Source organism: Hypomesus transpacificus, chromosome 26, assembly GCF_021917145.1.
Source record: "Hypomesus transpacificus isolate Combined female chromosome 26, fHypTra1, whole genome shotgun sequence".
Taxonomy (NCBI): Eukaryota; Metazoa; Chordata; class Actinopteri; order Osmeriformes; family Osmeridae; genus Hypomesus; species Hypomesus transpacificus.
In genome coordinates, this window is record NC_061085.1 from 7,384,144 (window position 1) to 7,445,091 (window position 60,948).

General features: G+C 42.9%; 6 protein-coding genes across 7 annotated transcripts; 2 read left to right on the forward strand and 4 right to left on the reverse strand.

The window, feature by feature from the left end:
• Nucleotides 1-7,178: 7,178 nt before the first annotated feature.
• On the forward strand, nt 7,179-11,810 carry LOC124487245. The gene is made up of 7 exons (XM_047049417.1): nt 7,179-7,306; nt 7,839-7,989; nt 8,148-8,877; nt 9,023-9,094; nt 9,238-9,394; nt 9,490-11,378; nt 11,524-11,810. The coding sequence occupies exons 3-6, from the start codon at nt 8,584-8,586 to the stop codon at nt 9,648-9,650; spliced, it is 684 nt and encodes a 227-aa protein (XP_046905373.1). The 5' UTR covers nt 7,179-7,306; nt 7,839-7,989; nt 8,148-8,583; the 3' UTR covers nt 9,651-11,378; nt 11,524-11,810.
• A 5,511-nt stretch (nt 11,811-17,321) lies between these two features.
• LOC124487244 (cytochrome P450 2B4-like) lies at nt 17,322-22,901 on the reverse strand. Its single transcript, XM_047049416.1, has 9 exons — nt 22,675-22,901; nt 22,359-22,518; nt 22,004-22,156; nt 21,678-21,844; nt 21,408-21,581; nt 21,106-21,247; nt 20,761-20,948; nt 20,531-20,672; nt 17,322-18,198 (listed from the first exon to the last, which is right to left on the reverse strand). Exons 1-9 carry the CDS (start codon nt 22,864-22,866, stop codon nt 18,008-18,010), a joined length of 1,509 nt encoding a protein of 502 aa, XP_046905372.1. The 5' UTR covers nt 22,867-22,901; the 3' UTR covers nt 17,322-18,007.
• A 745-nt stretch (nt 22,902-23,646) lies between these two features.
• Nucleotides 23,647-36,831, reverse strand: tut4 (terminal uridylyl transferase 4). Its single transcript, XM_047049415.1, has 30 exons — nt 36,685-36,831; nt 35,336-35,870; nt 35,026-35,180; nt 34,711-34,827; nt 34,401-34,578; nt 33,837-33,925; nt 33,517-33,568; nt 33,179-33,248; nt 32,849-32,975; nt 32,628-32,747; nt 32,228-32,404; nt 31,728-31,902; nt 31,006-31,598; nt 30,693-30,843; nt 30,097-30,183; nt 29,866-29,969; nt 29,706-29,763; nt 29,470-29,573; nt 28,722-28,811; nt 28,463-28,576; nt 28,255-28,332; nt 27,616-27,793; nt 27,461-27,508; nt 27,079-27,161; nt 26,837-26,952; nt 26,572-26,723; nt 25,820-25,917; nt 25,078-25,624; nt 24,334-24,504; nt 23,647-24,189 (listed from the first exon to the last, which is right to left on the reverse strand). Exons 2-30 carry the CDS (start codon nt 35,775-35,777, stop codon nt 24,101-24,103), a joined length of 4,563 nt encoding a protein of 1,520 aa, XP_046905371.1. The 5' UTR covers nt 35,778-35,870; nt 36,685-36,831; the 3' UTR covers nt 23,647-24,100.
• A 355-nt stretch (nt 36,832-37,186) lies between these two features.
• gpx7 (glutathione peroxidase 7) lies at nt 37,187-40,681 on the forward strand. Its single transcript, XM_047049419.1, has 3 exons — nt 37,187-37,444; nt 38,601-38,862; nt 39,172-40,681. Exons 1-3 carry the CDS (start codon nt 37,313-37,315, stop codon nt 39,333-39,335), a joined length of 558 nt encoding a protein of 185 aa, XP_046905375.1. The 5' UTR covers nt 37,187-37,312; the 3' UTR covers nt 39,336-40,681.
• Nucleotides 40,682-44,205: 3,524 nt separating this feature from the next.
• On the reverse strand, nt 44,206-47,335 carry LOC124487490 (protein shisa-like-2A). Its single transcript, XM_047049866.1, has 3 exons — nt 47,154-47,335; nt 46,442-46,578; nt 44,206-44,728 (listed from the first exon to the last, which is right to left on the reverse strand). Exons 1-3 carry the CDS (start codon nt 47,333-47,335, stop codon nt 44,544-44,546), a joined length of 504 nt encoding a protein of 167 aa, XP_046905822.1. The 3' UTR covers nt 44,206-44,543.
• A 4,889-nt stretch (nt 47,336-52,224) lies between these two features.
• Nucleotides 52,225-55,629, reverse strand: LOC124487464. 2 transcript variants are annotated; one of them, XM_047049818.1, is made up of 7 exons: nt 55,472-55,629; nt 54,367-54,468; nt 53,447-54,247; nt 53,072-53,326; nt 52,814-52,981; nt 52,641-52,692; nt 52,225-52,546 (listed from the first exon to the last, which is right to left on the reverse strand). In XM_047049818.1, exons 2-5 carry the CDS (start codon nt 54,451-54,453, stop codon nt 52,841-52,843), a joined length of 1,284 nt encoding a protein of 427 aa, XP_046905774.1. In that variant the 5' UTR covers nt 54,454-54,468; nt 55,472-55,629; the 3' UTR covers nt 52,225-52,546; nt 52,641-52,692; nt 52,814-52,840. The 2 variants fall into 2 exon arrangements, with proteins under 2 accessions (XP_046905774.1, XP_046905773.1); XM_047049817.1 differs by having other exon boundaries at nt 53,072-53,329.
• Nucleotides 55,630-60,948: the final 5,319 nt, after the last annotated feature.

Here is a 60,948-nt window from a genome sequence, read left to right on the forward strand (position 1 = left end):
TTTCCCCCTCTATCCCGCATAGGTGACAGAGTACACACGCCTGCCACAACTCAGACAGCCCAGATTCCAATCTAAACACTAATGAACAAGAGAAAGTGTGTGTGTGTGTGTGTGTGTGTGTGTGGCTATGAAGAGACTGTACACACAATTGCCAAGCTCCAATGGTTCTTCCCCTAGCAGGAAAAGGTATGCAAACAGTGAAAACACTTTCACTAATATTTTATTAGATTTAGAACACTTTTAACACCTTTAACACTTTATTGTGTTTCAAGTATAACAGCTCTAAATGGATAACAACATTATGTGCTTTGAGACCCACAGTTGAATGCTTAGTGTTGACAAAATCATTTGTGACTTCTCACTGCCAGTGTTAATTGAACACAAAGAGTATTCATTTTATTCGTTGAGTGTTTGTATAGGTCCAGTCTTATGAGATCACTACTTTTGGTGTTCAATTTAACACTTTGAAATGTGCATGTCTTTGTCGCTCCAGTCAATGTTACTGCAAGTGTTTGCCACATGACCAAAATGTTATGTTCCCAGTCACAAACTGGCACCATAGTCCCACCCGAGCTAGTGACATACTGCTTGCGGTCAGTTCCGGTGCATGTTGGCTTAGTGTTTGTAACATGCAAGGCCAACTGACCAAAGCGTGAAGATGAAACCCACCTGGATGTTTTCATGTTCACCGTGGTCCATTCTTTTCTCTTACATCCCAACACGTTCAGAACCCAGTTGTGCGTGAATTGAGAAGGACTCATTTCAGTCCAGGAGACAAATGACTTCCCCTTTGGCAGTGGTATTTAGGAGAAGTCAGAGGGTGGCTTGCCCCTGTGACCCTGACACATCATTAGCTCATCAGGAAAGATCACACACTTCCACCCCACCCCCCACCCCCCATGCCCCCCCCCCCCCACAGAAGGCCCAGTACTGTGATTTGCTGACTGCCAGCGAGACCGTGTGTGTGTGTAAAATATTTCTAGGCTGATGACAGTCTAAAATACACATTATTATAAACAACAATCGCTAGCAGCATTCACAGTGAACAGAAACAGCATTTTCAGGATGTCTGCACATCTGAAAAGTGTGTGTGAGAAAGACTGTTTGTGTGTGTGTGTGTGAGGGCAAGAGAAAAGAGGAAGAGATAGAAAGGTAGACCACAAATTTCTCAGAAGACTGTGGCAAGTAACCAACAGGCATCTCATTAACAGATCCCTCTGGAGTATATTAATTCACACTTAAATTCATCAATCCGATTAATAAATACGAGACACCAGATCACTGAATGGATGAGTGGACTGACGCTGGATGCACTAACTAACTGACAAAAGGTAATATATATGGGATAGATAGGGACAAAGCATCTGGCCCTTTCACGGCTCATTGAGTTGATGGAATACTAATAAAAGCCATATGACAACAGCATACTAAGTGTGCAATTAATATTCAAAAATATTCCTGCGCCGCATGTGGTGACGACCTGTTGGCAAAGTGACGGCGCTGTCTCCTGGTAAAAAGGGAGACGTCCTTATCAACCTCTTTCCCGAGCCCCCCCCCCCTCCAACAGAACGGCGAGGTCTTGTGGCAGATCGGTCAGTTTGCTGTGGGTTATTCCGGAAATACAGGGCACACACGGCAACCATTTGTCTCATGTTTGCAAGTAGGGGGGCCTGCCAAGCGCTCTGTCAGTAAATAATTAACATTGTGTGGAGACAGAACTCTTCCTTTAGGCTAATAGAGGAAGCTCGCAGAGTCATTTAGCAAATGAATCAAGGCCTTGAGTGATGGCAAGGCTCCAATGAATCTTCACCACAATTAAAACCCTCCTCTCAGGGACAAGCACCAGGATGACAGCAGAGTAATGTCATGTATCCAGTACGGTTGGCAGAATGGTTATCTGGTGTATGCGATCCCATTCATCTCACACCAAATCTCAACATTCCAACCTCAATGGATTCGTTTTTTTTGACGTTGATGGAACACTTGTTGCGTCAAATAGAAGGCCATGAAATATTTTGAATTGCAATTGATCCAGTCTTTTTCTTCCTCTTGAATAACTCCTTTATGCCATTCTCACTCACACTAATATGTCTGAGGCAATCTTTGTCGTGGAGTTTCCAGGAGCTCTCCTGAGGCTTACGTCTATTATACTAGCCCGTCTCCTGAGTCCATCCAGCTAGACAGACAGGCCAGACAAGGAGGAAAGAGAGCCTACCACAAGTCTCCTGTGACTTCTGATTGTCAGTTCCAGAGCTGAAGCCGAGCTTTTCGCCTCAACTCTCTCCTTGTGTGATGAGAAAGAGCCGTCCTTTGGATTCAGTGAATTGCCAAGCCCTGCCATGTTATGGCGGCACTTTATTGTGGAATTTGATTTGCATCCATTATATGTGAGAGGACTTCATAAGGCAGGAGCGAGCACAGTAGCACGAGTTGTTAAAGTAAGAGTAATAAAAGATAGATACATAGAGGCATAGCTACATGACCTGTGGTTTATTGAAGAGCACATAGTCTCCTTCCCACTTAACCCACAACTAGCACGGTGGCAAGCTACTCCGTTGCCACTAAGTAAAGCAATCGTCGCTCTTTTCATAATGTGTGAAGGGCACCGCACGTTGAAAGTCTCCAAATCCCACAGTATGAAATGTCCCCCTCATCCCCACTTGTACTTGAATGCCCCGCGGTGCTGCAGACCCCGTGGTGGCCCCATAGCAGGTGACATCGAGCGCACCTCCCTCCCAAACAGCTTGGACGTCTTGAACCAACTGCTTGTGTCCACTGTGTTCTGGCTGTCAGTGGAATGGGGAGATTGTCCAGCATTTCTCCAGGGCTTACTTTACCATCCCAGTCAGAACCGGGTGGCCTGTCACATAAGCTTTTTAGTCCCTCTGAATGAGCCATGCAGGGAAATTGACGATGAGTCTAATAAGAAGCACCATTTTTTTTGGGGGGGGGGGGGGAGGGGTATGAGCTCACTGTAAGCATATCATTCCAGGGAGATCAAAAAGGAGTGTTTATTTTTGGCCGTGGCTCTCTTATCTGGTAGCCTGTCTTTCTTCGTCTCCGCCTCAGGCCTCCAGAGTGTGCCGTCTCTTAGAGCCAAAAGCAAGTCACTTTGAACGCTACAGGCCCTTCCTGTCCACTGTGGAGGGGTCAGGGAAAAGCAATTTACATTTTAACACGGGGCCAGCGTGTGGAGTGGTGGAGAGCCGAGCCCTGTCCTACCTCATGCACCAGGGCTCCCTGAAGGGCAGATTCTCTCACATCGTTTCTGACATCCCCTTAATAGAGAAGCATAGCCACGCAGCACTCAAAGTACTGACAAAGTAGACCTACTGTCCCTCGCACACTACTTTTCGGGGCACTTCCACTTGAAGAGTGCACAGTCAATCCATGGTGCAAATGTTGTGCTCAGAAGTCAAGAGTGAAGAAAATTGGGCTTTGTGTAAGCTTACGTTTGTATACAGCGCAAACATTTTGGGTTAATTATCGTTTTTTGTCGAAAATGGTCTTGGGGAATCGTTCAGGTGACCTTCAACAAAATGGTGGCTGCATGCTTCAGTACGTTTAGCAGTTCCACAGAAAGCTTTGCTATCGGGGGCTGAGATTGTAAATGGATGATAGCTGCCATTTGCCAAGGTTACACAAAATGTTCTGTGAATAATGACACTACCATCAGTCATTTTGGGCTCCCTCAGAGGAAGTCCAACAACCAACACCGTGATTCAAATAGCCTACTTAAGCACCAAGGTGTCCAGTCCACCGCACTGTTTTTGTTAATCTATGATCATCTATCTAAAATGATCCTTCAACGGTATGTGTGTAGTGTGTGTATATACTGTATGTTCCATATATGCATATGTATATACTGTACTTTCAAAAATTCAATATAAATATGGCCAACAGGGGAAATCAATTTTTGTGCAGATAAACATCTCAACAAATACTTTGACGCCGAAATCTGTATCCTCTGTCTCATGCCTTCATACACCCAAGGCTCACTTACGTAAAACACAATACAAGATGATAACATCTTTAAGATTTCCATCTTTCTGTAGTGTAGGTTCGTAGATACACCTCGGAATAAGGGACAACTTTTTAAACGTGCCATATTTCTTGGCCGAGTAAATTGAGCAGAAGGCATTTCTAAAAATGTTAAATGACAACGCCCTCTGAACCATGGGCCGTTGATGGATAGCCCAGAGCTCAGTAAGTAGTGCAGGAGATCCTGGATGTGACTCTTTGATCAATGTGTTGCTCTTCATAACCGGTCAGGAGATGTAGCACCTGCCATGTTCAGACCCATTGTTTAATCCAACGCGTCATTCCCACACCAATGAAGGTTAACGACATAAAGATAACCCATTAAGATATCCATGAATCACTTGTACATTCATCTCTCCTTTTTTTTGCTCATTTCTATTGGATATATATGAGATGCATACACACACACACGCCAAAAGAAAAATCTGGCATTTTTTGTCGTTTCCGTCTCGTGCGACTTGTCTGTTTTATCTTGACTGAGGGATTGAGCTGGCTTTCGAGTGCATGTTTAGATAACCCAGATAGTCATTATCGGTCCAAGGTAAACCTGATTTAAACCCTGGGTAGAAGAATGACTCACTCAGAAGTCGCCGGATCCTGTCACCCTCTCCTCCACACCAGACTGCCATGTTAAATTGGGCTGCTAATCAATTATGAGTCGGGCAAACTCATCCCTTCAGTCAGACGCATAAATTAGGCAAGTAGAATCAAAGCACAGGCTTTGAGTAGGATGGATCGCAGCAATGTAAGACACAAGACAGACAGCTCAGACTGATTGTATGCTTGTGTGCGTGCGTGTCTGTGAGTGTGTGCTGAGATGTTTTGAGAATGGGAGTGGGTTTTCTCAATTTCACATGTGATGTTATATACATTTGTGCATACTACATACAATAATAATTAAGAATACATTTTTATTTTGTATTAGATACCCAGAATTCCGTCTCAACTAAGACCTCCAACTTTATTCAACTTTATGCTTCAATGCTTCACTTTCGAAGTTTGATCTATTGCAGCCTCCTTTCATACTCGTGATCCACACTGAGTGAAATAGCCATGTCATTCAGAGTCAAGCTGGTAGGCTACTGTCAAGTATCTGTTTACTGCCATTTAGTCAACATTAAAATGGTCTTGATTTGAGCCATACACAATATTTAGTTTGGCATTTGCTTTTACATTTTCTCATTCAAAGGAAAAGGAATTCTTGCTGTTGTACATGGTGTACTATGTGGTGCGGTGCATATTGGAATGCAACATCATGGCAGTCAACTCCCGCACAACACACCACACTTCAAACGTGCACAGCAGCCCTTATCCTGGGGTAGGTGGGTCGTTTCAGCACATCTCCAGATGTGCCTTTGAGGATTGTAATCGGGGCCCCAAACAGCCAGTGTAGGGTTAGCCTTGCCTGTCCCCTGCGACGAACACGTCCACCAGCCTGTTTGCCACTGCTCGTTTGATCGTTCCCGATTAAGACGCATACTTTGACTTTCACACTTCAACCGCATTAGGGCGTTTAAAGACGGACTGGGGGCACGTGGAGAATGACAATGCTCTGAAGAATGAGCAGTCATTTTCACAGTCATTAGGACCGTTTAAATACTTTATTCCGGCAAATCCAGCCAAGGGAGACCAAAGTGGGATGGTTGGCTGTAGTGCACCATATAGGCTCAAAGAACTTACTTGTAGTCTAAACAAAGCAGCTACTTCCCAACATTTGTGCAAATGGAAAATTCCTACTTCAAAATGGTCTGGGTGGTGTTCCTTGGTTACAGCGCCTAGAGGATTTTGAGGTATGTCCTTTAGGTATGGAGTAATTAATGTAATGAGACCGTCTAGTTTATCTTTGCTCAGGCCTGTTATCAGGAGGTATTTCCTTATCGCAAATAGACATTTAATTAGGAACCCATTCCAATTAATGATTTAATTAATTTAAAGTTGGTGAACAGAGCTGACTCAAATAGATAGTTCCCTGGTTGAATTACAGGCCCTAAAACCCTCTGACAGCAGTTCAGAATCTGGTCAACTCATTCACTCAGCTTCTGCAAATATCGACATTTTGAAGTATTCATTTTAAACAGCCAAATCCAAATCTGTCCCACTCCCATTCCAGATAGTCACTGACTCAAACGTGGTCTTCGGATTGTTTCCATCAGCAGTCATTTCTGCTATTCCCCACTCGACCACAAATTAGCTGGCATTCGTAATTTGCAATGAATCTTAATACTGGCTCTTTCGCTCTGTTCTGTTCATCTAACTATATGTCCAAATTGTTCCCCTTGCACCCCCTAGCTTTGACCTGCAGGGTTTTTTGCACAGGAACTCAGAGTCTGATGCAAAAGTTTATTCAGACACAAACGTATGTAAACAAGTGAGTGTGTTCCCGGGAGCAGACTGGAATTTTTGGCATTGAAGACCAGCTGCACTGGGTTGCTGAGCATAGGGTCGTAAATCTGTCCCATGATATCTGGGCCTTGTAGTTTTCTATGGAAGAAGCATATACACACAGTCTTCTCTCGCCCTCAGCCCCTAAATATCCAGATTTGCACTTTGTGCTTAATATCTTCTACATATTAGTGGCAATACTAATCAGTCAACAGCTTTGCATCTGGTTTTCAGTAATATAGCATATAAAGGTAAAAAGGTGATTAAGAGGTTCATTTTCAATCATATAATCCACAATCAGATGGGAGTCAGATGGCAGAGCGGTTAGGGAATCGGACTAGTAATCTGAAGGTTGCCAGATTGATTTACGGCCGTGCCAAATGACGTTGTGTCCTTGGGCAAGGCACTTCACCCGACTTGCCTCGGGGGGAATGTCCCTGTACTTACTGTAAATCGCTCTGGATAAGAGCGTCTGCTAAATGACTAAATGTAAATGTAATCATTACCCGTCTTCATAATTACAACAGTGTGATGTTTTTTCTACAACAGTTTTAGCTTTTTGAACGGATGCAGGAAGACTCTATAAATACACACAGCCATAAATCATTACTGTTCTGTATGCTTAAATAACTCCCTGGTCTCTGCCCAGCTTTGGGCCTAGGTTTCAGCTCAGGGGTGCGGTGAGGATGGTAACCATGGCGCAGAAAGCGAACACACAGGAGTATTTTTGACGCCAGACTATGACCCAGACATCGCCTCCACCCTGGCAGCTGTGAGAACAGAGGACTCACCTGGTTACAATCAAGTAACCTGGTTGTCTTTGTCAGTTCATGATATGCACAAGAAGGACCATGTCCCTTCAGGTTGGGGACCAAGCCTACGTGTGAGTAATCTTCTCAAGATTTATGGCAATCATTTGCTATTATGATGATTAGGTTTGTGGTAAACGGTTGAATCTGTGAAGAGAAATGCACATTGTTATGTTAAGGAGGTTATTCGTTAACCTGTAATATAGAACTGTTATAGTATGATGGTGACTCAATGATTTTCTGAGAATCATTTTTTCATTCTCTTGGAACCAATCTTTTGAAAGATGAAAAAGCTTTAACAGCTCTCTATACCCTTTCTCCAGGGATTCTCTGTAACATCACCTGTAGCATGGCTCTTAGAAATAGCTCTGGAACAAATGAAATCCCCAGACTTGTTGTCAAGATCATAGGCAGCAAGCAGGTCAAGTGTTTCATCGAGGAGCCAGAAAAGTATGTTCGCTGGGATCAGTTATGACTGCTGTGTCAGAAAGCGTTTTCAAAACCAAGCACCCTTCTGTCTCAACACAATTCTGTTTTCGAGCCATCTGTACACTGCTTATTAATGCAGGAATCTTGCCATCCCTGGTGTGTTTATTTACTATGCAGGCAGAGAGAAGACCAAATCCAGGATTCAGGGCCAGATGTTGTGGATGAGAGGATGAAGAAGGGCCTAGTCCAACAGACTCTCCAGCCACACTCTAGACTACCAGGATTACAGGCTAAACTGGGCATAGTACCTCATGGTGCACTTGACATGGTAAAAGAACCCAAAACATAAACATTTTCTATACTCATTTCTAATTTCCTATAATCTAGTTTGAGGTTGCTATACATGTGCTTCTGAGGGATGATGTGAGTAAATATTAGCAGATTCATTTTAAAAGATGTTTTACGAAGCAGTACTTGTTCCTCAAGGCCCGCAACAGACTGTGTTTCACAGCTCCATCTGGTGACAGAACCTTCTCATACATTCACCAGAGGAAACGTCTTGAGAGGACAGATTCTAAAGCAACGGCAGGAGTTGCGGACATCACACTGCAGGCGAGTCTTTAACATGGAGGATGGTATCCTGTTCCTTTAAGATAAACTATACTGAAATATATTGTGCCTGCCATGTTCCCGTTAAACACTATGCTAGGGATTCAATTCAATAAAATTTATTGGGTTGAAAATTGTCTTTAGATTGTCTTAATGGTCTTAGTTGTCAAACAAACAAAACCAAACTAAGAAACTAACTAAACAACTTTTTACGTCTGTATGAGACCTGTTAAACTGTTATACAACTGTTGTAGGAGACCTATGGAATTACATTTATCTTAAAACTTTATTGAAAGTATCAATAGCATAAGGGATGAAAAAGGATAGAATGCCTGAGGGTTTGTCTGCCATGTCGCAGGGAAACCTGTCCGAGGGGGGTCAAGAAGAAGACTGGTTGTGTCTGGCCATCCGTGAGGAGCTGTGTGATTGGCCCGCTTCATCCCTGAGAGGAATCGAGGACAAACTAGTTGCTCTTGACTCCTCCCTCCGTGGGACCCTGAAACAATCTCAGATCATTGATGTGTTTCTCAATAAGGAAGTTCCACTCAAATTGCCTTCGTTTCACCTGCTTCTAAAAGCCTTCTCTGATGTTCACAACCCAGACAAGGTAGAGTCAACTAAAGAGAGAGATGAGAGCTCTCTAAAAGGTTATTTTAAAAGTCTGCATAATCAGTCATGGTGTCTAAGTTGACAGCAAGCTCATGGTAAAAACAAGAAAGTGCATAAAGGTAGATATAACTTTTTTCTTATAGGTGCATTACAAAGGTGTTCTTCAGTTTATAGGACGTGTTGTGTTCCCTCAGGAGCTACCAGAGTGCAGCCAGGTAAATCTAGCAAACTTTCTAGTTCATTCTCTGGTCTAACAAAAACAAACATTTGTTTAATGGAGTCAATAATAACACATGGCAATGAATGTCTCAATCTCGTTCTCTCGTTGATGTATCTGTTATATTCTTTCCATTCACAGTCAGAGGCTGGGCATGTGTCACATTTATCACCAGTCCACAGGAATTCAGTTTCAGTGTGTAGCCTGGATTCTGTCAACAATGCGGAAACAAAGACATGGCTCCAAAGGTTCCAAAGGTTGGAAAGAGCAATGCACTTGAGTGACCCAAACAATACTGGTAAAGTATAGAAATTGCCTTTCAGTCTGTCCTTAATAATAAAGAAATAATCTGTTTACAACTGTGTGAATTAAAACCTCTATCTGCTATTTTAGGGTACATGGACAAGGACATGGCCAAGCGTCTTCTTCAAAACTACAACCTCATTCTGGACTTGAACCTAAGTTCATTGAGAATTATTGAGGTAACTTGTGGAGCAAAGAGCCAGAGAAAGGTTCACTTGGACTCAGCTCTGCATTACCTGAAGCAGCTATGATTTATCAGCAGTGCTGTTGGAAAGTGTGTGTGTGCAGTGCTTGAGTGTGTTTGACTTCAAATTTGATTTGTCATTCTTGGCATGAGAATGTCTTATCTTAATTTCAAAGGTTGTAATGCATGCCCCATTGACAGACAAAATTGGCACTTTTTCATGGCTTAAGGTGTGTAATGGCAGTTTCCTCTACATGAGTATTGAGAAATACTTTCTTTAATTAAACTAAATATTATTGAATGACTCAATGTAAATACAAAACTCCATACCCAAACTCAAACTGCATGCCTGGGCCTATAGCCCTGGACTATAGTCCCAGGTCTACTCGCTTGGCTCAGTGTCTTGGTTTGTTTGCTCCTGGTGTATAATGTGTATGCCAGGATACATTTCCTTCAGAAGCAAATGGTCTATCTCTGCAGCTTCTCTGTCTGTTTCTCACCTGTATTTCTCCTCCAAAATCTCACAGTGGGCTAATTCATGGTGTCCTGCAGTTCATGTTCCAGTAACCTTAAAACTTCCTACCAGTATCTAGGAACTGCTGAATCATTTCATCCTGGTCTTTACGGTGTTCTTTGTCCACTCTGCAGAGCATCTCTAGATAGTCCAACCATAGAGAGTCCAACTCATGCCTGGCTTTACCCCAAAAACATACATTAAGCTACATTGCAAGTTGACTAGATTCAGGATGGCAGAGGAAGACATTAATATTAAAAGAAGATCTACCTCTGGTTCCAACGTCCCGCCTTCCTCCATTGTCTGACCAGTCTCACCATATTTTTTTGCTAAACTATTAGTGTAGGCAGAGTAATTGTGAAATAATCAAAATTATCTGTTATCGCTTTGTTAACTAATTAATAGAACTGTAACCGCTTGTTACACTCAAGGTCTCGCGTTATTGCTGAATCAGAGGACTCAAGTTTTGTCAAAAGTTTCGCGTGAGATTTTCATAAACTGTCAACGTTTTGGTGATGTTTTCTGATTGGCTTTTATCTGTAAAACTCGAGACAACTATCATCCCAGTATGCCTGCTCCTCGTCCATTAATTGTCGTGGGGTGGTAGTGTATTGCATGCTGCACCATGACCACGTGAATGCTGCCGATGTCATGTACTGTTGTAAACAATGAAACTAGTGGAGGCGGGCAGTGCAGTGTTGCCAGATTTGAAATGGCGAAGTATCGCACCAAAAGGCTCAAAATGATCGTATTTGGAGGATAATTATCTGTGCATCTGGCAACACTGAGAAGGCGGTTGACCAATGACAGTTTTTCTACAGTCAGAGCTCGCGCAAAAATGGGGTACGTAAGGGAGATACGCTTAACAAAACTTGTAATAACTAGTTTGTGAAAGACCCAGAAAAACAAATATCCCCGGTCGATGTTGGAATCCCTGCCGGACGCATTTTTTAGGTCTCGAAAAGAGGACATGTCCGGGTAAACGAGGACGTCTACAGTCACCTTAGCAATACTCTACTACACATAAGGAAGTAGGTTTTACAGCCTAGCCGAGTTTCAATTCTGCAAAACTGAATCCAAAACAAAACAATAACTCTACTGTGAATAGAAACGCCCAATACATAGGACAGTACTGCAGCTACACTCCACACATTATTGGCATTGATTGGAAATTTAGTGTGAAGACCATCACTTAGGATAACTGTGAGATGGCTGAACCAGAGTACCGACTGCAGACAACCAAGTCCTATGCAGACGCCCTACAAACACGTCTTAACAGAGGTATGGCGATTATTTTAGATCGACTCGAGTAACCTTTCATTGTATTTGGCTACATTACAACGCGATGCAAAGGTTAGGTCTACACTGATCATAGAACAAAATCTAATCATAGTTATGGCGTTAATTAAATATTTACTTTCAACAGTGAGTGCTCCTGCAAAAACTACAGCAGGCCTCCTTGCCCAGAATGATCAACAGACCAAGCTTAGGAACTGCCTCTTTGCCCTCATGAAGCAGCATCCTGAGGGGTTAACTCTGCCTCAGGTGAGACTGGGTTGCCCTGACCTTGTCAACCCTTTGGTCCTAAAGTCCTACCCCTCCACCAGACAGCTTCTGGGCTCTTTAACTGATGTGGTGAGACTACAAGGCATTGGAGTCCAGGCACTCGTCCTCCCAGCCTCTAGACAAAACACAGACAGCAAGGAGACATAGTCTCCACAGAAGCTGCAGTTGTGCAATATGGGACCAGACACAATTAAAGGTTGATCAAGCATGGACTCTGTGGAGGGATTTAATGGACATTATACAGTATTTTGGAAATTACGCATAATCTGCCCTTTGGGATTTATTTGGTTTCAGAACGTATGCTACATGTTTGGCTACCCGCAATGTTTGGGGCTATCTCTTTGTTATGATCAGTGACCTATGCACTTTTCTAAAACTCTCTCTTGGAAGTCGCTTTGGATAAAAGTGTCTGCTAAATGCATAAATTTAATGTAATAATCTCTCTGAACTCAGGCTCATTGCAAACCAAGGGGACACAACACAATCCTTTTTTTTAATCTATTTTTATTCATCATGGAACGCTATTGTATGAAAACACATTTTACATTATAATTCAAATAAAAGAAAGGACATGTAATGTTTTTTTTTGTAAATAAAATGTATTTACATTTGATAACGAAGCATAATGCTTACAATGTTTTGGGATTGTTATGCAAAAACATGTTTGTCTCAAGGGGCACTTCAGGGATTACATTTTTTTGTCATGGTGTCAGGTTCCAAGGTGGTAATCTTTTAGTTAGTATTGCACTATACACAGTGCACCTCAGTGGCACTTAACACCTTTAACCCAGTCATCTTTCCCACAGAATACCACTGACTGAAAGGTCACCACACCCACTTTAATAAAAACATCAAAAATGCCATGTCATTCTAAAACACCTTGGTTGCAAGGAGTGCAACATGGAGGACAGCGTGGCAAAATAAAACAATAGCTATAGATAGTGTATCATTACAAACTGTGAGGAATTATATTTATTGTACATTAGTCCTGGTACACGTACAAAACAACAACAAATAAATCTCAATAAGCACACCAACATATTATTAACCCCGATCCCAACACCGTGTTGACACATTCCTTCAGTGTGCGACGGCTCGGCTGTGGCACAGCATGGCGTATGGGTTGGGACATCGGACCACTCCGATGGTTCCTTCTAAATCTGGAGGCGGGGTGTCGGAGGGCCAGGAGAAGCGCAGGCGCTGGAGGAGTGAGGTGAAGAACACAAAGATCTCCATCCTGGCCAACTGCTCCCCAAGACATACCCGGAGGCCTGCAGAGAAGGAGCGCAAGGTGTTGTTTATTGATTGGCTGTATTTGTTTATTTGACCTTTGTTTAGTAGGCCAGTTGAGTTCCCATTTACAACGGAAGCCTGGCCAAGATAAAGCAAAGCATAGCGACGTCAACAACATCAAGTTGAGAATGAAGTTACGAGATAAATCAAAACTGTAAATAGGCCATAGTAGGTTGTGATGATGCTCAACCAGATGTTAAATAATGCAAGCTCAGATCATAAAGCCATTCCTTCCTAGTGAATCGTGGTTCTAATGAGTGAGGCAAGAGGCTACAGGAGGCCATTTATGCGCCGGACTGAACATGGCACAAAGACAGTTACTGTAGAACACTCCTTCTAATGGACAGCATGAGATAATTATGTTTCTATCCATTCTAAGGGCATACATGATAACATTGTAGAGGCTTCAAGTTTTAGATGTCAAACTGTGTTAAGTTCACCAAGCAACCTATTGACCTTAGAAAGAGAGAAGTCCTATTTCACTGCAAACTCATCTTATCACAAGTTAAGACTAAGGAAACACTGACCCCTAAAAAATACACAAAACAGCCATCATTTTTTAATATACAGTGCCCTCCAAAAGTATTGGAACAGTGAGGCCAATTCCTTTATTTTTGCTGTAGACTGAAAACATTTGGGCTTGACATCAAACGATGAATGTGAAACCAGAGATCAACGTTTCAGCTTTTATTTCCAGGTATTTACATCAGGATCTGATGCACAAATTAGAAAATATCACCTTTTTGTTCGAACCCACCCATTTGTCACGTGAGCAAAAGTATTGGAACATGTGACTGACAGGTGTGTTTTGTTGCCCAGGTGTGTCCTATTACATACATTATTCAATCAATAAATACCACTGAATGTCTACACTCAGGTTCAGATTGGGTAAGATAGGTTTTGTCTATGCAGACTGTATTCAGAGGTGAAAACAACATGAAAACCAGAGCGCTGTCTTTGGGTGAAAAACAAGCAATTGTGAGTCTTAGAGAAGATGGAAAATCAATCAGAGCCATTGCAGAAACATTGGCCATAGCCAGTACAACCATTTGGAATGTCCTGAAGAAGAAGAAAACTACTGGTGTACTAAGTAACAGACGTCGAACAGGTAGACCAAGGAAAACATCAGCAGTTGATGACAGAAACATTGTGAGAGCTGTAAAGAAAGACCCTAAAACAACTGTTAGTGAGATCAGCAACAACCTCCAGATGGCAGGAGTGAAGGTATCACTATCTACTGTTCGCAGAAGACTTCATGAACAAAAGTACAAGGGCTACACCAGAAGATGCAAACCACTCATTAGCAAGAAGAATAGGAAGGCCAGGCTGGAATTTGCCAAAAAGTACAGAGATGAACCTCAAAAATTCTGGGACAAAGTTTTATGGACTGATGAGACAAAGATTAACTTTTACCAAAGTTCTAGTTCATTCTCTGGTCTAACAAAAACAAACATTTGTTTAATGGAGTCAATAATAACACATGGCAATGAATGTCTCAATCTCGTTCTCTCGTTGATGTATCTGTTATATTCTTTCCATTCACAGTCAGAGGCTGGGCATGTGTCACATTTATCACCAGTCCACAGGAATTCAGTTTCAGTGTGTAGCCTGGATTCTGTCAACAATGCGGAAACAAAGACATGGCTCCAAAGGTTCCAAAGGTTGGAAAGAGCAATGCACTTGAGTGACCCAAACAATACTGGTAAAGTATAGAAATTGCCTTTCAGTCTGTCCTTAATAATAAAGAAATAATCTGTTTACAACTGTGTGAATTAAAACCTCTATCTGCTATTTTAGGGTACATGGACAAGGACATGGCCAAGCGTCTTCTTCAAAACTACAACCTCATTCTGGACTTGAACCTAAGTTCATTGAGAATTATTGAGGTAACTTGTGGAGCAAAGAGCCAGAGAAAGGTTCACTTGGACTCAGCTCTGCATTACCTGAAGCAGCTATGATTTATCAGCAGTGCTGTTGGAAAGTGTGTGTGTGCAGTGCTTGAGTGTGTTTGACTTCAAATTTGATTTGTCATTCTTGGCATGAGAATGTCTTATCTTAATTTCAAAGGTTGTAATGCATGCCCCATTGACAGACAAAATTGGCACTTTTTCATGGCTTAAGGTGTGTAATGGCAGTTTCCTCTACATGAGTATTGAGAAATACTTTCTTTAATTAAACTAAATATTATTGAATGACTCAATGTAAATACAAAACTCCATACCCAAACTCAAACTGCATGCCTGGGCCTATAGCCCTGGACTATAGTCCCAGGTCTACTCGCTTGGCTCAGTGTCTTGGTTTGTTTGCTCCTGGTGTATAATGTGTATGCCAGGATACATTTCCTTCAGAAGCAAATGGTCTATCTCTGCAGCTTCTCTGTCTGTTTCTCACCTGTATTTCTCCTCCAAAATCTCACAGTGGGCTAATTCATGGTGTCCTGCAGTTCATGTTCCAGTAACCTTAAAACTTCCTACCAGTATCTAGGAACTGCTGAATCATTTCATCCTGGTCTTTACGGTGTTCTTTGTCCACTCTGCAGAGCATCTCTAGATAGTCCAACCATAGAGAGTCCAACTCATGCCTGGCTTTACCCCAAAAACATACATTAAGCTACATTGCAAGTTGACTAGATTCAGGATGGCAGAGGAAGACATTAATATTAAAAGAAGATCTACCTCTGGTTCCAACGTCCCGCCTTCCTCCATTGTCTGACCAGTCTCACCATATTTTTTTGCTAAACTATTAGTGTAGGCAGAGTAATTGTGAAATAATCAAAATTATCTGTTATCGCTTTGTTAACTAATTAATAGAACTGTAACCGCTTGTTACACTCAAGGTCTCGCGTTATTGCTGAATCAGAGGACTCAAGTTTTGTCAAAAGTTTCGCGTGAGATTTTCATAAACTGTCAACGTTTTGGTGATGTTTTCTGATTGGCTTTTATCTGTAAAACTCGAGACAACTATCATCCCAGTATGCCTGCTCCTCGTCCATTAATTGTCGTGGGGTGGTAGTGTATTGCATGCTGCACCATGACCACGTGAATGCTGCCGATGTCATGTACTGTTGTAAACAATGAAACTAGTGGAGGCGGGCAGTGCAGTGTTGCCAGATTTGAAATGGCGAAGTATCGCACCAAAAGGCTCAAAATGATCGTATTTGGAGGATAATTATCTGTGCATCTGGCAACACTGAGAAGGCGGTTGACCAATGACAGTTTTTCTACAGTCAGAGCTCGCGCAAAAATGGGGTACGTAAGGGAGATACGCTTAACAAAACTTGTAATAACTAGTTTGTGAAAGACCCAGAAAAACAAATATCCCCGGTCGATGTTGGAATCCCTGCCGGACGCATTTTTTAGGTCTCGAAAAGAGGACATGTCCGGGTAAACGAGGACGTCTACAGTCACCTTAGCAATACTCTACTACACATAAGGAAGTAGGTTTTACAGCCTAGCCGAGTTTCAATTCTGCAAAACTGAATCCAAAACAAAACAATAACTCTACTGTGAATAGAAACGCCCAATACATAGGACAGTACTGCAGCTACACTCCACACATTATTGGCATTGATTGGAAATTTAGTGTGAAGACCATCACTTAGGATAACTGTGAGATGGCTGAACCAGAGTACCGACTGCAGACAACCAAGTCCTATGCAGACGCCCTACAAACACGTCTTAACAGAGGTATGGCGATTATTTTAGATCGACTCGAGTAACCTTTCATTGTATTTGGCTACATTACAACGCGATGCAAAGGTTAGGTCTACACTGATCATAGAACAAAATCTAATCATAGTTATGGCGTTAATTAAATATTTACTTTCAACAGTGAGTGCTCCTGCAAAAACTACAGCAGGCCTCCTTGCCCAGAATGATCAACAGACCAAGCTTAGGAACTGCCTCTTTGCCCTCATGAAGCAGCATCCTGAGGGGTTAACTCTGCCTCAGGTGAGACTGGGTTGCCCTGACCTTGTCAACCCTTTGGTCCTAAAGTCCTACCCCTCCACCAGACAGCTTCTGGGCTCTTTAACTGATGTGGTGAGACTACAAGGCATTGGAGTCCAGGCACTCGTCCTCCCAGCCTCTAGACAAAACACAGACAGCAAGGAGACATAGTCTCCACAGAAGCTGCAGTTGTGCAATATGGGACCAGACACAATTAAAGGTTGATCAAGCATGGACTCTGTGGAGGGATTTAATGGACATTATACAGTATTTTGGAAATTACGCATAATCTGCCCTTTGGGATTTATTTGGTTTCAGAACGTATGCTACATGTTTGGCTACCCGCAATGTTTGGGGCTATCTCTTTGTTATGATCAGTGACCTATGCACTTTTCTAAAACTCTCTCTTGGAAGTCGCTTTGGATAAAAGTGTCTGCTAAATGCATAAATTTAATGTAATAATCTCTCTGAACTCAGGCTCATTGCAAACCAAGGGGACACAACACAATCCTTTTTTTTAATCTATTTTTATTCATCATGGAACGCTATTGTATGAAAACACATTTTACATTATAATTCAAATAAAAGAAAGGACATGTAATGTTTTTTTTTGTAAATAAAATGTATTTACATTTGATAACGAAGCATAATGCTTACAATGTTTTGGGATTGTTATGCAAAAACATGTTTGTCTCAAGGGGCACTTCAGGGATTACATTTTTTTGTCATGGTGTCAGGTTCCAAGGTGGTAATCTTTTAGTTAGTATTGCACTATACACAGTGCACCTCAGTGGCACTTAACACCTTTAACCCAGTCATCTTTCCCACAGAATACCACTGACTGAAAGGTCACCACACCCACTTTAATAAAAACATCAAAAATGCCATGTCATTCTAAAACACCTTGGTTGCAAGGAGTGCAACATGGAGGACAGCGTGGCAAAATAAAACAATAGCTATAGATAGTGTATCATTACAAACTGTGAGGAATTATATTTATTGTACATTAGTCCTGGTACACGTACAAAACAACAACAAATAAATCTCAATAAGCACACCAACATATTATTAACCCCGATCCCAACACCGTGTTGACACATTCCTTCAGTGTGCGACGGCTCGGCTGTGGCACAGCATGGCGTATGGGTTGGGACATCGGACCACTCCGATGGTTCCTTCTAAATCTGGAGGCGGGGTGTCGGAGGGCCAGGAGAAGCGCAGGCGCTGGAGGAGTGAGGTGAAGAACACAAAGATCTCCATCCTGGCCAACTGCTCCCCAAGACATACCCGGAGGCCTGCAGAGAAGGAGCGCAAGGTGTTGTTTATTGATTGGCTGTATTTGTTTATTTGACCTTTGTTTAGTAGGCCAGTTGAGTTCCCATTTACAACGGAAGCCTGGCCAAGATAAAGCAAAGCATAGCGACGTCAACAACATCAAGTTGAGAATGAAGTTACGAGATAAATCAAAACTGTAAATAGGCCATAGTAGGTTGTGATGATGCTCAACCAGATGTTAAATAATGCAAGCTCAGATCATAAAGCCATTCCTTCCTAGTGAATCGTGGTTCTAATGAGTGAGGCAAGAGGCTACAGGAGGCCATTTATGCGCCGGACTGAACATGGCACAAAGACAGTTACTGTAGAACACTCCTTCTAATGGACAGCATGAGATAATTATGTTTCTATCCATTCTAAGGGCATACATGATAACATTGTAGAGGCTTCAAGTTTTAGATGTCAAACTGTGTTAAGTTCACCAAGCAACCTATTGACCTTAGAAAGAGAGAAGTCCTATTTCACTGCAAACTCATCTTATCACAAGTTAAGACTAAGGAAACACTGACCCCTAAAAAATACACAAAACAGCCATCATTTTTTAATATACAGTGCCCTCCAAAAGTATTGGAACAGTGAGGCCAATTCCTTTATTTTTGCTGTAGACTGAAAACATTTGGGCTTGACATCAAACGATGAATGTGAAACCAGAGATCAACGTTTCAGCTTTTATTTCCAGGTATTTACATCAGGATCTGATGCACAAATTAGAAAATATCACCTTTTTGTTCGAACCCACCCATTTGTCACGTGAGCAAAAGTATTGGAACATGTGACTGACAGGTGTGTTTTGTTGCCCAGGTGTGTCCTATTACATACATTATTCAATCAATAAATACCACTGAATGTCTACACTCAGGTTCAGATTGGGTAAGATAGGTTTTGTCTATGCAGACTGTATTCAGAGGTGAAAACAACATGAAAACCAGAGCGCTGTCTTTGGGTGAAAAACAAGCAATTGTGAGTCTTAGAGAAGATGGAAAATCAATCAGAGCCATTGCAGAAACATTGGCCATAGCCAGTACAACCATTTGGAATGTCCTGAAGAAGAAGAAAACTACTGGTGTACTAAGTAACAGACGTCGAACAGGTAGACCAAGGAAAACATCAGCAGTTGATGACAGAAACATTGTGAGAGCTGTAAAGAAAGACCCTAAAACAACTGTTAGTGAGATCAGCAACAACCTCCAGATGGCAGGAGTGAAGGTATCACTATCTACTGTTCGCAGAAGACTTCATGAACAAAAGTACAAGGGCTACACCAGAAGATGCAAACCACTCATTAGCAAGAAGAATAGGAAGGCCAGGCTGGAATTTGCCAAAAAGTACAGAGATGAACCTCAAAAATTCTGGGACAAAGTTTTATGGACTGATGAGACAAAGATTAACTTTTACCAAAGTGATGGAAAGGCTAAAGTTTGGAGAAAGAAAGGAACTGCTCATGATCCCAAACACACAAGCTCATCTGTGAAACACGGTGGAGGTAATGTCATGGCTTGGGCTTGCATGGCTTCTTCTGGGACGGGCTCATTAATCTTCATTGAGGATGTAACACATGATGGCAGCAGCAAAATGAACTCGGAAGTCTACAGAAACATTTTGTCTGCCAATTTAAGGAAAGATGCAACCAAACTGATTGGCAGAGCCTTCATCATGCAGCAAGATAACGACCCAAAACACACTGCCAAAACAACAAAGGAGTTCATCAGGGGCAAGAAATGGAAGGTATTAGACTGGCCAAGTCAATCTCCAGACTTAAACCCTATAGAGCATGCATTTTACCTGCTTAAGAGGAGACTGAAGGGAGGAACCCCACAAAACAAACAACAACTGAAAGAGGCTGCAGTGAAAGCCTGGGAAAGCATCAAAAAGGAAGAATGCAAAAGTTTGGTGACGTCAATGGGTCACAGACTTGCTGCAGTTATTGAAAGCAAAGGATTTGCAACTAAATATTAAGTCTTATTCACTTAAATATGTTTTAAGTATATCTGTTCCAATACTTTTGATCACATGACAAATGGGTGGATTCAAACAAAATGTGATATTTTCTTAGTTGTGCATCAGATCCTGATGTAAATACCTGGAAATAAAAGCTGAAACGTTGATCTCTGGTCTCACGTTCATTATTTGATGTCAAGCCCAAATGTTTTCAGTCTACAGCAAAAATAAAGGAATTCGCCTCACTGTTCCAATACTTTTGGAGGGCACTGTATATTAACATGTATAATTTTCAGCTCTATGTAATCATCTGCACACCCATAAATAATCTTTGGCTAGAGTCTGATGCCTCACCTAGCGAGAAGACAATGAAGGCCTCATGTTTGCAGAACTGGCCCTTCTCATCCAGAAAGTTCTCAGGGTTAAATGTGTCCGGGTATTTCCACTGGTCTTTGTCCGTCAAGATCGAAGTCAGGTTAAGAAATACGTCCGTTCCCTGGCGGGAGAAAAATCACTTTCAACACAGCGATGGCAGAGAGTGGAAAGAATACTGGAACGAATTGTGCAGCCCATCATCTCCTCACTTTAGGTATGTGGTAACCTCTCAGCTGGCTGGCCTGGGTGGTCTGGTGGGGCAGCCCCATAGGAGCAATGTTGGCCATTCTCTGGACCTCATGGATGGTAGCATAAACATAGGGAAGATCTGCTCTGTTGTCCATGGAGGGACTGCGGTTGAAACCTAGCACGCTGATAATCTCCTCATGGCATCGCTCTGATGGCGAATTGGGACAAAAATTGAAACTATATTGGGAAAGCAGAATATCTGGTCACTGTTTTCCCCCAAACACACAGGACAGAATGAATGAATGACATGTCTAAGAAGAATGACTGGGATGGACGCCACAGCCTGGACCGAGCCCTCGAAAAACCTTGAATTTGGGGGTGCTCCATCATGTAGATCAATGCCCATCTGAGGGTCGAGGAGGTAGTGTCCGTCCCGGCCAAGAACAGATCAGCCACGGTTAGCACCATGTTTTCCTCAAAGAATGTGGAGTCTGGACTCATCTCCTGCTGCTCAACAGAGACGAAGAAAAAAATAACTGGGGGGAGAAATGAAGCTATGACATCACCACACATATAGACCTCATTGGAAAACAACACAGTGAAAAAGATGGGGCCAGGGTTTTTTATTTTTTTTGGGGGGGGGGGGGGGGACACACCGGTGACTTACTCTCTCCTGCTCCACTATGTATGCATCTATGAAGTCTCTGAGATCATTTCGGTCCAAGGTCTTGCGGTGTTCCATGACTTTGTCCCTAATAAAACCCGTCAGCTCATCAGCCTGTTTTTTGATCATCTGCTGGGGGCCTGGAAAATGTTTGATGAATGGGATCTGGTTGAAGATCTGGTGGGAAATGAAACAAGATAGGAATATCTAGAGACAGTATACTGTTATCTCCTTGTGCGTAAACAGATGTATAGAAGTGTGGTAAGCTCATACCAGGCCAATAGCAGATCCTGTCAGGTACAAGTTTGATTTGATGACATCCAGGAGGTAGTTGAAGTGCTTGTCTGTGTACTCAAAGCGATCCCCGAAGACAATGGAGCAGATAATGTTGGAGACGGCGTTCTGAAAGACTTGTTGTGGGTCGACTGGATTCTCGTTTCCTGACAAACAGCAACAGCATTGGTCTTTGACAGTGGCAGCCTATGTTTGTCCAAATAGCATGATCATCATGTGCCCTATTGTCCTGCAGTCAGGAACAAATTATGAGTCACAGGCGGGCAAGTTGAAACCCACTGTTGGAAACAGTTTGCTTGTCATACCTCCTTCTTTGTTTAGATACTCTATGAGAAAGTGAGCTTCTTCAACGATGCGCTCCTCCAGAGATTTCTTCCCCAGACCAAAGTTCTTCAGAGTGAGTGACGCAAACTTCCTCTGTTGCTTCCAGGAATGCCCATAAGTAGCCACCGCAATCCCTTGTGAGGAAGGGTTAAAGGAATGTCAGGTAGCCATAGGCCCCTTACTGACATCCATCCAGGAGGAATATACATTATTTACAATAATTAATTAATAATAGAAGAATTGCTGAATCTTATAGGACTAATTCATGTAAATCTAATACCAGAAATCCAAAAGGGCTGTTTTATGGCAATAGGAAACATTGCTGTTTTAACTGACCATTCCCATTGGTGATCCAGTCCAGAACTGGTAGAGATGGTCTTCCTGAGAATGCTGCTGCGTTATGGACCAGAGCCTCCTTGGCTATCTGCAGCTTGTTCAGCACTACAGCCGGGCTCCTGCCCATGAATAAGGTGCTTATCTCTCCATAACTCCCCAACTACCAATCAAGATAATCAAGTTAGATCCAAAAATGCCACAGCAATGACCTCAGTAAATAAGGCATCTGGGAAGGCGAACCAAAGACGATTATTATATTTATTACTAGACTACTTTAAGTATAACTAAAGCATGTGTCAAACACTGTCAAACTCACATCCATAAATACTTTTAAGGGGTCCTTCAAAGTCTCAGGCAGATTCCCCAGAAGTAGCCATGGTTTGGGTCCAGGAGGAAATTTGTTCAGTAAAGAGAAATATCTGTGTAGCTCATAGAAGATCAGGAACACCAGCCCAAACACCAGGGTGGGCCCCACTGAACTCCAGCTCAGTAGTACTCCCAACTCCATGCTAGTGCACAGTTTGTTTGAGAAGATCGTTTCTAGACGCACCGTAGAATCAAGAATGCGTACAATTCCCTCCACCCAACTCAAACTGGGAGGAACATGGAAAGTGACAGAGCTTTCACTGTGCAATGTGAGAAGCTTTGTTTTACAAACACAATTCGGTGACAGGACCTTCTTTTGCATGAAAGTGCAGAGTAAGTTTATTTAAGCAATAAGCCCCAAGAGGCCGTGGTTTACGCTGATTTTAGAACAGGTAAGGGGAGTTGTTAGGCGCGAAGCGGAGTGCCGAAAACCCCCTTACCTGTTCTAAAATCAGCGTAAACCACGGACTCGCGGGGCTTATTGCTTTTCTAAAACTGTTACTACAAATATTTGATATGGTTTCATCAATAAAAACTATTAGAAACAAAATAGTTAATAATAAACAGTCATTCTTCCGCTACTACAAAGTATAGTTCCTACATAAATCGTTGCCACGCAACAGCCAGATGGACACCTTTGCCGTCTTTTTCAATTTGAAATATTCGATGCGCAGTAATCTGGAATGTTAAAGAATGTTATGTGGACAACCTGTGACGTTATGCTGGATTTTACAACGGCATGGAATGCGATATAGCCAATCACAATCAAGGATGGGAACAACCAGTTTTAGAAATTCAGTTTTGGGAAGGGAAGGCTTACTGCACTGACATAACACCATAAAAGGTACACAAAATTCTTGTCAGCATAAACAATCCTCTCTAACATTAGAAAGGATCTATTATTTGCACGACAAAAAACAAGGAGCCACAGAAGTTGTTGCTTTTCTGTATTTTATTTTTGGGGGGGTTTTCTATTTTGTCAGTTTTTTTTTCTTCTTTTGCAAACTATAACTTTTTGGCACTACATAATTAGGGGTGGCATGTTAGATTGTTTTTAAAACAAATGTCTATTCAAAGCCTTCATTTTTCAGCAAGCAAAGTATGAATACATCTAATAAAAATAAAGGTATACATTATACCTCCTTACTTTACACACAAAATAAAAACACTTTGGACCCCCTCAAAAATGGGGGTATTAAAATATTTGACATTTGTATCACAAATCAATGTCATTCGACAAAAAACCAAAACTGTACAAAAAATGAAAAAACATTTCATTTTAAAAAGTCCTGTGACCAAATGATTAAAAGTTAGACAACAATGTTTTGTTACGTAGGGAACCATACGTCTTAATCCATAAACAACGATGCCACTATTCATTTTTTCTGTTGGATGTAGTTCAGGTTGACGTGGTGTCTGCCATGGGGTAGCAGAGGAAAATGCTGACTTGGGTGAACCACAGAACCTAAGGAGGAAAGCGAGACAAACTGGTCATACGTAACCCCAGTCTTTCACGAGAGAATGATGATGGATAAAAAAACATCCAAGTGGCACTGTAATTTCTAAACGTGACAGAGGGGAGTGTTGGTGGGTATCGCTGGTCTCTCACCTTGGCCCATGAAGGGCTTGCCAGGCTGGAAGCCCCCATTGCCCTGCTGGAGGAAATTCTGGGGCATGCGATAAGGCCAGGACGGCGACAGGGAGTAGTGGGCTGTGTTGCCGTGCTCCCAGGGCCGAGACCCCTGGGTCACACCCCCAAACTTGGTCTGGTAGCCTGGCTCTGCAGAGCAAAGGAGAGAAGGCCAGCTTAAATACGTGAACTACAGCAGGCTATTCTCTTCTGCAATAAATAACAGTTTTGACTATTTCACAAGTTGACAAAATGTGGTGATCCCATTTTATTGAGCAGTGCCACCGTGTACAACCAATGGTTTTAGTGCACTGATTCTCCTAGACTTCAAACACCAGACCCAAACCATGGGTGATTCTTACCTTGGCATATGACAAACGCTGATAATGCACAGACAGACACACACACACAAACACTTACTGAAAACTCCTTGAACAAGAAAAAAATGGAATCTCAAACTTCTAGACTTTCATCATCTGCTGCACTTACTCTATGACCCATTTGTGCTTCGCCTTGGATAAAAGCGTCCGCCGAATGAATACACGGAAACGCCTACATTTCGGAAACCACTCAAGCTCTTCTCGCCCTAAAATCCACTGACTCTGGCCGTTACGAATATCTCAACGCTAGCCACATTCGACAGCTGAAACTAACCAAGCAAGACAAAAAGACGGACCAAGACGAGACAAAAACAGTGCCCCCCAGTGTTCACCCGGTGAGTACCTGAATTGCCCACAGTGCCGTTGCCCACCAGCGCCCCCGGCTGTGCCAGGTGGTTGTGCCAGTGCCCTTCCCGTCCCGGCCCTCCCAGGCCTAGCTGCCTCCCCGCCGGCTGGGCGAAGATAATGCTGGGATCGTTGAGATTCAAGGGGCTGCCAACCGGGCCAGAGGCCCCGTTCCCGTTCCCATTCCCCGAAGCTGGGCGCAGGGGGAATTTAAGGCCGGGAGGGGAGGGGGCATTCGAGCTGGAGGTCTGGATGACGGGGCCGTGGATGGGCCAGGAGGCGGAAGGGTGTGGGACCGGGTGGCGAGGCTGGGTCTGGTGGGACGGGAGTAGGCCCAGGGCGGTGAGAGCGCTGTGGGGATATTGGCTGGGGTGTGCAGGGGGGAAGCTGAAGAGGGACAGGGGGACCTGGGTGTGGGGCTGCTTGGGGGGGCCCATGCTGGAGGTCTTGCTCTGGGCGGACTGAGGGGAGCTGGAGGCCTGCGAGGAGCTCTGGGAAAACGGGGTCGGCTGGGGCGAGTAGGGCGGAGTCTGGCGGCTGTCTGACTGGAGAGAGGAGAGAGTCGGAAGGAGAGAATTAGGGGGAGGAAAAAGCCCATTTGTTATGCCACAAAAAATGGCTCATCTTGTAATTAACTGAACTTCCAAGCATAACGGTGACTGCGGAATGAAAGACGCACAGTACCAGTGTAGTACCCTCGGTCTAGCCTGGGGACTCGGTTCGAGGATCTGTGTACTCACACACTCAGAAGGCTGTCTGGTTCGCCCAGGACGGTCTGGGGTGGTCGGGGGGATGGGGATGGACTGGGAGCTCACCATGGCACGCATCATGTGGGGAACTGTGGGAGCCGGGAAAGCAAAACTCTTGAGTCACTACTGCCCCCTACTGGCGTGTATACGGTCAAGCCAGACCGTCCCTAAAATGAGTCGTCCTACAGACAGCTGTTCAAAAAAAATGGATTTGTTCTGAACTGGTGTGTTTGTGAGTATGTGTGTGTTTGTGTGTGTGTGTGTGTGTTAGGGATGTTCATGATTAATCATTAAATCGATGAATTTCCGTTAACATTTTTACCAGTAAAAAATTCCTTTGCCCAATAACATTTGCCGTCTCCATTGTGAGTCTAGAAATGGCAGTAATTGCGTCCCGGTGTTTCCGCTATATTCATCATTACCGCCACTGCTTCAGAATTGTACGAAATGTCATGTCATGAAGTTGTGACTTTACGACTGCGGAGCTGTGCGCTCTACGGAACCCAAACAAATAGCAGCTAGCGATCGCCGGCTGTTTGTTTCAACTGTTTGTGCTTTGTGAATCAATGTTTCTCGTAATGAATGTGCCTATATTGTTGATCAACTACAATTTGAACTGAGAAAATATGTCCTTAATGATTCATTGATAATTGATTGTTAACGTGCTCAGCTATTGGATAAGGAAAATGCAAGAAAATGTGCAACCCCTGGTGTGTGTGTGTGTGTGTGTGGTGTGTGTTTACCCGGCCCGCCGGCAGCCCTCTGTCTGAGCTGGCGGTACTCCGGGCAGTCCCTCCGAACATGACCCATGTCCCCACACTGGAAGCAGCGCCTCTCTCGGGGCTCATCGTCCTTCATCGCATCCTCCTCCTTCTCGTTCTCCTTTTTCTTCATCCTGAGACACGCGCGCGCACGCAAACACGCAGAAGTCAGCCATGGGTCATCCACTCCGCTGACGGCACGCGTCAGGAACGCGGGTTCCAAGCGTCCAGGCGGAGGGATACGTACCTGCGTCTCTTGGGACAGTCCTTCATGTAGTGGCCGATCTTGCCACAGATCCTGCAGCAGCGGTCGTTGGGCGCCAGTTCCCCGTCCGTTAGCACCTTGGAGTCGAAGAAGTAGTCCTGCAACAGAGAAGGAACCCAGGAACATGGGGTCAGACACAGAGAGGACGCTTCTAGAATGATCACCAGTTTACTCGCATGACACAAGGAGAACCGGTGTGTGCGTGTGTGTCGTGTGCAACCCACCGCCTCCATGCCGTGTTGAGGGTAGAAGGGTGTTCCGAACAACTTTCTCCCATTTATGAAGGCCTTCATGATGAAGTTGGTCACTGTGTGGGGAGACAGAGCGTAGGGGTTAAGCCGTGATGACTGAAACAAACCCTTCCCTGAACGGATCCATCTATGTCCCGGACTTGAGAGCCATCTGTTTTGTCTTTGGACGACGAAGCTGCATAAATGCAGCAATACAATCAGTCGAATTCTCATGTAATGCGCTGTGTCAACGTTCTTTGATATGTTTTTTTTATTTATTAAACAGCTAAAAGGCTAAGACTTTTTGATTGGAAATAAACTTCCTTGGTTGATTCACACTCCTGCTTCGAGTGGATCCTCTGTCGTGTTCACTTACTTTTGCGCGAAACTCCAGCACCGAGATTATGATTCAAGTCAAAGGGATCTGAAGGGACAACCACAGTGAAGCGAGGGATTCATATCATTATTATTTTCATTTTTTTTTCCCCAATCACAACGATAACGTGGAAAAAAACTTCATTGAGTGAACACCTTCGATGGCGATGCACTTGGACGTCCACTGCTTCTCGAAGGTGGTGAGGCGCTTCCTCTGGCGAATGCTGATCACGTGCTCCTTGAAGTCAAACTCCTCGGTGTAGAAGCGCAGCAGGCCCAGCCACAGCTCGCCCACAGACTCCCCGTTCTGACTGTGCTCCGGCAGCCGCCGCCGCTACCCAGGGAGGGAGGGAGGGAGAGAGTGAGGGGAGTATAGGAGAGGAAGGTGAAGGGACGAGGGAGGAAGGGTGGAGAGACAGTGAGAAAGAAGTAGAGGAGAGAGGTGAAGGGACGAGGGAGGAAGGGGGGGGGAGGGTGGAGAGACAGAGTGAAGTAAGTAGAGGGGAGAGAGAGGTAAAGGGACGAGGGAGGAAAGGGGGGAGGGTGGATAGACAGAGTGAGAGGAGTAGAGGAGAGAGAGGTGAAGGGACCAGGGGAGATGGTGGAGAGACAGAGAGGGGGAGTGAATTGAGGAGAGAGAGGGGGGTGAAGGGAGGAGAGAGAGGGGGTGAAGGGAGGACAGGGAGAGAGGGGGTAGGGGGGGAGGAGAAATAGAGGGAGGGGTGAAGGGAGAAGAGAGAGAGGGAGGGACACACACGTTGGGACAGGAAGTAGAGGACGCCCCCGGCGACTCACCAGTTCGTCAATGTCGTTGAAGAAGAAGGCGTTCCAGCCGTCCACCATCCTCTGAGGGACGCTCTGACCGTCAAAGATCTGAGAGAGAGAGAGAGAGAGGGGGGGGGGGGGACAGGACAGGACAGGACAAAAAACATCTATTGTATATAGACTCGTGAGACACTCCTATAAGTTGAGAAGGCGGGTAGGGGGTGGGTGGGTCGTTTACCTCCTGCAGAACGGGGATGACCGGGGGCTGCCTCTGCTGCAGGAAGTAGAGCACCATGAGGATGTAGGCGTAGGACGACAGACTGCCCCTGGACGCGTCGCCAATGTCGCAGCGCTGCGAGGGGAGGCGCGCACACGCGGGGAGGGGGGGGTTAGACGGCGTTAGGAGACACCTCGCGGATTAGTTCCTCAAAACGAGCCCCCCCCCCCCCCCCCCCCCCCCCCCCAGTCGGGATGTAAAACCGATTCGCCGCCCCTACCTTGGCGAAGACTTTCATGGTGTAGCCCAGGTACTGCACGCGGGAGTCGATAGCGGCATAGGTCGCTAGCATCCTGGTGTTGTGCTGAGCCTAGAGGAGGGGAGGGAGGGGGGAGCTTGTCAGAGCAGCCAGTTGTGTGTGATGTGCCGGAGCTAGCTACAGAGGAAGCCTGTGTCCAGGTAAAAGAATGCTCTAGTCTAGACATACAAGCTTGCTTATTTTCATGTATTCATTGAGCAGACGCTTTTATCCAAAGCGACTTCCTAAAGAGAGCTTTACAAAAGTGCATAGGTCACTGATCATAACACCGAGATATCCCCAAACCCTGCGAGTAGCCAAACATGAAGCGTAGATTGTAAAAAAAAAACTCAAAATAAGTGCCAAACGGAAGAACTATAGGAGCATGTAATTAAACAAGTTACAATTAAACAACATGAACCTCAAAAATGGCTTACGGACCCTTTACATGTTAGGTTTACTTACATGCCTGGCTTACTTACAGACACTTTACATGCTAGGCTTGCTTATGGATACATGGCAGCCTTATTTATGAACACTTTACACCAATTTGCACCGTCATCATGTTTTACAACTACTCGGCATGCCAACTAGGACAGCTGTTTATCAACTTGAATAATTATCCTGTGTCTTTATATAATTGATTTTGTGACGGTTAACAGTGCATTTCCCCTTCTGGGCATCAATCAAGTCAAACTCTAGTCAGAGACAGTCTACAGAGGTTCCTTACCAGGGTGTTGTAAAGGCTGATGTCTCCCTCCAGGCCACTTTGCCTGTGTTCAAACTTCACAATAGGCACTTTAGCTGTTGTGATAGGCAGGATGTTCCGAAGTCCTGGGAAAGGCGAATAAAAGCATGAGCAGGAATGAGTGGCACAAAAAGAAACGTTTTGATGAAACTGTTTTTTTTTTTCGAGACATATGAAGGTAGCATCGCAGATGTCACTGATCCAGAGTTGTCGCTTACCTGTGTGTTTTTTGAGCACCTTGGCGAGTCCTTCGATGATCTCTTTGCAGTTTAGCAGCTGTTGGGTAAAGGGAATGGACATGAGATTCTGGAAAAAGCGGGTGGTAGCAGAAAGATCCATGTTGATTCCCCCCCCCCCAACAACACGCACACTTCATACCTCTGCTGTGTCGTGGCCCTCCAGGGTCATGCAGATGTCGAGGTCACTGTCGCGGAAGCCAAAGCCGTTTTTGGACGAGCCAAACAAACACAGCTGGGCTTTGTCTGGATGGGGCGAGAGCATTTTCCGTCAACTCGACGCGAAACCAGCGCGGAACCTAAACGCCGGCCGGTCTGGCTCATGTTGCAAACGTCTCGGTGGGGTTTGGACGCCACGGAGGGTCCCACCTACCGTTGTACTCCTTGCGTATGAACCTCTCCAGACTGACCAGGATCTGCTCTCTCTTCTGCTGCTCAAGGAGGGAAGGGGATAGCTCATCTGCAAGCACAACGCATCAAAGACAAACATGGCGTTAGGTCAAGGCTCACTTGCTTTTTTCCATCTACGGATGTCCATTTTAAGAGCCATTTACACAACAAAATGTTGAGAAGCAATTTTGTCATATTTGCAAAAAAACGAATATCCTGGAAGCAACCATTAAATCGAAAGGTTTGACAGTCAAATAAAATAAAACCAATATCTATGGGCGTTTCAGAACTGTAATAAACACAACCAATTATTAAGGTCGGACCGGCACTAATGATTGGACGGCATTCAGTTTGAATGCAACGATTGGACGAGCTACTTGTATATCTACCTACCTACCACCGGACAGTAGTCAGGTATGTGTGTGGCTTTTAAGGGAAGTGGTGGGATATTTTGGTTTGAATCCTTTCGAACTCTAGCTAAAATTGCTAGGTTCACAAATGTTGCCTATCCTGCCTGTACGAAAATGTATTATAATGTTACAAATGTGATCGTGGTGTTGCGCTTTAGGGAGGACTAACGGTAGCAGAGTCGGCAGAGGCCATCCAGGATGTCGCGGAAGCGATCGCTCATGGGGGGAAGGGGCTTCAGTTCGATCTTCTTGAAGTCCTCAGGACACTCGTCCTTCAGGTGGCCGTCTCGTTTGCAAATGCTGCACACGACTGTGGGAGGCTGAGGGGAAACGGAGGCGTGTTCGTGATTTCACCACCTTGAAAGGCAACCGCAACTGTGCAGTAGCTTCATTTTCTGTTTCTCCTTTTACTTTCATGTGACATATTATATTTTTTTTTTTTTGGGGGGGGGGGGTGTAAATCATGTGGGAGTGTGCTTTACCTTTCCCCCTGTGAAAATCATTTGGTCAAAGATATAGTGCAGATCCCCCGGAGCAACAGGGGTCAGCATGTCCCGTCGCATCTTCTCCCCCTGCTCCTCCTCCTCCTCCTCATCGCTGTCAGGCAGCCCGTTGGGGGTGGAGGGTGGGCAGGCACCGGGAGAGGAAACCCTAAGGACAGCATGGGCCTCCTGGGCATCGCGGTCGGCAGAAGCCCCTCCTGTGGAGCTGCCGCCCTCGCTGAGGGCCAGGTCCCAGACGCTGCGGGCCAACCCCCCTGCTTCCCTCCCTGGACGTGAACCCGAACCGCAGTCTTCCTCGCGTTCGCCCTCCTCCTTTGTGTCCGAGCTCTCGGCGTTGGCTACGCGTCGTCCGTCGCTCTCTCTGGCTTTCGTCGACGGCACGGCCTTCCCCTCTTCTTCGTCCTTGTTCGGGTGGAGTTTGGAAGCCTTCCTGGCACTATGGCAACCCCCGGTGGCCCTGCCCTGCGGACAGGCGAAGTATTTGTACGCGGTGCGGAAGCGCTCTTGGATGTACTCGAAGACCATCTGACTATTCAGACTTCGGGCGACGTTCCTTTTCAGAGCAAAAGGATCTGGAGAGGGAAAAGAAGAAGAAGAAAAAACTGGATGGTGACATCAATAGAACTCTGACTGAATGTCAAGGCGAAGCTGGACCCTCCCCCGGGAAGGTTTAAAAGGATTGGACAGTTTCCCCCTCTCACCTTCGATGGCGAGCCGGCGGCGGGGCCAGTTCTTCCCCTCCCTGGAGAGCAGCTCTCGGAGGCGGATGCTGATGATGTGCTCCTCCAGGGCGAACTCCAGCGTGTAGAAGCGAAGCATCTCGAGCCACAACTGGCCCAGAGACACGCCCTTCCCGAGGTCGAGGGTCAGACGAGTCTGGGGGAGGGGGGGGGGGGGGGGACAGCATAAGAGCAGACCGTGTTAAGACCAAAGATCCAAGCTGGGTGTTCCTGTAAATCGGTGGTCGTCCGCCTCGGTCCTCAGGGACCCCCTGCCTTGCATGTTTTAGATGTATCCCTGCTCCAACACACCTGGTTCAAATGAACGGATCATTATCAGACTTCTGACAATGTATTCCTTTGTATCAGATGTGTTGGAACAAGGAAACATCGAAAACATGCAGGACGGGGGTGAGGGTCCCCTTAGGACCAGGGTTGAGAGCGACAGCTATGAATGGATTCGATTGAGCATTTAGGGTTACCATTCCCCCTGAGTGGCCAACATGAGATTTGGGCTCTGGCTTCGCCTTCGCCTCCCCCCTGCCGTCACTTCGTCCCTCGTTGGTGCTGGGCGGTCTGTGCGCCCATCCCACAAAGATGTCCATCTCCACTCCAGTCAGATGATACTCATCCACGGTCTTCACATCGAAGCCTTCGATCTTAACAACAAACAAAACATATTTAGGTTGCTCCTCCTTTTGTTCGGTTCAATCAACAACAACAAAAAGGCATGGCCCACTTTAGGAACTGGCTAGTACCTGGGCCTGTACCAGTAGAGAATAACATGGACGTCTGCAAGAGCTCTGGAGTTTTTTCCCCAGGAATAATGAACGGAGTCTGGGGTCTGCATCGCTCTGGGCGGAGACCCCCGGTGTAGCTTACCCAGTAACCCAGGTAAACTGGGAGGATAGGTGTTCTCCTCTGCTGGAGGAAGAAGATGACCATGAGGGAGAAGGAGTAGGACGGTATCCCTCCTTCCGCTTGGCAGTCAATGTGGCACAACTACAAAAGAGGAACAGATTTGAATTACATTTCGTCGGGGGACTCCTGGTCTAGACCAAGATACAACAAGGGAAATCCAGTTCATTCTCCTCCAGCCTTACCCTTGCCCAGTAGCGGAAGGCCAGGACCAGGGGAATGAGTCGAGGTTCCAGTTTCGCCAGTGCAGCTAGGTGGTTGGTGGTGAGGCAGGCAACGTCGTTCCCGGCACTCACCTTGCACATAAGCCCGCTGGATAAGACAGAGGACGAGACGACTTAGAAGATGACCCTGAACAGTGGGATACCTTGTATCTAAATGAAAATCAAGCTTAATGAGAGCTGGGTCGTACTGGAAGCTCAGCTGGGTCTCAGAGAGACAGATGGTGTGTGCTTGACATCCCGGAATTATGTTGTAGAAAAAACAGTTGGACATGTGCTGACAGGATAACTTACCTATTGATATCTCTGCAGAATATCACAGGAACTTTGGCATGAAAGTCAGACTCAACCTCAGAAAGTTGAGCTGTAAAAACATAAAACCAAACGAGACAATATTCTCCTTAGTGTTGTTTATGGTATACACTCCTCATAAGTGTTAATAGTCTGCGCTGTATATTTGTGAAATTATGTTTTATATGTGGATAAAGTGTCAAACAGATTGACATGAAGACTGGTTTAAACAATGAATGTAGCTCTACAGAGTGGGGCATAAAGAGCTCATTGAGTCTCACTATAGTCCTCATGCTAATGTTACAGCCTCAACAAAGGATGCCACTCAAGGTCCAACTAACCACTGTTCTTCAGGATTTCCAGTACTTGTATCAATACATCTGGCTGTGTCATCTAAGGAAACAAAGAGAGCAGAGGGCATTTAAAGACATAACTGCTGATATTGTTGTTACTTCTTTTAAATGTCCAATTTCAACCTATCCTGACCAGTACTTCTCGTTATCAATTGTATAATTTCCCTCACAAAACCAGTTGCGTCCTATTCAAGGTCATCCCTGCTTAGAACAATAGGTGATAAGGACAAACTCTTCAAAGACTTCTGCCGTCTTCCTCGCGTTGTTACACGGCTGTTACAAGGCCCAGAGAAAGTGGAGACACTTACGGTGGGGGGGTAGGTGACGTCAATGTTGACGTCACTCGTTTTGAAGGCAAATCTGGTAAGGCAGGAGCCATAGAGACGGAGGGAGCATGCTGGGAAGGAAGAAATAAGCACATTAGCGTCACAGCACCACACACGTAGCACTTCTCGTTGCCGCTAAATTAGGCTGACGAGGTTTGGGATCAGGTGAAGATTCTAGGTCTACACACACAAAAGGTGACCAATCAAATTCGACAACGTTCTATATTTACATGTCTAAACACGCCGTCACACCAAAGGCTATATGCATATGTATTATGCAGCGTCAACCTTGATGTTTTGAAGGCTACTCTCGTTGGAGAGTGAATGGCCGACAACAGACCCCTTTTTCGCTAATTGTCAAACTGAGAAAAACAACATTACCCAGCATACCACAAAAAAAACCAAAGGATTTTTAAACGCTTAACGTTTTGGACTAGGTGTATATCTACACAGTAAAGTCATAACTTTTGAAATATTTACATTTTTGCGTAATTACTGACGGTAGTCGAGAGGTCCACGACAGACCGCCTTTACACTAACAGTTACCTGCTAGGTGTAGCTTGATGGTCTCTTCCATCCTGGTGACCACAGCTTGACGGACCTCGAAGTCCTCTTCAGAGATGCCATGCTGGCTGGCGGTTTCCAAGATGGCAGCATCCACCGCTCTCAGCTGGGCAGAGGAAGGTGGAGGCAGTGCACGCAACTCGTTCTCCTCCTGCTTCTCCTAGAAAACAGCAGAACCATACGACAGCACAGTCCCTCTTAAACAAGGGTTTGAGAATCCTACCGGTTACGGAATTGGACGCCTGAGTGCTACGAAAATAAGTCGAAAATGCAACGAAACGGTCCGTAATACCATAATGTTCCTCTTGTGTCTCTTTTCCTTGATGTGTTTGTGGGCCCCTTGTATGTTCTCAATGTGCACTGAACACAGTTTGCATACGTACTGGAAGTTAGGGTACTCAGGAGACTGCTGTGAAGAACAAAATGAGAAAAAGAAAGCCAATCAGGACCGAGGAGCTGTTGATCACGTCCAACCCTAAACTTTGGATATGCAAATGAGAAGACAACAGGAGCTCCATGACAGCCTTCCCAAACGATCGCTTGGAAGCACAAACAACTAGAACTACTCAGTTGCGTGTAGCTCGACATGGGAACGCCCAATCCTTACCTTCACCAGTCTGTGAATGTAGTCCCGGTACAGGCGCTCCTCTGCCTGTTTGAGGCCAAGCTGTTGGTCAGTAATCCCGGCACCACCCTCCATCCCTGATCCGGCCGCCCTGCCCTCCTGGACAGGCAAGCCCACAAGCACTCCGGCATTCTCGCCTGCAAACAACCGAATATATACAGGCCGCCATTCCAATAAGATACAGCCTCAGAGTGAATCATTGTATAATAGTGGGCAGCACAAAAGTTGAAGCCCATTTTAAATCGACGGTCACGGTTGAACTTATGAGTACATTACGAGTCTAAAGACACACCAATTGGCTTCTCTTTCACGTGGGCTGCCTTTGAGGACTTTGTCTCCTTGGCAGGGCCTTCCTTTGGGGCTTTGGGCACCACAGTGGGTCCACTGTCTGGGGCCGGCAAAGCCCTGGAGTTAGGAACCTGCCCTGCCTGTTGCTGCCCTCCCGCTTTCCCTTTCCCCCTCTCTCCAGAGCTGGTCCTCCCAGTCAGTCTGCGGGGCTTCCCTCGTCCCTGGTCCTGGGGGCCGTCTATGGGGCCCTTCCCTAGCCCATGACTGCCCGCTTCTTTATGACCATCCTTTGCAACGGTGACGTTTTCTTTGCTTCGGCTGGCAGACCTGGTGCCCTCTTTCTGTGCTGGAACCTCTTTTAGGGACTTGGTGGATGGAGCTTTGACTCCTCTCGCCTCGTTGCGGGAGGTCTTAACTGATTTCAGTGGGCTTTTGGACTCTTCCATGCCTCCCGTCCTCCCTCTCTTTATGCCCCAGAATGAAGTAATCCCTCAGATGATAGTGTGACCAGGTTGGTAGAGATCAAGATAAATGAAAACCTGCAAAAGGGAAATTTGACATTCTTGGTCATTATCATGACTGGCAACATGAAAAATAAAAAACGTTTACCTTGCCGGATCAGGGTCCCACAAGCTGATGGGAAATACTAATTTGCAAATGTAATGCCAACAACAAACCGTTCATACAAACCTTTTCATACATACTCCAAACCACACAAATTCCGAAACAGACGGAAATGAAACTAATAGCCTACGGTTCGAAAAGAAAGGCATGCCCATCCCACAATACCGGCAGGATAGAATTTCCCTAGCATTAACTATTGACTTTCTTTTAGCTGAAGTTGTTGATGTATGAAACGAGGCTCGCAATGTCAACTAAAACATTGCAGATACGAGACTATTAACAAATTAGCTACTAACATCGAAGTTACATACTTAGTTATATACGACTTCAGTACGAGTACCTGATGGCGAGGTAGAAGTTCACTCAAAACAAACAAGTACAGTACCAAACGTGATAACAAAACACTGCATCTCATAGCGCGACCTTCACACGCTTGTTGACACCATGACCGGTGTGTACTCGAAATAGTACCCCTGCAAAAGGCGATAGCACCACCATACTAGCTTGTTAAACAGATATAACATGTATCAAAGTATCGCCAGATAGTAAACTGGCTAGGCCAGTTGGATAGCATTGGTGCTAACGTAAGCTAGCTAGCAAGCTAGCGCAGCCAGCTAGTTGACTTGGAAATCATTGTTGATTTGACAGAGCAAGGTATCATACATGCTCAAACGCAAAGATAATTTCCACACAAGCAATCTGAATACAAAGAAACATGTGTTGTCTTACTTCTGTGTGCAGATTTAGTGCTAACTATATCAGTAGTTGTTCTCCATCTTCCTTCTCAGCGCTTTGTTTTTCACATCCACACAGGCCTGACCAAAACAGCAGCCACGGACGCCATGTTACACTCGCTGCATTGTGGGAAGCTTGATGATGTGCGTTGTGCAGACTGTGGAACCCAAGGGAACCCAAGTCTGAAATGTTCTTCTACCACAAGAGTTCTGCAAATAAGTTTCACAACTAACTTATTAATTGCACATCACAGAATATAAATAACCTATATGTATGTATATTCATATAGCCTATTCAATGTTATTGTACGGACGCTGACGGCTCTTATAAAGATAATAATCAAGAAGCTATTTTGTGTTGCATGTGTTGGTTAACTATTAATAATTTGCGTTCAAAGTTGTTGTTTGCATTTTTCATTCGTTTTAATGCACACACTGATCTTGAGTGTAGTTAGGATGGAGTTATGTGACTCCGCCCTCCCAACGAAACTTTTCTTGGTCCAGTCATTGGATTCCGTGCCCAGACAAATCCCATTCTACTGTTGCAGTTTAGTCCAACATAATTTGTTCACTCTTTAACCTGATACATTAAACATAGACATAGTTAGCATAGTCTTGAAAAAATGCTTTTCGGAGCGCTGACGTTAGGTATGTGTTTATGCAATCTTATCGATGCTAAACAAAAAGATTTTTACACTTTCAAGGTAGTTAATAGCAGAGGAAGATTAGTGTCTCTGGACAAATACAGGGGTTCGGTAAGTCTATCAAGCTCACACAGAAAATGTACGTGGATCTAAACCCTGCTGCGTTACTGCCCAATTTGGAATGTGCATGCATTAATTTTATGGATTTCATAACCATCTTCTAGTCATGGTAAATTCTCTTGCATTTTTCTGAAGTTAGTCTAACTCATTCATTGTAGCCATCATCAGTCTACGTGGCAACCCCCGAGCGCAAGTAGGCTACAGTAGTCAAGCTTTAAATCAGGAAAATCACGAAGCACATAGAATATTATAAGTTCAATGATTGTACTTTAGCCCCATACACATTTTAAATGTAGCCTGTGCGTTTCTAAGATTAGCCTGTTTCATTGTTGACGATTAGGTGAAGAAAAACGTCAGATCATTATGCGATTAGAATTCTAGTTTCCAATTGGAGTAGGCTGATGCTTTTTAGATTCAGCTATTTCACTGTTCTCTGTGAATGGCGTGGATCAAGTGTGATGACTTTATGTTGACACTAGATGACAACATTAGACAAGATCAACAAACGTAGGTAGCTATTTCAGCGCTAGATAAATTCATCCGTGACAATTACATAAATGTTTTGAGATCAGCACGTTTTTCCTCAAACTGTTCAACTTTTCTCCGATTGTAGCCTAATTTTGTTGCTTTTTGGCATATTAACCCTATTGATAACCTTGGAGCTGAAAGAGATTTGTCCTTAGTACTCCCATATATCACTCTAAGCCCAATTTAATGCTTCTCTTGAAATTAACATGAATATTCCATTCAAATAACAAATTAAAAGAAGAGTATTCATCTTCAAATGTTTATTAGGTGAACATGTAAACACTTGGAGTTGTAAGTGCGCCTGATCATACCCATTAGATGCTTTTTGATGTAGGATACAACAATCAATCTGCAAGAATATACTGCTATAGCTAAGTGCCTGATGATTTACATTATAATAATAATTTTACCACAACAATCTCCTTTGGCTTTTTTTGCCACGCCAAAATGTAATTGAATCCAGACCTGCATTTTTTGTCCTCGCATAGGAGCAACATGCAGGCATGTTTGTGTTGTGATAACCATATCATTATTACAACCAAAACATGCCTGGTCAATAGCCATATAACCATTATCACGATGGCGATTCTACAGTATTTTCCTTGTGTTTTCCATACAGGTGTCTCTGGTGGTGAATGTAGCCAGTGAGTGTGGTTTCACAGAGGAGCATTACAGAGACCTACAGCAGCTGCAGCGGGACTTAGGGCCATATCACTTCAACGTGATGGCCTTCCCCTGCAACCAGTTTGGTCAGCAGGAGCCTGGTAGTGACAAGGAGATTGACAGCTTTGTGCGTCGTGTCTATGATGTCTCCTTTCCACTTTTTAGCAAAATTGCTGTGGTGGGAACCGGGGCTAACAACATCTATAAGTACCTTGCAGGTGTGTATACTGACAACAGGTGGTGCAAAAAAGTAGATGCCAACGGTGCACTAGAGGTCTTTTCATGAATGATAGCAACAGTGTTTTAGGACCAGTGTTTGGGGTTTCTCTCCGGTATGCACATGATGTGGGTGGTTTAGATAATTGGAGTGAGGACCAGCAGGTTATATTGTGAAGAAACTGGCAAGCCATTGTTAAACTGGAAGATTGCATAAACATTGTGAAATGTCACTTGTTTTTCAAACAGTATGTGTGCAGCCATACTTTAGGACTTCTTAGTTGTTTTATTTATTTATTCTATGTTTTCAGAGGCAACTGGGAAGGAACCCGACTGGAATTTCTGGAAGTATCTCATTGATGTAAATGGAAAGGTAGTTGATGCATGGGGGCCAAGTGTTCCTGTCAAAGAAATCAGACCCCAAATCACGGAAATGATACGCCAGATCATCTTAAAGAAGAAAGAAGAACTTTAACACAAGACTTTAAATCCCAAATAGGGTTTGTGGTTTACTGTATGTAACCATCACATGTTTAGTGATAGTTTGAATGCCATCAGGCGCCACAAACACAACTATCATTTATGTGTTTTGTTGTTCTTTTTGTTGGTGAAGGTGTTTGTTTGTTTGTTATTCTTATTAGAATATGAGTGTCACCACTATCTTGAATTTACTTTGTCAAGGTAAAATTTTTTAATAAATAGTTTCATCATGATTGTGCATTAGTAACGATCAATCATTCTCCATAAAAACGTTCTGTTGACATATGTAATGGGGAATCTTTGTCCGACTATCGATTTAGAATACAAATTAGTCCTCTGCAATTCATGTTTGAGGGGAATGTTATGCTTGTGTTGAAATGTTCTTCATACAAATGGTATGTGTACAACAAACTCCTCAAAGTAGAGGATTTCTACATTGGATTTCTTCAATGTTTCTAATTGTCTAAGCAGAAGTGGTAGTGAAAGTTTGACATCTTAGTTTGTCTTTTTTGCAATCAAGGTTCGGGAAAATAGTGCTTAGAGAAATTGGAGCAAAACAACCTTTATATATTGGTATGCAAGTCATACAAAGAGAGGGCATGTTGCAAACACGTTGACCCCCAATGAACAACATAATTAATTGTGTTTCCCTGTTATAGTCATTTTACATGTTAAATGTTTTTCAAAAGTGGTTCTGGCATCTATCACACAGAGACGATTAGATCTGAAAGCAGAAGGCCAAGTTAGCACAGGAACCAGTCCACGCTTCAATTTCTGTGAAATCTAAAACAAGCTGAGCAGTATTTAAGTGAGCCTAGCCGAGCATCCATTGTGTTACTCTTTAGCCTTAGTCTCTTGCCATTCACCAATTAGTGGAAATTACATAAAGGTTAAAGGGTTTCAATCAAGGACCATTACTAATTTCCGGGGATCTTAGTGGAACAGTAAAGCAGCATTTAAAAGCTGGACACTGGATGTCTTTTTTTTTTCTCTGCCTTCCCTGTTCCTGTACAATGTGATGTTTATCAGTGGTATATCTCAGATAATCTTTCAATACACACATATTTGTCTAGTTGATCTTTATCGTCACAGTGCTTCAAAAGTGTAAAAGCGGAGGTTCTGAAAAACTGGTCAGTCAAAACCAGGGGCACAGAATGTTGTGGTAGTGGGGGGGATTAATCTCATAGGGACCCCTGTTTGTCCCATCACTTTTGAGAATAATCTTTTTTCTGATGAGCTGTAGTGCATTCAAACACCATACACACATTTCTTGCTGTCTCTCGTTTTTCCATTATTACAATACCCCCCTTATACAATAAAGGAGAAGTAACTGACACACAATTTTGGTTTCTAAAACATTTAATTTTTCCATGTGGTTGATGAAAACGAATGAAAATAACGGATTGATCTGTTGAGCTAGCATGCCCGTATAGTTTTGTTTGTGAGAAAGGAGTTGTCACGCGTTGCACGCAACACACGCGTGCAGATATGGCCTACCGAGAGAGAACCCCCAAATCGATTTCTAAAATCAGCGATAATTTCAAGGAGATGGACGACATCAAGTTAATCCTCGAGGTTGAAAAGAACAGGGTGTTGTATGACCTCCAGCATCAATTTGACAAGGACAACATAGATAAGGATCAATGCTGGGATATAGCCAATGCCATTTTTATGTAGCCTACCATGTCAGCGTAAAGGAAAGCCCAGAGTAGATGAAAGGCTTGGTGACCGGCGCGGACGCCGCGGAGAAATGCGCGTCTGGTGTTACTGTAACAGCTTTTAACCAGTCGTAGCCGATCGTGGCGCTGCGTGGCGCTTCCATTGTGTCCCTAGCCTGACGTTGTCATACTCATAATTCTAGTCAGAATATGAGTCTGAGAACTCTCCGTTGGGCTTTGACTACAGGGCGTGTTTCAAACGAGAATGGAAAACAAATGCCTCTTCGCTCAATTGGATAGATCTACAACCAATCAGAGCAACAGAGTATGTGACGTATGTTAAGCACCGCATAGTTGTTGTCAACAGAACTAAACTACAAGCAGACTTGAAGTATGCTTGAAGAATGAATACAAAGATTTTTGCCGTGTTGTAAAATTAAGTTAAGGGTAGGGGGAGTACTTGTTCGCACGGTCAACCTTTTTGAGCAAAACAATAAAGGGCAATGCATATACGAACAAGTTCTCCGTTTAGGATTATAACTCCACAAAAGAAAAGGAGAAACCACAATGGCCACTGGGTTCATTGTGTCCCATCTTCTTCGCGACCATCGGGGCCAGCTGATAAATTAAACTTTTACCGAATCCCGGCCAAAACATATTTTCCATTGACAAATGCCTTGATTGCGTCTCTCTGTTCCTCTTTCAAAATTAATGCGCTGTCGATGTCTTCTAAAACAGACTCGATGGCAGAATCATAACATCCCAGATCTCCAGCGGTAGCCATGTTTGTTCAAAACGAATTCAACTTAAGCGCTCTTTTGTGACGTAGGTGATTACGTTACTGTTGATCATCTGTCCATCATCGTATAAAGCCCGCCCTGGCAATTTCATTGGTTCGCCCAGATTTTTTGGGCGGGGAGAAGTTGGGCTGGCAGCCAGGCTATTGTGTCCCAGGCTTCATGCTGAAAACTGAAAACTAGAAGCTCTGTCACCGAGAAGCTACAGGTACTGGTGGCTGTGTAGAGAAGTGGGTGTTTTTTTTTATGATAATTTTTATCTAGGCTACTTGGTTACAAAATGTCAGTAGACGTCTACTGTTGATTGTTCTTCTACAGGTACAGTCCTGCACTTTTTTGGTGGTTCATGTTGTTTTAATTTGTAACTTGTCTAACTACATGCTCTTTTTGTTCTGCCCTTTGGGACTTATTTGGTTTCACAATGTATGCTTCATGTTTTGGCTGCTTGCAATGTTTGAGACTACCTCGTTGTTATGATCAGTGACCTATGCTCTTTTGTAAAGCTCTCTCTTGGAAGTCGCTTTGGATAAAAGCGTCAGCTAAATGCATAAATGTCAATGTCAATGTAAATTCGTCATACACCCAGCCAATACAATTGTCAACACATTTCCCCCATATTCCAGAAAGACAATGGCTTTATTGTTTTAATGGGAAAAAAGTTTTGATCCCCACTTTTAAAATCTGTCCTGTGCGCCTGGTACTGTAGTAGTCAAGATTATGTAAGTACTTTTGAATCGGGTGCTTGCAATACATGTGTCATGCCCCTAGGCTAGCTGTGACACTGGTTCTATTTCTTTTTTCTTCTGGGAGTCTCCCCTTGGAACAGACAACTATTCTCACCTGTGGCAGATCTGCTATCAACATCCTACTTAAACCCTGCTCACCATCCAAACTCTGCCAGATTGTAACATCAGTTAGGCCTACATGGTGAACCACTAGGCCGCACAGTCTCCGAGTAGGCCTATTGGATTATTTTTACCCATTTTTGTTGATTACTACTTATCTTTTTCTTGTGATTTTCAGTTCCCGGTCGAGACTCCAGTGTTACTCCATCCATTGCCTTGCCCGCTTTTGCCCGAAGACCTGCAGCCCATAGCTCACACATTCTGTTCTGGACAATAAAATAAATCTGATATCTGTGGGCAATGAAGGACTGTTACAAACACAACCAATCATTGCATTTGGACCGAATGCAATGATTGGACGGGCTAATTGCCTGTCTACCTCTATACCTGCGCACCACAGTCAGGCAGCATGTTTTTTAGGGGAGTGGCTTTTAAGGGAGAGGGTGGTATGTGGGTTGGATGTTTCAAAATCAAGTCAAACTTGTTAGTTAAATTTACCAACAATGCATTTAATAGGTCATGGAACCATTTTAAGATGCTATTAATATGTGTTAATGAGATTGCAAAGTGTTAATAAAAAATAAAATAAAAAGTGTTAATGATATAAGTAAGGATATGGGTTGTCATAAAATTATACAATTATTAGTAGCTAATAAGGTGTGTGTTCATTTCATTACATTTCATTACATTTCATTACATTTCTGCATTTAGCATTTAGTCGCTTTTATCCAAAGCGACTTCCAAGAGAGTTTTACAAAAGTGCATAGGTCACTGATCATAACAACGAGATAGCCCCAAACATTGCGGTATAGCCAAACATGAAGCATACATTGTGAAACCAAATAAGTCCCAAAGGGAAGAACAAAAAGAGCATGTAGTTAGACAAGTTACAATTAAACAGCAAGAACCTCAAAAGTGTAAGAGTGTACCCGTGGAAAAGGGAAGCAACAATAATACTTTTCACAGCGAGTACAATAATTTTAAGACAGTTACAACAAACCAACAAGAGCATCAAGTCTCTCAATAAGAATCATTGTGATCCTGGGGGAAACTAACATTCGGTCCAGCCAATCATTCCTAAGTGCCGTTGTACTCCCGGAACAAGTGCGTCTTGAGCCTTTTCTTGAAGGCAGGGAGACAGTCAGTATCCCTGATGGTGGTGTGGAGTTGATTCCACCATTGGGTGGCCAGACAGAAGAAGAGCTTGTGTTGGGACCGGGAGCTCTTGAGCGGTGGGATCACCAGACGGTTGTCAGAAGAATTACTAACTTACTAAGACCTTATTGCCTAATAACTGATGCTTATTACAAGTACATGGATGTAAAGTGTTTATTAAAGATCATATTTCATATTGAACATGAAATCCTAAAACATTGTTGCATTTAATTTTTGGATGTGACATTGTATGTTTGTGAGATCCAAATGTTTTTCATTTTAAGGACTGAAATAAATGTCTAAAATTCAGTTGTTGTTTGCCTATTTTTCTCTCACCTCTTAAGGAATACAAATGATATTTTTTTTGATGGTTTCAAAAAGCTTGTAAAGAAACAGAATGGGATATGCTGTAACAGTTTGATAGTGATGTAATTCCTTAGCCGACTGAACACCAATGAATCAATTCTGCTTCTTGAAAACGAAATATTGATATATACATATAATCTTATTTCTTCAAGATATTTACACTTTCAGTTGATGATCAGCTTCCAACCCCCTCTCTTTCCATTTCCTGTGCTTCAATAAAGAAAGGGGTAGATCATTTATAGTGACAGAACTGCAAAAGGAAGAAAGAGAGAGAGAAAAAAGCCAATTCCAGCCAAAGCGGAAAAAAGTTAAATAGGAGGAAAAACAATGTTTTTACAGAGCATTAATAACTGTAATACTGGTTTGAGGTGCCACTGCCAGTCTATGAAGGACCTTCTACATTGATTGTCGTGACAGTAGCCATGAAGCACGTCTGAAAGAGGCGATCTGGGTCAGGAGGTTGATTGTCACAGTCTAACTTGCCCCTCAGGAAATGCTTCCGAAGCCCTTGTGGACCGGTGGGGGCAACACATTGGCTTGGTCCCTGCTGTGGACTTGGCTCATTACCTGGAACACAAAGTCCTTTTTGACATTTGACTCTTCTCAACAATTGAATGCAACCAATGAAGTGTGGTGAAAAGAGAATAATTGTTTCTATATACTGCCACAAGTTACTGTAATTGCACAGGGGATTGTCTGACCAGTTTGACAAAAAAGAAAATAGACATTGTTATGGAAATGAGAACCTATTCGTCTTTGCAATCAGATGCCTCGTGATTTTCAGGCCCAGAGTGCGGTGGGGTATGGACCCACTGCAAAAGCAGTTTTTTACAGCATCCGGAAATCCGCCACCACATCACAATGAACTGTTTCAATTTAGTGTGAACATCCATGCTTTGACCTCACCATATATGACGGCCTTTCCTGTGTCAAACAAACACATACATCAGGACATTCAGATTGACTGACAAAAACCATGATGGTAAAGAAGGAAAACATGGAAGGATATAGATCACAAGAAAGATTTTTCTTAAGAAAAAACAACAAAAAACAACCAATCTTTTCTCCCTGACTGTAACATAGTCAGATTTAAATCACATGAGCAAAGGATTGACTGGCATAGTAGACTGTGGAGCATGACAACAAGGCAAGAACTGTACAGCAGAAACAAATGTCTCAACCACTACTATTCAACAATAATGGGCCAATTTTGTTCTAGTCCCTCGAGTGTGAAGTGCCAATTTGGCTGTCATGGTTATGCAAAACATTACACAAGAAAAAATAATTCTCTCATATGTCAATCTCTTATCTCTCTACCTCTTCTTCAAATTGCATGTTACACTTAAATGTATTTAGTGGTAATACAATTAATAATAATAATTAATGGTAATACAAAGAGATGTTTAAAATGTGACACTATGTCAGTCATCGTGTGATAACGAAAATATTACTTTAATATGTGACAGACGTGGTATTGCAAGCTCCGTCAGAGGTATCGGGCCTATTGCCATCCCGCACTTGGTTCGAACCTATCACCTCAGACATCCCAAGCGCCACCACTACCAACGAAAAGTTAGGAAAAGATGACACTGTTGGCTTTTTACATACCTGAGGAGTGAGTTTCACCGATACACACCGGCTACATCTATGAACTACTTGTTCTGAGCGGTGAACAGCCTGTAAAACTGTTGGTTAAGACACTCGTGAAAAACTGATGCTAATTATCTGGGAAACGTTTTCTGACGGCAGTCAAGTTGTCATTGTTTGTGTCAAACAAGTTGTGAATTTGTTTTAACAATAAAACAGGAGATCATGGTGACTGCTCAAAGTGATGCTCGAGCTCCAGTGGTTTGCTCTGTAGGTGAACGAAACTTTCGGAAAATTCTGTAGCAAAATCACGTGAAAAATTACAGGATATGCTTTTTTCCATTGGTTGTTGCATTAAATCTTACCCAGATACAATGGTGCTGTTTTCCAATTGGCTATTGTGCAGACCCTTTCTTTTTTTTTAATTGGCTGATAAGTGGCAGGCTCGACTAAAAACTCCAAGGGAGACGCACTTGATTCCTGCCTTCCATAGTGAGAGAGGCGCGGCCAAAGTAATTTTGGTTGGGTGGTGGGTGCTGCGCTGCGGCATATTTGTGTGGCGGGAGGGCGTGACAAAAGACCAAAATTAGTGACTGTCACGCTCAATGCGTGACACTTGAGAGCCCTTACATCATATAATGCTAGAGGGCAGTATTATGTTCATACCTATCATATATATTGCATTGTACTGACCTGGAGATTGGAGGGGGAGCCCATTGTCCAAGCCTCTGGGTTTGGTGGCAATGAACAGATAGCAGAGTACACAGACGGTGATGATGAAGGCTAGCAGAACCGCAGCTGCTATGGAGAGACCCACGAGAGCTCCCAGACTGCAGTAAAATGAGATCAGCACACTCTCAAAAACAATAAAACAAATGCTCTGTCAGTACGACTATGTAATTACAATAAACTCTGCGCAACTCTGTTTAGAACTTTCTGAAAACGATGTTAAAACTTAACATAGGCTGCACTTCCTCTTTGTTAGGCTATTGTAACTTACATTTAGATTATGCATTTTGAAGAGATCACTATGATGACGGTCTCATTCTGTTGGAGAAGGAATAGCTTCTCCTAGGAGAATATCTTAGGAAATCCAGGTAGCTTATCCAATTTAATTCTGATGGTTCTTCTTTTATTATGTGAATTTGACTCAATTGAGTAAATACATTCTTCAAAATATCTCGAAAATGGTCTAAACTGGACATGTTCAGGTTAGCCTATGCTGCTGATTTGTTTAAAACCAAGTTTTCAGAGAACGCTAGCTGGCTACAGGCTATATTATGCCCGAGATGCAACAGGTAGCTTAGGCTATAAGCACAGGATTGTAGGCTACTCTTTGGAAAACTTGATGCTTCCATATAATTCGCGAGATCGTCATTAGCGCCGCACCTGCTGTTGGTCTTACCTCAGCCACCACATGTATCCATACTCATAAGGGAAAAAACTGTTGGGGTCATCGCAGCAATATTTCACATCGTTAAAACCGCAACAAAAAACTGACCGTGCATTACTGTCTGATTTGGGGCACGTGAATCCATCCACAAACACTTTCTCTGCATTGTAGTAGCTCTTGCAGTCTGCGCTCATCCTTACTTGAAACCCACGCGTGGAGACAATTTTCAGTAAATGTTCAGGGCTGTGAGATGATCATACTAGATAAAGTCTTAACCCGTGAGATTCCATTTCGAAGTGATCTGAACTTTTTCAGTCAAACAGTAACGCAGGTTCTTGTCAGTGGTCTTGGCGACATAAAAAGGAATTTGAGCTTTCACTTTCCCCGCCAGACATCCCTACCAGAGCTGTCTAAGGTTCTGAACAGTTTCTTTCAATGTGAATCTCTCTGTCTCTCTCTCTCTGTCTCTCTCTCTCTGTCTCTCTCTCTCTCTCTCTCTCTGTCTCTCTCTCTCTCTCTCTCTCTCTCTCTCTCTCTCTCTCTCTCTCTCTCTCTCTCTCTCTCTCTCTCGCTCTCTCTCTCTGTGCCCCACTCCTTCCCTTTCTGATTATTCTAACTTTGTAGCAAAGTAGTGCAAACTATCTTTTAAAGGTAACATTTATAACCCATGAATTAAATCAATAAATCTAAAGCATATCATTCTGATTTGTAATGTTCTCAAATGAATAAGGGAGACAATCAGATTTCAAACATCTGTTTTTGTGTTTTGTACATGTGTTTTATCCCGTGTTCTAAACCTGTGTTTTACAGCTGTACAGCCCTCTGTACTGTATTTATGTTACTGTAATAGTTATTTTGTATACTATACTTGCATTTGTACTTTTTCCTCCTCTTGCCTGCTGCAAGTCCCTACCATTACTTTAACTATTTATTATTCAAAGAGAGCAGGTTTTAGAAACACTGGCCTATAGGTGATAAAGAGAGCCTAAACTTTGTAGTTAGATAATGCAGTATATAACAATACTGTATCTCCAGAGCACATGCTTTTTACGTGCATTCTAGATGCATAATTGAGCTTTTTATGCATTAACTATGAATGCAATTGATTCCAGCAATTTCAACAATGCTGAAAGCAATCACTTTTTTTTTTACAGTTTATCACAGTTGTTAACATACATTTCTCAAAGATTAACGGCTTTCTCAAAACTGCACACACAAAACTGAAAACCTCACACATAGAATGCTAAACCTGACACTCCCTTTGCAAGATAACTCTTTACCATCAAATCTCTTACCTGTTCACAAAATGGAACTTGTGTTCTCATTTGGTACACACAGCCATATTTTCAAATGACACACACATACTATTCATAACAGTACACACAACTAAGCATTTGCTGTACACTACCAAGCATTCACAGCACAATGTAGTGCAAAATTGAAAACACAGTAATAGAAATGGAACACACCATATGAATGACAATGACTCTGGAGGGTGATGTTCCCACCACGCTCGGCGGGGACCTCAATAATGGTGCGCTGGCCAATGACATTTCTGCCCCGGTACCTCCTCTTCACCAGGTTGAATCCAACCTCATCAGTGAATATGTATTCATATAGCTCATTAGCTATGTCATGCTCCTGGATCCGCTGAAACAGACAGCATGATAATGCAAGTTATAGTATGGACACAGATAGGACAACACAGTGGGCTACAGTGAGACACTGTAGAAAAGGAACAATATTGGATTTCAGGTACAATACATGCATGTGTCAGTGCTGAATGTATGGGACAAGCACAAACTCTCGCCGTAACTCTTTGATGTGGTCTGTGTTCCGGTCGAATGAGACCCTGTACACTTCTTTCATCCGCATGGCATGCCTACGGAGAACACGGTCCAGTGTAAATAAGCTGACGGTCTGGATGTTTCTGAATGTGGCATGGTCAGCCAGGATCCTGGAGTGTGAGAGCATTGTTTTCACAAACCATTTTTACAATGTCAGTCTACTGTTCGGCTGTGAAAGTGCATGTTCTTCCTCCACAGTGTTGTTCATTTAGTCCTGGAAAATAAAAATGCTGTGAGCACACTGTATTCTATTGATATGCAGTATTTCAGTACACAAGGCAAATAGAATTCATACCTGTTCTCCATTCTAAAGGTTCTAATGATGGCAGCAACTGTGAAGCGGCTAAGATTTGGTTGGACCCTTTTGCCAACCTCCCTCATGCTCAAACCATGGTTAAGCACATGGTCAACCACGGTGGCCCGAATCTCATTTGAGATCATCGTCCTTCTTCTTTCTCTTCCTCCTCCCTCTTCTTCTCCTCCTCCTTCTTCTCGTCGTCCTCCTCTTCCTTGTCCTCCTCCTCTTCCTTGTCCTCCTCTTCCTCTCCCTCCTCTTCCTTGTCCTCCTCTTCCTCTCCCTCCTCTCCCTCCTCTTCCTTGTCCTCTCTCTTGTCCCACTCTCACTCTTACTCTTCTCCTTCTTTGGTTGTCGATATGTTCTAAATTCTCCATTGTTCACCAAACAAAACAGAGGCTCAAAGCCCTTTTTATGCTGCAGTCCTGATCGCAAATTGCTCACCAGCAGGCTTAGTGAGTAACGGAATACATGTAACGGCGGTATGTAATAGGAATACAAAAAAAAGGTATATGTATTCCGGTACAGTTACAAAAAAAAATCTAATTACAGATACTTTTAGGAAAAATTTGGATTACAAACAGGATTACGCATATAAAATACACATTTTAGATTTTAAAATTAAGAACATTATCATGCACTTCACAAAACTCCACGAGAAGCCTCCCCGCAGTGAACATGCTGTCCCTATCCAAGGAATCCAAGGAATATTCACACACATACTAAATGCTGTCTACCTTTACATTAGCGATAGTGCCTCAGCTGTTAGCTGCAGAGCTAATGTTACAGCCAGGGTTAGGGGCTTCTAAGGGTAGCAAGCTAGGTAACCATATAGTAAGCAACAAAATGATATAGCGTCAGTTGACTTACTTGTCCGAGGTTTGTAGCTGGACCAAGGAGAGTTAGTACTGATCCAGAATTTAATTTCAGACGGTCAGCAAGGCCAACTTTGTATTGGCTCAAATTAAGGAAAAAGTGGTGGCTGAAATGTATGGCGCAGACATGCAAAACTATGCTTCGTTTGTTTGCTCTCCAGGAAATGTCTATCCAGGAAAAAAGGATATCGCACTCGTCCATTCACGGTCGTAGCTCAGTTTCTCATGGGCGGGCCAGATTATCTGGGCGGGCAAAGCAGAGAGAGGGGAGGTAACCTTCCTCCTTGTGACGCTAATTATGGAAGCAAATCAGTGCCATAATGTTTTGAAATTGAAAAGGCATTAAAAACTTAATATTGAAATTTAAAAAACACTGAATTCTCATCTGAATATATTTCAATGTAAAATAAAAATTTGATCTTCAAAATTCAACCATAAAAAACTCGACCCATTCAAATTCATTCAGAAAATATTCGAGCTGAAAAAATTCGAGCCCCAAAAAATTGAGCCTATAAAATGCGATTCAATTGTGTTTCATATTGCAAAGTAAAATTAGTAAATGGTTATCACCCTGGCCTTTTTGCTTGTGCCATTTCTGTTAGTGACGTTAGTGACGTCGTAGCGTCAGTGACTGTGGCTAGCAAATTAGCCACCGTTAGCTTCACTTTTGCCACAAAAACTTAATTAAAACTTAAACCGTGCAACGGAACATAAATCCCAATAGAACCAACGCAATCGTGACCAAGATGAACCTTTTGACATCCACGTTGTCTATGTAGTCCAAATATTGACTGAGCCTTAGGGGCGCGAAAATAAACAATAAAAAGATAAATAAATATATATGTGAGATAACAATGGTTGTGCCCTTGCCGAAGGTAACACACACCCAATGAATTATCTTTAAAACTGTAATAAACTGTAATAAAGCACTTGTGATAAGGTGGCCTGTCTGTTATTTTTGTTGTAAAAAAACATCCATACATTTAATGCCCTTTTCTAAAGACATGTATATAGTGCTTCTAGTTAAATTTATAATCAAGGGCTAGAAGTAAACATCTTAGGTCTCTGACACCCGACTCATCAGCACCAGACCTATGGACATACCTCCCTGTACACCAACAGCTGCAGCTCCAGTCATCAGTCATCCACCTGATGTTTGCGGATGACACCACCCACATTAGGTTCATCTATTGTGGGGAGGAGTCTGATTACAGGTGGGAAGCTGACATTAAATCAATCTGATGGGATGTTTGTTTCTCTGCAGTCCCAAGTTCAGTGCCAAATGGCCTACAGTGTGATTCCTGCAGCAATCCCTCAGACACTGTGTTTAACAACCCGGCATACTGTGTCGGACTAAAGGATACATGTGCTGTGGCGAGGTGGCGAGGTGAGGTGTCTCAACGATGAAATGATCCTGAACATGTGATGAAGTACTAACTGTACTACTGAACCGTGTATGCACTGAAGAGATGGTCTGTATGTTTGTTTTTCTTTTACAGCAAGCAATGGTGTCTTCAAGGGCTGTGTATCCTCAAATATGTGCACCGTGTCTCTCCTGGCTGCTTTTGTGCCTGGTCTAACCAGCCCCTATTACTGGTCCGGTGTCTACCACAGCCCCCACTACTGGTCCAGTGACTACCACAGCCCCCACTACTGGTCCGGTGACTACCACAGCCCCCAATACTGGTCCAGTGACTACCACAGCCCCCACTACTGGTCCGGTGACAAAAAAAAACACCACTACTGATCCGGTGACTACAAAAGCCACCACTATTCGTCCTGTGAATAACGCAATGCCCTCTACTGGTGCAGTTAGTGTAGTCCTCATGTCAATGTGGGTTACTCTGTTCGTAAAACTTACCTACTAAATAAACATAAAGACACATGCATGCACAATCTCTGATTTGTTAAAGTAACAGAAACATATGGACTTATGTGATATGATTGTCAGCACACAGAATCATCAGTATGATGTACGTTTTACAGAATACACTTGTTTACTCCTATTTTATTTTTTGATATTTCTTTCTTTTATTGTACAACATGTTATTTCAAAAGTTGACCATTTTTATTACTAATGAGATCATAAATATTTAAGAGGAGAACTTTTTAAGAAACAATCAGTAAAAACAGTATGTTTTTTTTCCGATTGAATGTTTGTTGGGTTTTTGTATCACATATTAATGAATTATGTTAAAGACTTTGTGTGCTGCTTGTAGGGACACAGACAATCGTAGGTGACAGGGCCTCAGTCATCCTTGGGGATTCCAGAGGAACATATCATCCTCTTCCAAAGCCCTCTGAAGAATGCACGGATTCCCTTATTTTTCTTCTTCTCCTTCTTCTCCTTCTTCTTCTTCTTCTTCTTCACCTGTTTGTCTTCATGTACTGAGTAATAACAGCATACATCACTGAATTAATTTCACGCATTACAAACTGAGGTAATGGAGGCCAAATTATCGTGGAGCTTTGAATAACTCACCAGCACACCTTGCAGCCTCTCCACTGCACTGCTCAGGAACAAGCTCGGTGAGCTGAATACAGAGACACAGAAATGAACATGTGTCTAAAAACATCCAAAGGTGAAGATGGTGTTTAGTAAAAAAGAGCAAGGTGCACAAACCTTAGAAAATCTTAACCCATATTGTCTCTTACCTGAGGAAGCTGAGTGACCAAGGGGGGTCAGTCAGAGACAGAGATCAGGGCCAGGGATCTCCTCTTCTCAGACTCTTTCACAACCTTCTCCAAGAGTTCATTAAGAACATCCTCTGCAGCAATCTCAGACTTCCCATTGATGAGGGCCACCTTCCGTGTCTGAGAGATCTGTAAACAGCAAATAAGTGTAAAGACTTCAATACGTTATATGTACTGTTGTCTGAACAGCAAAGTAAGCTTTGATGAATGATGCCAGACCTGGGTATCCAGGGGAGTGGTCATGTGAACCATTTCTACTACAGCTGCTATGAGGTCCTCCACAACTTTGGAAGCTGCAGTCTTCAGGCCAGCTACCAGCTCCTTGGCTCCAGCCTTCATGAACGCTTTTTTAGCACGGACATCAGCGATGTGTCCAGTTGCCACAAGCTGTATGGCTTCAGGAGGCAGTAAGGCCAGGGAAAGACGTTCAGAGACAGCAGCCAGGGATCCCTTTTCCACCAACTTCTTCTCTGTCTTCTCCAGGAGTTCATCAGGATCATCATAATAAATGATGAAAACATAGAACATGTTGCAATATGAACATTGAACATGACAAGGACGGTAAAATAACTTTAGATATGTTTAGGTGCATACCAGCTGTTTGGGCAGGATAGGCCTGTGACAGTAAGAGAGGTCAGCCAGAAATCTTTTCTGCTCTGAGTCCACCACCTTCCCCAGGAGCTCATTTGGGACTTCCTCAACAATGATGGGTGCCTCGATCTTCCCACGAAACTCCTCAAGCTCCGAGGAATGATCATCAGCCAGGGGTAGCTGGTACTTGAAGGCAGCAGCCATTTTGCTTTGGTACATCTTTCCCAGATAGGTCACCACCGCCTGGACCACAGGCTTCAACTGGAAGAAGGTGCTGTTGAAGCCCAGTAAGTTGAAGGTGTTGGCTGTTTCTGTGAAGCACCGAAGCACAGCGGCCATCTTGTCCCGTGCAATTATACCTGTAACTGAGGTCAAGAAGTGCCTGGAGTAGTTGCCACAATGGGACAGGAAGATGGAAACCACTCTCATGACAAGATCACAGATTTCACAAGTGGCTGCCACAGCCTTCTTTCCCACAACAGAGACAAGGCCCAGGTTACTCAATTGTATGGTTAGCTTAGCCAGAGACCGCTGGACCATCTCTCCGGGTTTCTCCCGCAGGTGCTTCAGGGAACAGGTCATCATGCCTGGGACCAGGACCTCAGCTCCCATGGTGAAGTCAGGCATCGTCAGGTATACAAACTCTGGCTCAGTTTGTCCAGACGATGATGTGGAAGTGCTCTTCATGCTCCCTGTTGCCATAATAGGAAGGCCTTTCAAGGCCGGAGAGAGGCATTTCCTCACATCCTGAGTTGCCGCAGACCGGATCTTTTGGAGGAACGTGTCCAGACCCTCCACTGTTATCTTCACGGAGAGAGAAAGAGATAAGGAGATCTAATTTAGATATTTTAGTCACCAAACTAAATCTTCTCAGTGTCATGAGAGAGGCTAAGGGCAGAAACAAATGCTGTTGTCATTCATACCTTTCCGTCAAACAGCTCTGACAAACGACGTTCGTATGCTTGCATTTCACTGAGAATGTTCTCCAGCTCACAAACTAGCTCACGCATTTTGGTGTTCTCCTCCTGAATCCAACATTTGAAACTATTAACACTGAATAATCATCTCCAAAATGTCACTCAAATAATGACTTCTCAGCCTTTTTCTTTTCTTTACAGACACATTACATTTTGAAAAAGCATTGGTTACTTAATCTTTAACATATTAAGTATTCAGCAATAGCAGATTTAAATGAATTCCTACTGTGTAACATAACCTCAAACTCATATTCATCTTCACTGTTCATTTTGGTGAAACAGTTATTTACCTAAAGAATAACATAGGCAATCAAAATGTCTATAAAAAGATATCTAAATAACGTCCATTACAGTTACTGATAATTATTGCAGATACGGTTTACTACAATTCTGGTGAGGAGGACAACAATAAGCTTTTACTTTAGTACTTCAGAATGGAATGACATTATGGAATATTAAGACATTGTGACATCACAGTTATTGAGCGCCATAGTTGTTGTATTCAGTTTCTGTACACAGAAACTGAATATAGATTAGGGTAGCTTACTGTTAATGACATAAATGTAGATGTGGTAATCAATGATAATACCAACTAAAGAAATATTGTGATGCACAGTATGGGTCATTTATATAAACCATAGCTTATACTGTACATTCATATAAGCTGCCTACATGTTTGAAAATTGTAATCATGGGAAACTACCAGCGCCATCAGTCCATCAAACATTTAAACTGCCTCTACCACAAATTGACTTTAAATGATATGGCATAATTGGTAATAATAATAGACGGCAGTTATTTAGGGTAGCCTAATAACAGCATAGAGCAACAGTTTGTCAACAACAGTTGAACAAAGATTTAGTTCAGAGCTGATCACTGGCTTTGCTTGCTACGTTCAAAAGGTGACACTTCCAGATATCAGCACAGGCCTGTCCGAGATTGCTTTCGAACCACATGAACCCAAATCAACATTTATGGACTGACATAGAAAAGAAGACTTAACCTTTTTAAGTATTACATTAAATAAAATACCACATACCGTAAGCCTTACCTGAGAATTCGGTTATTTAAATAGGCAAATTCGTTGTGTTTTTCTTCTTTTCTTGCAGTAAATTATTCAACGGAACGCGACGTTGGTCGTACCGTGATCGAGGTCAAATAACTTCTGGTGACTCCAAATGTTGTCTTTTCATTTATAATATTAACTTTTGACGTATCCATTATGACGTATTTATTCCAACTCAATTAACTCAATTAACAGATCCGTGCGGTTTTATTGTCAATCACTGATGGTGAAAAATAACATTACAGTTCAACAAACAAACAATAACAAGAACGAAAATAAATACATAATTTAATCAAAACTATAAGGATACCAATAACTGTAAATATAAACGAGTCAACAGAAGAATCTAGTGCATTTAGAAAGGAAGTAACTCAAAACTGGAGAAAAAATATGTGAAGATGATGTTGACGAAGTATAAAATTGTTTTTCTTTTTACCTGTAAGATTAAAAACTCTCTCTTGGAAGTCGCTTTGGATAAAAGCGTCTGCTAAAATGCATAAATGTAAAACTCCAGTCAAACCATATAACTGCAAACAAAACGACTGTGGATCACAATGTTTTACAAAATGCCTGTTTATCCCTGATAAATTAAACAGATATTAAAAAGAAGCAGTTACTCTTGGGTTTTATTTCCATAGGGAGGCGCCTTCAATCATACTAAAATCAAATCACACCCTTTTATTGTCACTCAACCATACAGGACTGCAACAGAGGGTGAAAGTCGTGGGTGCAGGTTCAGGCAAATAAGCAATATATAACAATTATAACAACATGATCTTCTTATTTACACAAAACGCAATTTACACATCCGTTACACAACACAATGTACAATATACACCTAACAAATTACAATATGTATAGACAATACACAGGTACAATAAAATACACAACACAATATATGCAGTTGAGGGCAGTGCTGTTGCCAAACCAGGCAGCGATGCAGCCAGTCAGGAGGTTCTCCAGAGTGCTGGTGATGAACATCGTGAGGATGTGGTGGTTCATTCCAAATTTCCTCTGCCGTCTCTAGAAGAAGAGGCGCTGCTGTCTCTTCTTCACAACAGCCTCAGTGTGGACAGACCATGTGACTTCCTCAGTGATGTGGACAGACCATGTGACTTCCTCAGTTATATGGACAGCAAGGGACTGGGAGCTGTTGACTCTCTCCAACTGTTCTCTGTCTTTGCTCCTGAAGTCCACCACAAACTCTTTGGTCTTACTGATGTTGAGGGAGGGTTGTTTTTATTTATTTAGAAAATTTACCTAATCTAGTATAACCTGTGGTTTACCTCCTTCTCACATGCCACACCACCCATGGGTCCATTCCAACTTTCAAGCAAAACCTGCACCTTACAAGCACACACAAACACATGCACACTCAGCCTAGTTTCTGTTCTCTTAGTTTTAAAATAAAAATATTTTACACTTGTGATGAAGATGGCTTTTCTTTTGTAGTAAATTAAAGTCTATCTACGCAACCACAGAGGCAAAGTAATCAGTATATTTAATCATTTAGCAGACGCTCTTATCCAGAGCGTAAAATGTGTAAAGTAGAATGTGTTCACTTCACACACGCAAACACATAGAAACCGTAATAGGAGCACACAACCATCTTAGAGATGGGTGGTTTTCTGAATAGTTTAGAATGACACGTTAATTGGACATTAGAAACTGAAAGTACTGAAAGTAAAGGTGTTGACTTCATCTGGAAATAGATCTGTAGCACTGTGTTTGAAACACAGCACAGTGTTCGAAACACAGTGAACTCCGCCCAAAAAGTATGTTGTTGCACTGAGATACAGTATGATATTTATTTTGATTAGTACAGTGTACTATGAATATCTTTATTTAACATGGTAGTAGGGTTTGTTATTTTTGCACTCTCTAGTTAGAATAAACACCGTTCCTTGGCACTAACCACTGAAAAAAAACTGTTAGAAACAGCATCTTTTATATGGATCAAATGTAAAGGGGATGTAAATATTGAAGATTTATTATTTAGAAGAATAATGAGAGTCAGAACTTTCCCCTTATCTCTCCATTATTCCTCGCAAAAGCATCCAGTATATGAAAGGTAGCATAATGGAGAGAGGTGGACTTGGAGGCCATCCTTCTGCCAGACAGGGTAAGGTGGTAAGATAAGGTCTGCAGGGTAAAGTGTGTGAGCCAGTAGCAGGTGTACTTTAGGTGTTCTGATAGCTACAGTTTTCAAACAACCAGTTTGTCAGACCAAGCTGAACGAACCTTTACAAAACCTTGTTCCAAACAGCAATAACAGTGTGAAACTGACTCAGGCCAAAGCACCAAGAGATTCAAACTTAAATATATCCTTTTTAATGACGAAACTAACCTAGTGATAACTACAAGCCGTTAGTATTGTGTCTCTTTCACGTTGTAATAGGCCACCTTCACTGCTCAGTTAGAAGCTTGTTATACAAGCAATCAATAAGTCAATCAGGAACATCATATTCTAATCAAGCATCTTGTTAAAAAAAGAAAAACAATTTTAAAAGTCATACAATGTCTCTTTAGGAACATTGAGAACAGTGACAACATCGTAGCATTATTTGTCATCTCACATTCTTGTTTCTTGGTCCACATTCCTATAGTGACTGTGGTGTACTTTATAAGGAAGTTGTTCCCAGCTTAATGTTCAGTTGATCACCTGCAGATCCAAGATGAAGCTGATCCTGACTCTCTGCAATACCTGGGCTCTTCTCCTCAAAGGGTAACCACAACCAAGGAGGTTCTCAATCATTTACATGAATGATGGTGGGATGCAGGTGGGAGGAGGTTCTAAGTATGGTTTTGATTATGTCCTGACTGGATATATTCTATAGACTATTTATAATCAGTTTCTTTAAAAATGGTTCTAAATGTCTATTTGTCTTATTCTGTTTTTACAGTGGAATCATTGCAGTGTTCATCATGTGATCCACCATGCACAAGTGAAGTTTTAACCTCTTGTGACTCAGGCTCAGCATGTATGACGTCTACTGTGTTAGGTAAGGTTATTTATCTTTTTTCAAGGCCTTGGTTCTGTAGCGGTTTTTGTGTTTCAAAACCAAAACTGAAAAACGGGAAAATGAAGTTTTTGATTGTTTTGTTATTGTAATATTTTGATTGTGGAATTCTGGTGGAAATGTGTAGGTGCAGGCGCATCTAGTGCACAGTTCAAGATGGCTACAAGGCTTCATTGTTTTTCAGGGGATTTCCTGCATGTACAGGCACAGGTAAAACTCCTTTCCATGGTCGACCCTCACCTGGTCCCACATCCCATTGTTGACTACTGCACATCTGGAACGAATGTATATGTTAAAATAACATGTCCAGTTGGTGCAACAGTCATACACAAATCCATTAAATGCATTAGACTAAATGATATACAATGCATAGACCAGACATACTGAAGATACATTTAATTTGCAAAACACAATTTCAAATTTATTAATTCAGTGCTTGATAGGGAGCGCTAAAAAGCATGTTTTAAATGGAGTGTTGATACTAAGCATGTCTGGCTTGGTAGCTGGCCAATGCCTAAAGAGGTGCCTAATTGCGGAGAGGGGTACTGTGTGTAAGTGATGTCCGCAGACAACCCCTGTGGATAGAGGGTAGTGTGAGTTTAGATATAGTGACATGGAGGAGAAAGGGGAATAGGTGAGATTCTCTGCAGCGCTGAAGCATGTGATGACAGCTAGGAGGGCAAAAATGTTCTACAAAGCAGAAATGGGGTGAGTGATAGCTGTCAATCATCCCTATGTGCTCCTTTGTTAAGAGAAACAATATTACTTTTGCTTTGCATAGTATAGTACTCACCTGTATACCTCATCATAAATACAAAAATTATTTTTAATGGGCATGGTTGCATTTGCCATAATTCTGGCCACGTGGGTTGCCCCAAACATGCACATTTTTTATTTTGGTCCATGTGTTTCATATGGCCCATGTATTTGGCATGGCAGGGGATGGGATTTATATTATGACACCCTTTTTAAATAGAAGAGGAATATGCTTAACGCTGATTCGTCGGTCCTTCAGTGCATGCATATGTAATGACATAATATGAATAACAAAAAATGAATATCAATTTGCCAAAGTTAGGCTGCTTACATGTCGTTTTCAGCAGCATGTAGTCGTGAATAGGATAAGACTTGATTATGTGATTTTGGCGAAAAAAGTTCCACGCATTTGGGAAAAACCAAACTTGAATTGAATTTATATGCCTTGATTTTCTGTTTTCCCTTTCCCCTTCTGGTTTCGAAACAGAAAAACTGCTACAGAATTAGTGATTTCTGTTGTTCTTTTTCCCTGTTTTTCCGTTCTGGTTTTAAAACAGAAAAACCAGTTTGTTTTTCGGTTTTTCCGATTTGGTTTTGAAACGGAAAAATGAAAGAACGAAGGGTACACGGATTCATACAATACTTATGTATATTCAATTCTATTAGCGTTTCATTTAGTGTCAAAAATTAGAACATTTTAATAGATGTTCTTATTTGTGTCTCAAGTTGGAAACGCTGTAATAACTAAGGGCTGCAGAACAGCCTTCGGGTGCAGAGGACCTCTGAATGTTCCGCTGGCCTATTCATTCAACATCGGTTACTTCCGGCGGTCTGAATCTGTTCTCTGCTGTGACTCAGACAGCTGCAACATCGCGACTCAATCTGGTAAGAACTCCTTTTAAATTCTAAAGTTGTCACTTTAGCTAAACCATGTCAGCTAACAACAAAGTAGATACATATGTTTTAAACAGTGTGTCAAAAGTCAGAACTATTTCTGAACTACTTCAAATCAAACAGTGTTCTCACACTATTAAGAGTATGTGTTTGTCTTCGAAGAATCAATACTGTGGAAGAATGGGAGGTGGATACGGACAGTTAGGAATCTGAAATACAAGTACTGAGGGGTAACTTGGACATTTTTAGTTTAGCAAGTTGACTGGCTAGTAAAAACTGCATACAGATGGAGGAGACAATAATGAATAATACTGAAACAGAAGAGTACATTAGATATGTTGTGGTCTGTGTTTCTTTGCAGTTCCAAGTTCAGTGCCAAATGGCCTACAGTGTGATTCCTGCAGTAGCTCCTCAGACAGTGTGTAACACCCCGGCATTGTGTGTCGGACTGAAGGATACATGTGTTGTGGCCAATGGTGAGTGTCTTAATGATGAAATTATCATGAGCATGTGTTGAAGTACTAACTGTAGAACCCTGTATGCACTGATGAGAGGGTCAATATGTTTGGTCTTTCTTCTTTTACAGCTAACATCGGTGTCTTAAAGGGCTGTGTATCTTCAAATGTGAGCACTGTGTCTCTTCTGGTCGCTATTTTGCCTGGTCTAACCATTGATCAGATTTCTTGCACTCTTGAGATGAATTCTACAGCTCCCACTACTGGTCCGGTGTCTACCATATCCACCACTACTGATCTGGTGACTACCACAGCCCCCATTACTGGTCGGGGGACT

Excerpts from the sequence above, each read along its gene's own strand:
- LOC124487245 (XM_047049417.1), top strand. The coding sequence starts at position 8,584 with ATGAAAAAGGATAGAATGCCTGAGGGTTTGTCTGCCATGTCGCAGGGA. Across the intron at positions 8,878-9,022 it reads ATGTTCACAACCCAGACAAG|GTGCATTACAAAGGTGTTCT; the intron begins GTAGAGTCAACT and ends TTTTTCTTATAG. Across the intron at positions 9,395-9,489 it reads GAGTGACCCAAACAATACTG|GGTACATGGACAAGGACATG; the intron begins GTAAAGTATAGA and ends CTGCTATTTTAG.
- LOC124487244 (XM_047049416.1), bottom strand. The coding sequence starts at position 22,866 with ATGGAGTTGGGAGTACTACTGAGCTGGAGTTCAGTGGGGCCCACCCTG. Across the intron at positions 20,673-20,760 it reads GAGGTTACCACATACCTAAA|GGAACGGACGTATTTCTTAA; the intron begins GTGAGGAGATGA and ends TTCTCCCGCCAG. Across the intron at positions 18,199-20,530 it reads CTTCATTGTCTTCTCGCTAG|GCCTCCGGGTATGTCTTGGG; the intron begins GTGAGGCATCAG and ends CCTTCTCTGCAG.
- tut4 (XM_047049415.1), bottom strand. The coding sequence starts at position 35,777 with ATGGAAGAGTCCAAAAGCCCACTGAAATCAGTTAAGACCTCCCGCAAC. Across the intron at positions 30,184-30,692 it reads CCTCTGCCGACTCTGCTACC|ATGAGCTATCCCCTTCCCTC; the intron begins GTTAGTCCTCCC and ends TTGTGCTTGCAG. Across the intron at positions 26,953-27,078 it reads CTCAACACGGCATGGAGGCG|GACTACTTCTTCGACTCCAA; the intron begins GTGGGTTGCACA and ends TCTCTGTTGCAG.
- gpx7 (XM_047049419.1), top strand. The coding sequence starts at position 37,313 with ATGCTTTTCGGAGCGCTGACGTTAGGTATGTGTTTATGCAATCTTATC. Across the intron at positions 37,445-38,600 it reads TGGACAAATACAGGGGTTCG|GTGTCTCTGGTGGTGAATGT; the intron begins GTAAGTCTATCA and ends TTTTCCATACAG. Across the intron at positions 38,863-39,171 it reads CATCTATAAGTACCTTGCAG|AGGCAACTGGGAAGGAACCC; the intron begins GTGTGTATACTG and ends CTATGTTTTCAG.
- LOC124487490 (XM_047049866.1), bottom strand. The coding sequence starts at position 47,335 with ATGAGCGCAGACTGCAAGAGCTACTACAATGCAGAGAAAGTGTTTGTG. Across the intron at positions 46,579-47,153 it reads GGATACATGTGGTGGCTGAG|TCTGGGAGCTCTCGTGGGTC; the intron begins GTAAGACCAACA and ends ATTTTACTGCAG. Across the intron at positions 44,729-46,441 it reads GCTCCCCCTCCAATCTCCAG|GTAATGAGCCAAGTCCACAG; the intron begins GTCAGTACAATG and ends TTTGTGTTCCAG.
- LOC124487464 (XM_047049817.1), bottom strand. The coding sequence starts at position 54,453 with ATGCGTGAGCTAGTTTGTGAGCTGGAGAACATTCTCAGTGAAATGCAA. Across the intron at positions 53,330-53,446 it reads CTATCCTGCCCAAACAGCTG|AAGACAGAGAAGAAGTTGGT; the intron begins GTATGCACCTAA and ends GAACTCCTGGAG. Across the intron at positions 52,982-53,071 it reads CCACTCCCCTGGATACCCAG|ATCTCTCAGACACGGAAGGT; the intron begins GTCTGGCATCAT and ends TGCTGTTTACAG.